This window comes from Rhyacophila brunnea, unplaced genomic scaffold, assembly GCF_057557595.1.
Source record: "Rhyacophila brunnea isolate RB1 unplaced genomic scaffold, BYU_Rbru_1.0 scaffold_14, whole genome shotgun sequence".
Lineage (NCBI taxonomy): Eukaryota > Metazoa > Arthropoda > Insecta > Trichoptera > Rhyacophilidae > Rhyacophila > Rhyacophila brunnea.
In genome coordinates, this window is record NW_028232796.1 from 15,765,138 (window position 1) to 15,837,226 (window position 72,089).

Consider the following 72,089-nt stretch of genomic DNA (forward strand, 5'->3'; position numbering starts at 1 on the left):
AATCAACAAAATTGACAAAAATAACAGGTTGTGTATTGATTATAGTTTTGATTTTGCCAACTTGTAAACTATTAATTTTGCTGTGGCTAACAATGCGACTACATTAAAAACGATCCGGAAATGTCATCAAGCGCACAACAATACTAACATTTCATAAGGTTTCCTCTTGTTATAGTCAAGTTTTTGAACTTTCTGCAGTTACCGTGTGTTTCTGGCTAATACCCTTAAACTTTGCTGTCTAAAGGGCTCGTTCGACACAAGTATATTTTGCCAGTCTGCGAGTAAAACTTCAAACCACACTAAGCTATCAGAAATCGGTGACACTTAGGAAAGACTGTGTGAGATTGCCAAACCAACATACTTGGTTTTGTTGTTAAAAATATGGATAGAAGTATGTATATTATGTAGATTAAAAATTGCCTTCTGTCTGTGTTAATAATCTGTATCATATATCTTAAAAATTGTATAATTGTTCATCAGGTCAATCACACTTTTAAACACTACGGACCCGGAGTTAGATACGTACTATTTATTCATAAAGGCAGTGATAAGCGGTGCCGGATAGGACACTGCGGATCCAAAATGGCCAACGCTTGTGTGAAAGTTGAGATGTACGGCAGAAGAAAATGCTGTTCGAGAGATGATGATTGAACATGTGAGTAACGAATTAAATCCTTAAACCTTCTTTACTGACATATACAACTTGAGCACTGTTGGCTTAGTACAGGAGTTGGGAGACCTTTGAACCAGAAAAACCAACTATGAGAATCACAACGATTTAGAAGACAATTCGAGAGCTGTAAATGTATTTTGAATAGTATCGTTGTGAATTGTTATAGGTTAAAAGTGAATTGATAAAAAGTTTTATTTTTTTTAAGAAGAGAAGATTTCCTAAATACAACTAAAGTAAAAACAGTAACTCTTCGACTTACGTGAATTCGTACTAACGCAATTGTGTCCGTCTCGATAAAGTTCTAATCATGGATCATATTATAGAAAAATCAGTAGGTACCAATGCAATTTACGATAGTTACCAAGAAAAGAGGAATATTAATAGAAGAAATGGAAAAATTATTTGTAATATGGATAGAAGATAAATGCAGTAACAAAAAATTCCAATAAACCTTATGCTCATACAGGAGAAAGTCTAGAGTGTTTTTGAAGAAGTGTATTGTTGATACTAGAGGTAAGTTAGAAATACTGTCACCAGTTTGCGTACTCAAGTCTCGGCATGTACTACCCATACTCAGTACGTGTGGCCCAATAAACTTGTTCGAACGCATGCCGATGAGATCATCGCCACGACTCGCTAGTTGGTACTGTTGGTAGACCTTCAATACTATTGACATTAAATTGCGCGCGAACGATATAGCATAATATACGTATGTCTAGCCATGATATACTCAACTGTCATTGCTCTCCCTTTCTCCCCAGTTGTAAAGTTGGTATAGTGAAGGACAGAAATGGTGACATGTTTGTTTTATAGTAATAATATGGAATTAGTTTTAGTTACAGTTGAGTATGAGACTTATATTCAGTTGATGTCAGTCTCAAGTCCCGTAATAGGTACTAGTACTCGAGTTCTGATAAGTATTTACGCGTTTATCTGGTTTCGTTACGTCGAGTTTCTCGATTTTTTGGTGTTATAATTGGAACTTATAAACTAATTCAAATTTTATGCATGATTGTGTAAATGGATAATAATTATATAAACAATTTGTGTAAGTAAAAATGGCTTCTGAAAAGTCAAGTACGCCAAACAGTATATAATATCCCAAATACTAGTAAGTATTTTGGAACAAGTTTCGATACAGCTATTTTTTTATACTGGTGGTAAGTATACTTGGTCTTCAAAATCGACCAGTTTTCCCACCTCTAGTTGATACTCAAACATTCACTGCAATCCACGGATGGTTTCAAAAATTTTATGGCCATAATAAACTATACAACATCAAAGTAAACAGGTGAGGCTGCCAGTGCAGATACAGGGGGGTAGTTACGAATTTTAAGTCTCTCAGAAATCATAGAAAATGAGGATTAGAGACGGATTGTTTTCATGTATGTGTGTAGGTCCATTTTATTTTCACCTATCCTTTGAAACGAACACATTTTAAAAATCGCTTGATTTTAAGTTTTATTCGACTTTCACGAAAATATTCAAAACGAATTAATCACATAAGTCGAGGACTTACTGCATACAAGGAAATATTTCTAGAAATTGTTTTTGTATATCAAAATTGCACCATAATTAAAAAGTAGTAAAAAAACGAGTAGCAGTATAATGAGTTATTATGTGTCCTTTGTCATTGATTTAAAGATTTTATTTTTCAACAGCATATCTGGAGAAGAGGCTTTTTAAAGAATCCGAAAGAATTTCAAGAGGATATTTTTAGTCTATTCGATAAGTCGTCATACTTCATAGTTATATTTTTTTTAATGTTACCAAGGAAAGAACGTGATTGTCAATTGGTCTCATTTTTAACGTTTGCCATCTATTTAACATTAAAGAAATAATTATGTTATCATTCTGGATGATTTGACTTGTTCTCTTGTGGTATTAATTGAGATGCATGCGTGTACATTATGATTATTTATAAATTCTTTTTACTTCTGTTGACATGTTAGAATCGTCTATTGAAAACGCTATTACTGTCGTACTTTTGAAAACAGCTCAAAATCAGTATACCTGATAGTTATATCAATCATGCTACATATTAATGTAACATTTTATTTAATAAGCATTGGGTCTTAATACATTTCAACAATTAATAAATTAAATTAAGAGTACTAAGAAATATAATTTTTTTCAATCAACAAATTGTACTATAAACCATAGACAGCTTTATTGTGGGTCAGCCTAAAATATAATAAATAAGATTTACTGGTCTCCCGTATTGTCTCTGTTTTTAGATGGTAAATGAGATTTCTCATACACTATCCATGAAAACGAGTGATTTAGATATTATCAGTACCACCTATGTACAATATTTTAACGGTGACACACTTAGGCGCGGTTCAGACACGGCGGATTGGACTGCGCGGAGTCAATTTGTGCTAGCTTTTGGATTCCGCGCGGGATCCATTTTTTTGCGGTTGACTAGCGGATATAGAAGCTAGTATAAATAGCTTTTAGTGTGTCACCAGGGAACTCAGAAATAATGGGAACTGCAATACCTAACGGGTGTGGAGTAACCGATCTCGAGTGTGGAGGAATATGAGATAAACTTAAACACGTGTTAAGAATACATCATACGTGGAATACTGGCAACTGCTCTCGGTTTATGCAATGACTCTCATTCAATATTGATGTATTTGAAGGTTGCAACACACTATTGCACGTCTATAATGCATAGTTCATTTTCGTAGGACACTCACACATTCAAAACCTGTTCTGTGTGTATCACCATTAAAAGATTGTACATAAGTGGTACATACATAACGCGAAAGGACAAGAAGAGGAATGAGTGGATAAGGAAGCAGACAAGGGTTTGCGATGTAATAGAGTTTATTAAAAGCCTTAAATGGAGATGGGCTGGACACATAGCTCGAAGAAGAGACAATCGTTGGACAAATCTAGTCATCCAGTGGTATCCGAGAAGTACAAAACGTCCGCAAGGTAGACCTAGAGGTTGCTGGATCGATGAAATGATAAAGTTCTGCTGAAGTATGTGGCAGCGCAATGCACAGGACCGAGAGAAGTGGAAGCAGCTTGAAGAGGCCTTCATCCAGCAGTGGATAGATTCAGGCTGATGATGATGATAATGACATAAGTGGTACATACTGATAATATATATCACTCTTCTTCATAGATAATGTATGAGAAATCTCATTTAACATTTAAAACAGAGAAACAGACAATTGTCGATAAAATTAATTTTATAGACATTGTCTTATTTTAGGTTGTTTTAAAATTTTATTTATGAATTACATAATTTGCTTGAGTGTAACAACTACTTAATTTCAAATGATTAAGTTAGTTAATCAATGTCTCTGTATCGCGATAGCAGTACATACTTATATGGCATTTAAAAGCATTTTATGTTGGTTCGAAGTATATCAAAATTATTTATTAACAAATTTACTGTCTTAAAATATGTAAATTATCAAAATAGACATAAATATATTAATTATCTTTTAATAATAATATGTACTAGAAATACAAAATCCTGTACGTACTAGGGTAAAGAACAGACATTTGATTTAGTGTGTTCTTATTTTATTCAATTAAAATATTTTTAATGAAAATGTAAGCCATCGAGTTTGTGTGACAAGTGCATATAGTAAATAAGTGACACTTTTAAGTCACATAATGAGTGAGATATTGGCATATTGTATCGTAAATTAAACATTTTAGCAAACTGAATAAATTTTGTATTAAATACTCAATTTCCTAAGACGACAGATTCTGTAAAGAGATATCTTCAAAAGCTATTCACATTTTGTACTAAGAATTATGATAATTTTGTTTTTTCATTTGAGGAGTCTATCGGATGATTTTGTTTTACGCTTGTACACATATAAATGAGTATATGGTAAATATGATTTGATCATATCATATCTACTGCATTCCGACGACTTATATAAAGGATATGAAAACCAGTTGTAACGTTTAAAAATATCTAAATATTTTTTTTGTTCGATTTCAGTGACACATCAGAATTTTTATTTCTTTTGTATATAAACATGTACTGAAAGAATCCGTTTTCTTATTTAGTGAGTTCCTACCCATCTATGTGGAGATTGTTTTAAAAATACATTTTAATGTATAAATTAAGTATCTTGCATTATTTTGTGGTGTTTTACGGTACCGTATAATATGTAGGTATATGAAAAGATCTAATTCAGTGTTTCCCAAACTGTGATATGTCAAAATTTGATAAGGTGTGGTTGAATTTTTAATATTAGAAAAGTTCATAAAAAAAATATTGCATACTGATTTAAAATGTCATCGACATGAGAAAAAAATCCCATACATCAGAATCTGAAAGGAAGATTATTGATTAGCAGGTTAGTAAACCTGAAAATAAAACTATTACATTCGATCCTGAAAAGAAAATTTTCAATTTGTAGCTCAGAAAAGCTATATTTTTACCTTTAGTCATCAAAGTGAGGTATGCTTGTAAAATATATGCCTATAACGGGGTACTAGCAAGTTATAAGTTTGGAAAACACTGATAGAACTCTCTTATTTTGGCAACAATGTGTGTTTCAAATGAGTTTTCTTTTATCCAAATGAATTATAATATTTATATTTCACAATGAAACACCGGAAGAATATTATTTATTACATTTTGTAATATTATACTGAAAAATATATTGAATGATTGATGATCGAGTAACTGTTATAGGCTTTCTATGAATAATTTGTAAATTATTATATTCATTGACTTATTAATGCCAATTGAAAAATAAAAGCACCCTTGTTAACGACCCTGCTCATAGACATCTGGCTCTGCTCAAATAAATTTCATTCTTACGTAACACAACTGAATATTTGTGTTCATGTCTTATACTTACTCAGCTAATGTGTCCACTTATTTAGATGTTGCATCAAAGGTTGCGCCCATTAATAAGTCAACGATAATATAATTATCGATATGAAATCATCTAAACAATAAACATTAAGTTTAGCTAATTTATCGATTCTAACACTGATTCAAATATTCATAATGTTAACTGAAAGTTGATGGAAATTGAATCCGAATTAGAATTTATAAGAACATTGTTCTTTTCCATAAAGATCAGTTTTTGCCTTTCACCATCTTTGAACTTGAAATAGGAAAACCTGGTTCGCTAAATCCATCTTTATGGAAAAGTGCAAATTTTTTTATAAATTTAAATTTTGATTCAACTATGCATTATTTTTGATAGACAATCAATGTTTATTATTTTCTATATCAGTAATGATCTGATTCATTTCCATCAAAAACAAATAATTGTCCATAGGATTATAAGAACAATAGGATTTATTTTGAAGTTTTTTTTCATTAATACCCATGCGACTTTAATTCCATAATATAAAGATAAGAAAAATTAAACTACAAAAATATATTCAAGTCTCTCCCGAATTAAAAATGTTTGATTACTAACATCTAGGTGGTATTGTAATCAGGACATTGAAAATATCGCCGGCCCCTTTACTGCACTTTTGAGTAAGTGTACTTATTTATAAACACAATGGATTTAATAACCGATCAATCATTAATAATATTATAATATACACTACCAACGATTACAGATATATATTATGTCGTTTGATGAATTATGTTCTGTTCATTAAGTGGAAACATTTGTAAAATGCAAAAAAGCGCTCGGTTTTGAGACATTTTTTTGCGTAATAAAAAATACATATATTTTTGTGAATAAGCTAAATATTTTTTCGAATTTTCATTCAATTATTAAGAGCACGTTGCAGAACCAAACGGATTAACTTGGCAATAAACATCATCCAGAGTTACAAATTTAGCTCAACTTAATTAGGCGTATCTTCTAGTTCTGGGCCACTGTCATTTTTCTGTAGATTTACTACCTCCTATATGAAGTATTATTATGTATGGATACAGTAGGCAACGCAATCTAAGTTATCAATATTAGCCTCTTAAAGATAGGCATATATCTTAATGACTTAGGCACCTAAGTATGATTCTGCATCGCGCTCTAAATGTTCAGAGGCTTTTTATAAAGCCACGTCAAATGAAATATTAAGAGCATACATAAGTGAAACGGCAAATAATTTTCAACAGTATGTGTAACGAAATTTCGCAGTCGTCGCCAATCGGAGACTGACAGTCGAGGTGTGAGCACGTCAATTTGTTTTGTGATGGCGTCGGAGGAATATATTCTTAAATTGTCTAAAAATGACTAAAAAACGTTCCGCATGTACTTGAAAAAGAAAACATGTCAATGAATATACTATTATTATTACGAATATAATAATAAACATAACATTATAAGGACGCATGTCGAATTTTTATGACAAATTATATTTCGTTCAGCTCGCGTCATTTGCATAATCCGCGCATCGCCTAGTCACAATCTTTTTAGACCATGCCTCAGCTGAAGTATAGCAATATAGAAATATTTTAGTTTTTTTTATGCTCACTCTATTGTATAATTACGTTATTACAAATACGAGGCATCTTAACGATTGTCTTAATTCTTACCTTGGTACATTTGTATTGGTATATAATGAATCATTTCATTGACCATTGAACAAATTTAAATAAATCCAGAATAAACCCAGTGAGTTACAAAATGTCATAATATTGTTAGTCTCTCAAAGATGTTTTTATATTATGTAAAGCTTACCTATCCAAACATATTTTTTTCAACAATTATGTTTTGTGCGATTCAATCAGGCATCATGTAAAGAAATCACTATATTTTTCCCATATTACATAACTGCCAAATAATGATGTAAAACTTTGATCTGATTAGTACATATTATAACTTAGCTATATAAGTATAGCCTTAAATTACAGTAAAATTAATTAAAAATATATTCATCACTAATTTGATTTTGCCTATAAGAAATATTCTTAAAATAATATGTATATTTGATAATATTTTATTTATTTACGTTTTAAAATACATGTGACATTACTGTATATACCTATGTTTTTTTTAATAGTAAATAACATTATGCATTGAGTATAAGTCAGTCGATGATGAAAATGTATAAAAATAGTTTTTAATTCTCGATAGTGGTGATGGAAATTTTCAAGTGTTTTTATTTAATCCATATTATGACTTCTTAAAAATGTGATTTTCTTTTACTTAGGTGATATTTTCATGTGCTGAAAGGGTGTACATATTTATTTTGACCTTTTGTGCAAGTCGAGTGTTGGATTTTGTACATTTTAATACAGTGCTAGTCACAGTACATGCTAACTTATTATCTATAATAAAACAATATTTCTTTTATTTAAATAAGTTCAGTTTTTATTATAATGGAATACAAATACATTTCTTTCACATTCATGCTTTCTTATTGAAAAATTTACATGTATTTTTGGCTATCATCCATTTCTATTAAAATCAAAAATCTATTAATACAACCTCCACTCTGTGGAGGCTCATATCGTTGCCCCAAAAGCAAAAGGGCACATGTGCAATTCTGACGGTTTTGAGTTATGAATGCAGTTTTCTTCGTAATTTTTTCCTCTACATTATGGGCAAAACGGCATTTGTGAAGCAAAACCCATGAATTCACAATTGAGCAAAGAAAATAAAGGTTACTTGTGTATTTGTAAACTGATCTTCATTTAATGTATAGGAAAAAGGTAACATGTACACGATTTTAGGAACTATGTGCAATGCTTACAAAAATAATATAGGAAAAAGGTAACAAGTCGTCGCTATAGGATTGGTTTTCCGAATATCCGTTTTTGTCGAAATCGACCTCTTAATGCAGAATGTTTTTTTGTATCTAATTGGACAAGAACCATCCCTTTCTTTAAATTACTTTGTAATGGTAATGAATACATCATTCATATGCTGTAAAAATAACAATTTAAATATCTCCATGTATTTAAATATAGGATTATGAAATTTGTTTTTCGTCTCCTGAACATTTGGTCTTTTCGGGAAACCAATCCTACAGCGACGAAGTGTAATTATTTAAAAGTGAGTGATGGCCTTTGTACACAAAAAATAATTTCGTTGCAGAAAAAGGGCACTTGTGAAATTTATGAAAAATTTAAAAACATGTTGGCAGCAGACAAAGATCCCCAAATAAATATTTTGGAAGATCACAATAAGCGTAAAGTGGACGCTCGCAAATCAAAAGATGAAGATAAAGCTATTCATAAATGCATATAGGAAAAAAGTAACATGTGACTTAAAACCTCTTAAAAATAAAAAATTGATAAATTATAAAAAAAATTAAAATTTTATTTCAATCTTGAGTAATTAGGTCACATGTGTTCCAAATTTCATTTCAAAATATTAAGTAATAACCTCTCCACGATTTTTTTTCACTCCAAAAACACTTAATATGCGTTTTTCTCAAAACTCAATTTATGCACAAGTGCCCTTTTGCTTTTGGGGCGACGGTATTATGATCTTCTTAGGATCGAACATGGTAAAAAAAGAATATACATGTCACAGCAAATGGTCAGTTCTTTGAACCATTCTCGTTGATTAACATTTTAAAAAAGTATGTAAAAGGCGTAACATTTACGTTGTTTCTTCCAACATGTCATGTGTTGACATAGAAAATACCACACTGCTCTCTATCATCTCTACCATCTTTAAGACCATACAGATGATCTAATTTGATCGGCCCGACACTGTCTACGGTTATAGTGACGAAATCAGGTGTTGCCTACTAACTTACTCTTCTGATTTGTCAATTAATTTTTGCATCCTGAACAGAACAGACGCATAATGCCTCCTATTTAATTTTTTATTGACCGAGTTGCCGGTAACACGCCATCAATTTAAGAAAAAGAAAAATGCCACTAAAAGGATGCTAACGGAACGAAAAAAAACTTGTACATTCTTGCATTTATTTATTCACACAAATATTTAAACCCAAGGCCTGAACAAAAATAAACCATAAGTGCGAGTGAGAAAGTATTCGGCACCCTTATAATCTCCGCGACGTGCGCTCGAGTAAGATAAAGGGTTAACAGATGTGTAGAAGATTTTGTTGTCGGCATAGCCGCAAAATCTTAGTTTGGTTGATAGCTTGTATCGATAAACGGCGAGTGCGTGTTGCTAAAATTGCTATTTTTGTATTAAATATAAAGTTAGTGGTAAATATTTTTAGTTAATTCATTACTAAAGATGGTGGTGTGTGTTGTATTAAAATATGGTAGCCGTACTGACAAGCAAGAAGATGGTATTACGTTTCATAGGTAAGTTGATACATGTTCGTGATAATTTATTAACATATTTTAATATCAAGTGACCTAGTGTTTCTTTAAAATAACTTAAATTATGGATATCTTTACCTAATGGTTGCATTTTGACAGCTTAGAAATACTATATAACGTAAAAAATAGAAAATTATATTTTAATTCTGAGCATCTAGTGCGAGCACCTTGGGCAAGCACTAGCGAATTGGTCTATGGTCTCAAACATTTGTATACGAATGTGTTCGCTCGCCCACAAACTAAACGCACGGCACGCAGCTTCATTTAGCAATGCAATGGGTGGGGTCTAGATGTATATATAGTCTAAGTTTAAACCTGATTGGCGATACATCAGGTGCTCAAGTTATGAGGCAGTCGTAGGGCGTGATCGCATGACGGAAGAAACAACGAAAATTCATTGTTTTTTTTCCATTTCCACTATTCTGATCAGTGTGACCTAAACAAATAATATAATTTTTGTGGAAGATATTTTTTACAAATTCATTTTATATGTTTCACACATAACAATATGAATAATATTTAAAAAAAAAAAAGGCAGTAATATAGGCTTATCATGGGTGCGGATGTCTTAGCAGTGATCTGCAGAACTACAGATACTCTTGTACTGAACGCTGCATACAATGCTATGAAATCGCAGCCATGACATGTTGGTTATACAATAAATCCTATAATGCTGTAAAGGGGTCGAGTGATATTATTGTCATTAATTTAAAGATATCCAATTGGTCTTAATCTCTGAAATCCACGATGTTTTAATACTGTGGTTTGATAAAATTTCCAAATTATATCTTTTGAATCAAACTAAAAATATATTCCTTGTTCCATTGAATTTTTTTGAGTGCAGTTCATATTAATTTTATTTTTCATAATGTGAAAAAAATCAAAAGTTTAAAGTCAAACAATTTGGTATCCAAAAATATGTCGATGTTTTTCAAATATTTTCACTTAACATTGTTAAGTGATTCTATGAAACGTCTAATTATCCTGTAATATGTATTATGGTTTTGCGGATAAAATTGTTTGACTTGCGAATAACATTCTGTATTATGTGTGAGTCAGTTGAAGACAACTAAAATTAATTTTATGTTGAAAACTTTCTTGAATCTTAAAAACATGTTCAGGTGAAACGAACATGGCAATTATTTCAAATATAAAAATTAAATGAAACATGTTTTATTTTTTGATGTCACCCTATTTTCTTTGGTGTTTATGTACTACTGAAGTTAGCAAAGGTTTCTTTCCCAGCAGAATATTATGAAACTAGATTGTTCTTTCTTAAATTTGGAAATGGTATGAAGGGAGTCTTTTTCTGGTCTGTCCTTACGAGAAATTTGCCAAAACTTTTTTGTTTGGGGCATATCTTAAGGTAGGGTTTCCTAAGAAAGCGGTGTCGTCAAAGACGTATTAAATGGACAACTCATTTCATATTGGCGATCACGAGAAATAGTGCACGAAACTTATTCACAGATGTATAGGTAGACGTCACGTGATCATATGACGTTGCATTTCCATTATACGATATCAAGCTTCGAGAATTTAGAGTAATATAGCCTTTATTGTAACGGCGTATTAATGTCATCGCGTTAGAATTCTCGGGTTACTTACGTCTTCCGGAGATTCAGCGAAACGCTTCCAGGCATTCAGCGAAACGATTCCAGACGCAAACTGGGAATTCTGCCCTTAATTAATAACTTTAAATATTTTTGTAACTCGTTATTTATATTATTATTCTTTTTGTTGTGTGTATAATAAATACATGCCTTTTATCAATTAATAACACAGTTTCGAAGTATGAATACAGAAGAAAGTAGGTACCTATGATAATAATACAAGAGAACGGAGGTAGATAAATATAACAAAAAAAAAATAGTCAAACACAATTAAATTTTTATTGAACGCCATTTATTCGAGATAAAAACAAGTTATAAAAATATATTATTATTGTATGTTTGACGTATGTATCTTCGTACATTTATTTTCAAACAGGCGATACCAGTTTCATCATTACGACATTTTCAACTGAAAGTTGATCCGTGGAAAATGTTATAACAACGATACCCGTATATTATCAAATCATGGTAATGATAACAATGGTATTGTTAATTTAATTATTATGACATAAACAATGAAAACAAAAAAATATCAAGAAACAAGTTATAAAATATACACGATAAGCAGACCAAACGTTGCTTAGAATAAATTTCTTTATAATATTAATTGGATATTTGTATGCAATCTTATAATCACCACTAAAGAAGGCACCGCATCTTTTGTTAATCGACGAAGTCCATTCCTTGTCGTGATGAAATGTTTTCTATCAAAATGATCAGAACATATTACACATTCATCCGATGGTGTCCAACATGGATCGCATATATCATATATATATATGTCCAATGTAATCGCCTTTCTGCTTCGCGAGGAACTCTAAAATTTAATGAGAGATAATAATGACAATAAAACCGCTAAATCCATTGACATAATACTACTATTCTCCCTTCTTCATTATTTCACTTTTTAATTTGTAGCGATTCAATTATAAAAATATATACTTCCCAATACATTTATCGATTTCGTGACAAAAAGTATTTTTAATTAAACAAACGATGTCAAAAAATATGTTTAATTACATATAATAAATTGAAAATAATATTACCAGTCCGTTCATGCAAATCAATTAGCTGAAGTACGGTGCAAACAGTACTACCATATTTGAAAAATTGAACGAATATATACCTTACTGTCATTACAATACGGACCATATTTATAAATCACCATTTGTGCGTTGAGCCCTCCTAGGAACGGAGAAATCATCGCTGCCTGCGTAAAAATGTTCGGCCATTTCTGTCAAATTGTTCTGTCGTTGAATTGCATCGAATAATATCGTTTGTCAATATCTAAAAATGGCATTTTATCAATAATAAATAATACTTACACATGAAAAGTTATCCCATCTTTCTTGGAGTGTTTAGTAGAATTTTTTTTACAATTTTTAACTAGGCACATTGGCATTTTGTAACACAATAATAACGGCGGTGTCGAAATGTAACGGACGCGAACGGCAATTAGTTCGATATTTTGTATGGGCAGACCCAGTGGTGTCGCCAGACCGCTTGCAAGCGGAATGTTCATTTGAGCGAAGGATACCGATATTAAAATATGAATTTCGCCATCCGGCAGACCCGACACAAAGTGAGTGTCATTTTAATTTCCACATGATTCGTCCATATAAATGTCATTGGGTGTCGTTATGTAGCGGCCATAACTTGACGTGATGCGGCAAACGTTAGAAAACGGCGGTAAGAACGGTAACCAGAGATGTAAACTTAAAAAAAGACGGACGACGGTCAGTGAGTGTATTGCGGTGGAGAATGGAAAATCTAGACATAGGGTTATTACTATATTTGGAAGATAAGGAGTCATCAGAAGACGAAAACTGTCATTTGGAGGAGAGCGAGATATTTAGAAATCGTGCTACAGAGGGTGCATTTCAATTTTTAGTGCGTCGCCGACTGCACTGCAAGGAAATATTCAGGCAATACTTTCGCTTAACACCAGTATTGTTTGATTATGTACTGAATGTCATAAGAGATGACATAACTTCAAAACCATATAATAGACACAAAAGCCAATATGCCCAGAAGAAAAGTTATGTAGAGTCCGTATTCTTTAAGCTGGCGTTCATGTTGCGTCGCTCGCGGACGGAAAGTATTGTGTCATCGTGTTCGATTGTTGCAAGTTTTCAATGGGACGGAACGAGAGGGAATGCAGTGTTAAGATGCTGAAGCGGGGGGAAAACCGCACGCCAGCATAAAGAATACAGACTCTATATGTTATGGATTTTGTTTTAACTGGGCTTTTCTATAGTCTTTGCAATTCAAATTATATAAAGCTTCATTATTTCTTACAAAATCGAGGAGTGCTAGGTACCTACCTAGATCATCTTAGGAATACAACTCCGGTGGATTACAGCCGAAACGAAACATCTCACAGGACAGCTACTCTGCTACTTCTCACATTGGGATGAAGGTTTCATGAGCTCATGCTACTCAGTATAGTAGACCAGTGCTCCGCAACCGGTGTATCGCGGGACACCGGTGCGCCGCGGTGCAATGCTTCCAAAAAAAACACAAATAATTTTGTATATTATACAATACTTACTTATTAATAACCAAATTTGCGTACATGGCTGGTAATATAATTGAGCACCTGCATGAACTTAATAAAACAGTGCAAGGTCAGAATGAAAATATATTGACGTGCTGTAATAAAATAAATTAGGAGTTAAGACAAGGATTTCTATAGAATGTACCAAAGGGCCTACCAGACCACCATTGAAAACAAACAATTAATTTTGCAACAAAAACATTTAACTTTGCTGCAAAAGAAATTTCATCATTACTTTCATTCAATCAATACGACCGGATTCGAAACCCTTTTGAAACCAATGCCGAAAATTCTATGGAAGCGCTTTCCCTATAAATTTGAGAGGAAGTGGTTGAATTTTGGATGCTAAAACTGAACTTCGCCGATGTTCCATTGGCTATTTATGTGGATTGTTTATGTGTATTTATACGGATTTCGGTTAATAAAGAATATCCTCGGATATCCCACAAGGCTATCGCAGTTCAGCTCCTATTTTCTACGATATATCTAGGTGAGAAAAGTTTTTCAACTTAAGGGGGGACATGCTCGTCGAAGGTCAAAATTGAGTTTTTATTGTTTTTTCAAACCATGATCCTGGACACTCCTTAAACGTTGTAGATAATCTATTTATATAATTTTGAAGCCTTATTATCCTTTATAGTTATTTTAAACATTTGATGACTGCATAAAGTATTTTTGTTACATAAAATAGTATTCTTTTAAACCTCTCGCTCTAATGTTTTAGAATATAGTCGTATTTCGGTACATAACTGTGCAGTGGTGTTAAGATTTTTTACGTTTATTAATTTTTAAACGCATTTATAAAACCATTAGCATTTATTACAAGATAATTTTTGTAAAATATTCACGATAAAAAATTATATTGATAATCTCTGTGATCCCAAATTTGACAAGAATTAGGCATTTTATTATTCAAAAAATCGGCAACATTAACACATTTGAAGATGATTCTAAAGATATTTATTATAAGCTATGTCTTTGACCATTCAAGTGTGATTTACATCTTATGAATAATGATTGCTTTATAATAATTATTGACCTAAGAATAAGGTAGTGTTTTTTTGAAATACGCCATTTCTTTTGTCATTCCCCAGTGGTTAAGCTACAACATACGGCCGTAGCCATAAATTGACACCTCGTGTAAGTGGAATATATCAATATCCGAAGCGATTTCATTAAACATGGTTATTGCCCTCCCAATTGGCATTACTAATAGCAGGTAAGTTCTGCACCTTGGGAGAACGAACAACGGATGCCCTCGATTCCTAAGGTAATTATCAGAGACACACAAGCCAACACCACCAAGAATGGCAGAGTTCACATTTACGCCGCGTATAAGTCTGAAAAAATATATAGCTAAATAATGATCCCTTCTAAATTTTAAGCTACAGTATGTAAGCATACCTAAGAAAAAGTCAATCGGATAGAGCCACGGATAATATCCATACAGCCGAAAGTAAAGGAGTCTCAAAAATTTCTTTTGGACCTCCACCATAAGGTCGTAGGTACTTCAACTGATGCAGGGCCCAAACGATAGACCCACTCTCAAGTCTGCTTCTAACCAAGGAGTTATAGAGAATTTTTAGTACCGTAACCATGGCCGCCATATCCTGAAGGCCTGCTCTAAATCCATGCTGCTCATTCATTATAAATGACTCAATCCTTAGAGAAATCATGCTGTGAATGATCATCTCAAGAACTTTTACTAGTGCAGAGAGAACAGCTACCAGCCTATAGTTTTCCACTGATGACTCCGTACCACTCATCTGAATTGGAGTAACCTTCGACATCTTCCATGCTTCCGGAAAAATACCCGTCTCCATTGTCAGGTTAAATAATTATATTATATGAAAGTGGGCCCTTGACAAAATCAATACAGCCCTTCAAAAAAATCGTTGGGACATTATCCGGTCCCAAAGAGCGCGTATTCTTAAGTTTTTTAATAAATCTAAACACGTCACCCTCATCAATTGGGAAGATGTCAACGGATTGGGCACCGCATGATCGTTTTCTTGACGTTGAGGCGACATCCAGATTCGGAATACTACTTGCGTAGATGGATCTGAAATGACCAGCAAATGCTTCTGCCATTCTATGTCCAGTCACCTCTTCACCCTTCCAAGTCATCGAATTGGGAAATCCACCATCCTTTCTTAATGATTTTATATAATCCCAAAACGATTTAGGATTTTCGCGCATGCAATCCTTTACCGATTCCATTTATGTTCGATAGGCCAGCCGAACAGCTTGTCTCACTCTCATACGATAAAGGCTAAACATTTCATAGTCATGCTGACCACGCTTAGCCTTCCAGGCTAATAGTGTTTGACTCTAATGTCTCTAATAATCTCCCGAGAAAACTACTTCGGATATCGTCTTTCACCTCGACATAGTGACTTCCTCGAAAAACATTTATTAAACACATTATAATATACAACATTATAAAAGTATTGTACCGCTTCATTCGCATCAAAAATCTCACTTCAATCTACTTCATTCATTATTAAAGGGTAAAGCAGCTTGAAATTTCCACCATCAAACTTCCATCCCCCGCACCAATTAGCTTCGTGTGATGGAATTTATGTTCGCAGCGGGCGAATCACATGAAATACGTGTAAAAAACCAATGTAAGGTGATACCATTGATATACTTACTACTAGATGAGGAGTTCCCATACAAGTGTAATTTAAAAAAATGTACCACAAAAGAAGATATTATAGAATATCGTCTTGTAATATTTCCTTGTAGGTATAATGCGTTAAGACCGTTAACGTGGATTCCCGAATTTCACCTGTATTGCCCTGGCTGTAAAACTAAATTTGCGTTCTTGGAATAGTGACCCTAAGGGTGCTGCAACCCAAAGCTTGCAAGCTACCCAAAATTCATGTCTGAGCGGACAGAGCAAGTCGTCATGCGCTGACTATTAGTTAGAGTAAGATGCAAGCTAGATCGGGCTTACTCATAATTATTGCCAGGTCGTTTTCGAGACAAATATTAAGTGAGCTTATATCGAGTTAAGTCCGCTGATATTAAAACAGTTAGTTTTAACACTGGCCGAGTCGCTGAAAATCGGGCATCATTTTAAGAAGCATATGATTCATCCAGTAGTATATCAATGTGTGATACACATCCTCTCGTATCAAAGGTAACGTACATCGCGAAATTGATGAGGTAGCGTTACTGAAAATGCTATCTAGAAGACCACGTTAAGAATATCATTGTACTTACTGGGAAAATCCAAAAACAGCACACAGAAATTCCAGTTCACTCTTGACCCTTTCACCGATGCGCGCTGGGTTTAGGTTTAAATCTCCCATCACAATAACCCCTTATCCCCAAATACGAGGGTACTAGATAACATTTTTACAACAAAAAGTTTATACGCCTCCACTTCACTTGCTGGAAGAAAATATACGACACAAACGTAGACAGTTTCTCCGTTACAGGTTAGTTTAACCCAAAGGTCCCCGTTAGAAGTCTCCAAAATACAAAAACGTTCGGCCTGCAACCCTTTCATATTTCTAACTTAACTCCCAGGAGGCAGCCTCCTCCCTGCCTGTTCCGGAGTCTCGATCTCTTCTAAAGACAGCATAATCACCACCAAAATATTCACGGCTGAAAACACTGTCATTAAACCACGTTTAAGTTAACGCTATGATGTCATAGTCGTCAGCTAATACACCGTTCAAAAATTCCACAGATTTTGTCTTCAAGCCGCGAACATTCTGATGTAAAAAAAAACAGTTTATCTGAACAGTGACTGCTCCGAAGTCAGCTAACCGACAACCGTGGAGTTTCCACTCTCTACACCCATTCTTTTATGAATGAGTGGCGTGGCCAGTTATCCGCCCTCAAAACAGTGTCCGTGACATCAGAAGGGATACCTACCTTGAAGGATGCTGTCATGTTATTTTCATGACACACTATTTCTATGTTGACAACACTACGCAAAAAATGGACAGGAGCACGCCGGATAGTTCGTACGCAGTTCGTCGAACTATTTCCGGCACTAAAAACATAAAAGCGGCTTGAGAACAGAAAGGCGAGCGGCGAGGAGTCTCTCAGTTTTTAGCCTTCAAGCGAAGCAGACGTGTTTCTCGAGTTCCAAGTCCCGGGAACCGGGGCACATGGCCTTGATGTCCTGACGTTTTGGAGACGTTGATGAAGGCCCACTGAAGGACGTCCCCAACAGGCCAGGAGATCTAAGGTACCCCCATGGACCCGGCACGTTCGAGGACCGCAATGGAAACTGAAGAGCTTATTTTTTGTATTTGGTATTGATTTTTGTTCTTTTATGTTACGGTCCACCGAACTAGCTTTTGATTTTAATTCTACCTATGTCTGAATATTATATCGCGTTAGGCGCTCGAATTCATTTGATAAATAATTATACAATTTTATACAATGTCGCCCGCAAGGTAAACTCATTCATTAATTATACATTTGTTGAAATTTCTCTACTTGTTTTTTATTTAATTATCCTTATCACTATTGTCTCTATGCATCATCATAGAGTGGCGCTCAAACCGAGATCATCATTTTAATTCCTTATTTATTATGTTTTTCATTAATCTAGGAACATCACACGAATGAGTATAGTAACCGGACAGGTAGCTGGGGTCTAAGAGGTAAAGTAAATCTATCCACGACCCTGCATCTTTACCCGAGTCTCATGCTATCCCCATCCTATCCCTATCCTATCCCATCTCCACGCACCATACCCAGGCGCACCTGCCTACATACTTCCCTTCCAATTCCCTTCCTATCCATACAATCCTACCCACCTCCCATATCCATACCTATTCCTTACTCCTACATTAAATCCTTCCATACATATAACCAACCTAAAACCATACCATGATAATGCGTAGTCCCCCCTTGATTTAATTTTCACGACTGTGAAATCAGCGGTACACAACCTATTTAAATAGATTAAAACATCAGCCGTTGTTGTATCTCTGTGAAGCGGGCAGATATGATACTGCTTCACAACAGTTTTCGCTCGTCCAGCGAGGTTTCCCCGAACCGCGAAACGCCGCTTCCGTACAACGTTGGCCCATCCATCAACAATCCCAGGCGTAGGTAAATCTTCAGCTGGTGGTTTCGGTCGTGAGGCCTCGGCTGACGATGAGGAGTCCTCTCCTGAGACGACTGCTGGGATAACCCCGAGTGCAGGATATTTTTCCTTTCCAGGACGCAATCGTTCTAACGCGGCATTTTTTGAATTTGCATCGATTTGTTGTTTTGTCGATGCTCGGCGCTTGCTTTGCGCGCGCGTTTCAACCGTCGTTGTTTTTGAACTGGCCGTGCTAATTGGTTTTGCCGTATTATCACTAATAGCGACGGGTTTAATTACTGGCAAAGTACACATTGTATTCACCAAAGAGATTGGACTCATCCTAATCTCTTTGGTATTCACTGTATTTGAGTCACTGGGAGTTACATTATTTAATTTTAATGAATTTATTTTGAGGAATTCCTCAATTCTTTCCACTTTATTCATAAGTTTTTCGATACGAGCACTTTGTTTGATTATAATATTGGTTCATTCAGTAATTTCAGTCATTTTGTTTCAAAGAAATAATAAAACAAAACAAAAACTTAGTGAGACAACACTATGTACTATCACTCCCCTCCATTTTGCGTGTGTGTGTGAATTTTTCTCAACTGTCACTTTTATTTTTAGTTTTCTTTTTTATCGTCTGTATTTGGGATGAAGGTGGATAATTGACACACTGGAATGGTTTCGGAAACGACGAGGTTTATTTGGTGTTAATGTATACTATATGGTTACATTTTTTATCATTTAATTCTACGGAGCGCAAAATGTACGCGTTCGCGATTTTGCTGCTTGTCGCGATCTCAGCGCCAAAAAAAAAACCGTTGGACTCGCGAGCTGTGCACAATGCGACGTTGCCATACGTGTTTTTTTTTTGGACAATGTTGCCGGTCAGATATTATTTATTAGTGGTATTATACATTATTTAATTATTTTCGCAATCAGCCGTTATTATTTGTTGGCTTTGATACCGATTCGGGCGTCTCCAGGTACACAAAGACACACCCAAATGGGGACCATACGGGGGTGTCACAAGCGCACCTCTCTGGAAAGGCCCGAATGGGGTCGGGCCAACTAAGGGCTGATTACGATAGCGTGTGTAACTGGACAGTGCGGTGGCTTGATAAGGGGTGGTTGCGTCTCTAGACGTTGAAGGATCGAAGCCCCACCGGTACGTCGGCGGCCGGAGAGACTCGGATGCAGCACTGTAGCATAGTGGTTCGCGGTTCCCGGGCCCACCGTAAAGCTGCTGAGAGAGGAGGGCGTCGCGCCCAGCCCTCTCAACACCCTCGGACCGTCGGCAACCAGAGAGTTTCGGATGCAGCACTACGCCGCTTTGTGGGCGTAGTGGTTCGCGGCTCCCAGGCCTACCGTACGGGCGGATGCTGAGAGAGGACGTCGCAGCCAGCTTTCCCAACAGCGACCGTCCGAAAATCAGTCGATCCCTCACGAAAGTGCATACCGGCGCATTACTTGACCCCCTTTTTTGCTCGCTTGCCCTGCCGCGGCTATCGAATTACACGCACTGCACTGATATTATACTAATATAATATGCGAAAACTTAATTTTATACTTAAAATGGCTTTAGAGTTTATAAAAATAATTTAAAAAATATATCAGGGCCCGAAATGGACCGGAATGCCATTCTGCCTCATACAACTGCTCCGGGTTGTAAAATTTTCCACTTCGAGCACTGAAATAACTTAATATACATCGCTTCCAAACACAAAACACTTAAAACTAACTAATCTATGATGCTAATGGCTGAGGATGCTGCTTGGCTGCTTTCCGCTGATGGAGGCTGCTTTGCTCAGCTGAAGAAGGCCGCTTTGTAGCTCTCTTCATCATGGTGCATCTGGGCCAGGGCTGATTGCAAGGCTCACAGACACGCTGCTGTTGACGAAGAGGGCTCAAGCGGCTGATGATGCAGGGCATTTGATGCCGTTTTCCCTCGTTGGAGCCAGGGTCTTGCCCGATACACTCGTCCGTGGGCCAAGTTCGCTGGCGGATGCAGTTGGTCGGGAGTACATCGGGAGCCATGACTTCGCAATCCGGGTGTTTCTGCTCTTTTCTTCACTGGCTTGGCTTTGGCAGCATCCTCTTTCTACTGCTTATTATTATACTTTGTTGAGCGCCACCAGAGGCAAGCCTCTGGATGTTTCTTCCTCGCCGTTTCCTATTCCGGTGTTTGGATCTCAGGGTTGTGTGTCCGGGTGAAAGAAATTCCACCTGCTTCTTGATTCCAGACGATCAAAATCAAGAAGCGTAGCCCCACGTTGGGCGCCACTTATCACTCCCCTCCATTTTGCGTGTGTGTGTGAATTTTTCTCAACTGTCACTTTTATTTTTAGTTTTCTTTTTTATCGTCTGTATTTGAGATGAAGGTGGATAATTGACACACTGGAATGGTTTCGGAAACGACGAGGTTTATTTGGTGTTAATGTATACTATATGGTTACATTTTTTATCATTTAATTCTACGGAGCGCAAAATGTACGCGTTCGCGATTTTGCTGCTTGTCGCGATCTCAGCGCCAAAAAAAAAACCGTTGGACTCGCGAGCTGTGCACAATGCGACGTTGCCATACGTGTTTTTTTTTTGGACAATGTTGCCGGTCAGATATTATTTATTAGTGGTATTATACATTATTTAATTATTTTCGCAATCAGCCGTTATTATTTGTTGGCTTTGATACCGATTCGGGCGTCTCCAGGTACACAAAGACACACCCAAATGGGGACCATACGGGGGTGTCACAGTACGTGTTAAGGGGGGCTGAAGAGCTCGAGCTCGGTATTCAAATATAATTTAGTATAAAATGGACCTCGGCGTCGTAAGCACGTTAATTTAAATCGATCTTTTGGCAAAAATCACTAATCATCGGAGATTTTATTTAAAAAAACATTATTATTATTATTGTCGACCTTCTACATTATTATTATTGTCGACAATCTTACATTATTATTTGATAAACACCTGCACGTGTCCACTGATCAGAAAACAGGGCTGTCAAAATAATATAATATTTGTAAAATATTAATTTCATCATAGTTTTTAATCAAACCTGTGCAAGTACATACTGATAACTTGGGTGGATATCGTAGCAAACATACTATTGATATATCTACGGGTATATTATTATTATAACCCAATATTATTATTGAGGTGGCCATATCTTCTTCAACAGTTGAAATCCAAAAATTGTCCCGCTAACATTTTCAGGTTCATCAAAAACTGTCTATCCGACCGAGAAGTCTTCGTCGAATATGCTGGAGCATCTGCTACCAAAGAGACATCAAAGGGATGCATACAAGGCTCGTCTTGCGGCCCTGTACTGTGGAACATAGTTCTCGACGATCTTCTCTCTATGCCGTTTCCTGAAGGTGTACACGCACAGGCCTTTGCTGATGATGTATTGCTGATTATGGAATCCAAAGAACTTGGTTCTCTAGAAACCATGACTAACAGCGTGCTGGAGAGCGTCGAGGTCTGAGGAAGGAAGGTCAAACTGTCTTTCTCCGCGGAGAAAACGAAGGCCTTATTCTTTACTAGGAGGCGCGTCTCTCCGCCTTCGCTGGTGATGAATGGGCAACCTCTATCTTTTTCTAGGGATTTTAAACTTTTAGGTGTAGTAATCGATGACAAACTAAATTGGTCAAAGCACGCGGACAGCATCTGCAAAAGAGCAGCGGTGACTTCGCTCAAACTAGCAAGAATGGCCAAACCTACATGGGGTGTATCTTCTGAAGCTCTTCGAATTCTCTACACTTGTGCTATTGAGCTTATGATCACGTATGCGGCCAGCATATGGTATGAAGCTGCCAAACGGAAAAACATAGCAAAAAAACTCAATACGGTTCAGCGAGCACTAGCGATACGAATATGCAGAGCTCACCGAACGGCTTCGCTCAATTCAACGCAAGCTCTAGCAGGAGTTATGCCTCTAGATTTACGTTTGAAACAAATCGCTCTCATTTGCAGAGCTAAGAAGGGCGAGGAGGGCCTCGCAGGTTTTCTGCCTGACGACAGGCTTTACGAAAAACCGGTGGACTATAGAAGGCTGCCACACCCGGCTAGACTATTTTCTGAAGTGGTTTCTTATCCTTCAACGTTGGAAAGCAACGAATGCAATAACATGTCGATTTTCACGGATGGGAGCAAAATTGATGGCGGTACTGGTGCAGGGTTTGTGGCATACATTAATGGCGGTGAGATAGCGGCTCGTAAGTACCGCCTTGCCAGCTATTGTACGGTAATGCAGGCCGAACTCTATGCCATCCAATGCGCTCTGGAGTGGGCAGGCTCAGATCCAATCCAACGAAAGCTCACCGAAAACCATAGTATTTGTATTTATTCGGACTTCAAAAGCTCAATCCAAGCAATTGGAGATCCCTTGTCTACTAATCCGATTGTCTTTTCTATTCACAGCGAGTCCGCAATACTGAAACGGCGCCACCCCGAGGTGCACTTCAAGTGGATAAGGGGACACACCGGGATAGAAGGAAATGAAAGAGCTGACAAATTGGCTCGGCATGGTCCCTCTGAACCCAAGACCACGATATCTTATGACAAATTTCCTCTGAGCTACGCGAAAATTACAATTTCAGATATGGTGAAAAACGAATGGAACTCACGATACATAAACTCATCGACAGGGGAGTTGACCCGAAAGCTTTTACCTTCAATTTTAGCAGCACGAGACGTCAGGGTGCATAATGGGCTTTGTTTTGAGATGACTCAGATTCTTACAGGTCACGGAGTCATGCGAGCATACCGGCACCGGTTTAAAATAACACCTGATGGAAAGTGTCCATGCGACGACGGAAGCGACCAGGACGTCCTACATTTACTCCTAGATTGTCAAATCTTTAGCAAGGAGCGGCACAACCTGAACTTTTTATTACATATGGCAGATGCGGACATTCGAGACCTTCCGGGGACGATGGCAAACGAGGCCGGAAGAGATGCACTTTTTAATTTCTGTGTTGATGTAATAAAAAGAATAAAAATAATAAATGGTGACATGTAAAGATGATTCATGCCTTTCAGATCCAGTGACTGCAATCATATAAGATAGGATAAGTATATGCTCAGAATATCAGTCCTATGCGACATTTCTTTTACCACGGGAAAAAACTCGACTACAAATCGCAGTCCTCAGTTCCCAATGAATACGACAAAATATTCATCAGAATCACCTCCGCCTTGCGCTACTAAGAATTTTCCAGGGTTTTTGCAAGGCGGTTTCATAGGCCCTGGCCGAATTCAAATTAGCAATACCCGATGCGGGTAGAAGAACAGTTTTCAATAAGGCATATTATCTCAGCCGGCACAATTTTCATTTGACTAGCATCAAGTAGAGTAGTTTGCGTGCCAAAGTCCTTAAGAAACCTCGATAGTAAATGCGAGGTATCCATAAAGGCATCTAGGAAAAAAAAAGACCTTTGTATATTGCTAGTAGACCAACAATTCCGGACCACATATAAAAAAATCATATTTTCAATTCTCAAGGGCAATTCTGTAGAGCTTACCCTTAACTGCGCGGCGTTTAGTAGGTACGTGAAGTATTTAAGTAAGTAAATAAGTAATAATTATTCAAGTGGATGTATTAATAAATACAAAAAATTGCTGAACATACAATCAATACCATTCATTTTATCGCTAACACCATTTAAAAAACGCTATTTTAGAGTATGTGGGGTCCATGTTTTGGTGTATAAATTGATTTACGTGTTGTGTGCCGCGGAATTTCGGGAAGACCTTACTTTAGTGTGCTGTGGGTGAGGAAAGGTTGGGAGCACTGTAGTAGACGATGGATTGGTGGATAAATGTGGCCACATAATTCTACGGCAAGTGTTTGCGCAAAGACAGATACCGCCAAGCATCGATAATCCGGATGGAAGCAAAGCACTTCCACATGTCAGAACATTGACCCAGTATGCTGGTTACGGAAACTCGTTTGCGTGTCAAACCCAAGGAGGGAGGAAGGGTTTATTTATATCAAGAGGGTCCCTAAAACCGGCCACTAGGCAGTCATGGGAAATTAAATAAGGTCAGTATTGTCAAAAGTAGGGGTACAAGAACCACTTGGCAGTGTCCGCTTAGCGGTGGCCTCCTTAAATTGGTTATAAAAATACAGGATAGAATATATTATTATCAGTGATCAGATGACAAAACCTGATAATTCGACTTTTTGACGAAATTGAGTTACCACTATATTCAGTCCAGACTCATCTCGTTGAGATCTATAAGATGGCAAACCCCAATATATCGTAGACCCACTAGTATTGGAGTTATGAGCGTTGGCATTTTGTTACATCCCCAAAATGTTGATTTTCGAAAGTTGACATAGCTTATAACTAAAGCAAAATATCTCATTTTGCCATATTTCGTTTCGAAAGTTTGAGTGAAATGTATAATATGACAAAACATAATATCTGCCAATACTGTGATTTTGCCATCCGATATTTTATCATGGTAAGTATTATAAGATGAGAAGATGGTTGGAACTAACGCAGAACGAAGAACCAGCAGGATAAATAAAACCCTAATAAATCTACTAGAGGAATACTCTCATAGGTAACGTAGTTTTACAAATACCTCTCTCTCTATATACCATCAGGTGCAAATAATGATCTGGAAGTCGGTGTAAGAATTAATTGCCCAGAAAAATCCGTCGAATCTGATCCTGAAACATCAGTTAGTGGTACTACAGATACTACAACAATAATTTATTCTGACAAATTCATCGCCAGCTGGCTTTCATGGATAAGATTTAAGAGGAAGAAATCCACAAAAAAAACAAATTGGTTGATGAACAAGTCCAGATTGAGTCATTTATAAGAAAGCGTCCAAAACACGAGAGCCATTAAGTGTTTCAAATTCAATAAACCTTATTTAGATACATAAGGCGATGAATATATTACATGTAAACGTTATATCATCATCATCATCAGCCTGAATCTATCCACTGCTGGATGAAGGCCTCTTCAAGCTGCTTCCACTTCTCTCGGTCCTGTGCATTGCGTTGCCACGTACTTTCGCAGTACTTTATCATTTCATCGATCCAGCGGCCTCTAGGTCTACCTTGCGGACGTTTTGTACTTCTTGGATACCACTGGATGACTAGATTTGTCCAACGATTGTCTCTTCTTTGAGCTATGTGTCCAGCCCATCTCCATTTAAGGCTTTTAATAAACTCTATTACATCGCAAACCCTTGTCTGCTTCCTTATCCACTCATTCCTCTTTTTGTCCTTTCGCGTTATGCCCAGCATGCACCTCTCCATACCACGTTGTGCGGTTTCTGGATCTCTCTTTTACTTAGGGTCCATGTTTCACACGCATATGTGATCACGGGAAGCACACACAGGTTGAACACTTTGCGCTTTAGGTACAGTGGAAGGTCACTTTTGAAGATATTATTCAGGTGGCCAAAGGCACTCCAGCCTAGCATTACTCTGCGAACAATTTCATCAAATATAGATCCATCTATAGACACTTGTTGTCCCAGATAGATGTAGCTTTTCACCTGTTCGAGCTGAGTGCCATTGGTGAGGATCTTTTTTTGGCCTGCAAAGCAGTTGAACATGACTTTCGTCTTTGTTACATTTATTTTCAAACCTACTTTGTTGCATACTTCAGCGAGTTCCTGCATTCTGCTTTGGAGGTCTTCTGAGTCTTGCGAGAAAATTACTATGTCATCGGCAAAGCGCAGATGACTCAGATATTCTCCATTTATGGGGATCCCTTTGTCATTCCAGTCAAGTTGCCTGAATAAGTCTCCAAGGGTAGCTGTAAATAGTTTAGGTGAGATTGTATCACCTTGTCGGACTCCTTTGCTGATAGGAAATCTGCGCGATGGTTTATGGAGATTGACAGATGCTGTTGCGCTACTGTATATATTATTGAAAATATTTATATAGCGCCCAGGGATTCCTTGTTTTCTGAGTGCGTCGGGTATTGAATATTTCTTTATCGAATCAAACGCCTTCTCATAGTCTATAAACCCATGCATAGTGGCAGTTTGTATTCCTGGCACCGCTCTATGATTTCTCTAACGACTTGGATATGGTCCATAGTGCTGTATCCTCCTCTAAATCCGGCTTGTTCTCTCGGTTGGTTCTCGTCTAGTACATTTTGCAGACGGTTTGAGATAATTTTTGTGAACGTCTTGTAAAGAATAGGGAGTAGACTTATTTGACATGGTGTGTAAAACTCCCACCTCCGCTCCCGTTATGTATATGCCTTACATAAAACATAAACATAACCCTTACGTGTGCCAGATCAAAGAATTTAAGCCCTCATTTTGTCCCGAGCAGAGCCGCACGGGACTGGTGATGCATCCTTACACCGAAGTGCGAATGCATGATGTTAATTTATATGGCAATTATCAGAGTGACTTTAATTTGAAGAGTCGCAAGGGGAGTCGAGAGTGTCCCGCCCTGTACGCTCTGGCGAATTTAGTAAAGGCCGCAACTCCACAAAAGTCACGCACAGGGAACGAATTCCACCCCATGAAAAGTCTGCCATCATTAAGCAGCGCCTCTCGAGCCTTTCCCGGGATCGACATTATCATATGACAACGTTCGGTCTTCGGTCCCGCCTTGGGGCTCAGTTTGGTTCCAGCGTAACCCTCAGATGCAAAGCCAGGCGCCTCCTGGGTATTGTTTATGATTGCCTCCTTGAGCTGCTCTTCTGTCGTCTCAATGGGTACATTCAAAATTATGACGCGGGGAAGCTTTCTCCCCGCGACTTGGGCCTTTAAGCCGGCCTCAGTCAGCCCAGGGGCAGCCGTGAGCCGCTTAGCATCGTCGTCACTTTTGGGATGCACGATGATCCCGCCTCCCTGGATCTTGCGTACCCCGGTGATGTGCACTCCCAAAGTTTCAGGCACTATAGTTTTCATGACCGCTTCCTTTATGGCAGTCGATTCTTGGCCCTCCTTAGTCGGATAAAACATCACCCCCGGCCTGGCGACAGTTTTCGGAGAAACTGGTGGCCATTCGGAGGCTCTAGTTGGTTGAGCCTCTCTACGGGTTACGTCACTCCAAAGAGCCCTGGGAGGAGCATTAGAAGGAGCCTGGATGATGGCTCTCGTTAAGGAGGCACGATCCTTCACAATTTCCTTGTGCGCCTTCAGCTCTATCGCCATGGCCCACGTTTCAGTGATTGCCATCTCAAGCTCCGCGGCTACTGCGTTCACGATTGCTCTGGCAATACGACTGTCCTTCTCGAGGGTGGCAAGCGCCCTCTTGATGGCAATCGTCGCCCTGGATGCACTCTTCTGAGACTCAGAGAGAATACTCAAAGCCACGGGACTGATCTCCTTGCAAGATGCTGAGGCTGAACCAGCCCTTGACTTAACGCCCTTGCCCTTTGAAGTGGAAGCGCTCTGCTTGTCTTTCTCTTTTTCTTTATCAGGCCTTTTATCCTTGACCTTGGGGGCCTGCTGGGGGTCACCAATACCCTCAGCCACGTCCGACTTCCGCTTCCTAGAGGACATTCCTTCCACTTGCATGGAGTCCCCTTTGTGGTTGAGCATGGCGCTAGGTAACACTCGTCACACGTTACTCACTCAAACACAATTTATCGCACAATAAATATTATTGTTACAATAATTAGGTAACTATTATTAAACGAATTAAAAGTCACAATTCCCGGGAAAGTCCAAGGGGAAAACACACAAAAGTTTCAAAAATCGTATTCCAAGGGCAGGCGAAGGTATTAGTGAAGAAACGGGATCAAAAACTTGTGAATAGCAGGGTCAAAATTGAAGATAACGAAAGCGAAATAATAGCGATGCAAAAACACGTCCGCACGGCTCGACAGTTCAGTCTCTTCTGACCATTTGGACAATAATTTGCTAGGTCTGCCACCTTTTTTGTGAAGAATGACAATGCTGGCATTTTTCCATGCCTCTGAGACATCCTCTTTGCATAGCAGGCTGTGAACAATTGTGCAAGTACTTCATTTGCATCCTTTCCCGCTTGTTTGAGGATATCTATAGTTAGACCATCTTCCCCGGGGGCTTTTCCACTTTTCATGTAATTTAAAGCATTTGTTACTTCCCAGGATGTGATTTCGGGAGTATGGTCTTCCGAATTTCCATTTCTCTGAAGATCTAAGTCTATAGTCGTATTGTCAGTGTCATTACTGTAGAGATTGCTGTAGAACTCTTCAACTCGGCTTAACAAATGTTCCCAATTTCTGATGATAGAACCATCTTTTGCTTTTAGTGCTGTGATTTGACGTTTTCCTATCGACAAGCATTGCTTGTTTTTGCTTAAACTTCTGCCTGTTTTCACAATTGATTGTATGAGGTTTACATTGAATCATCATCAATTATCACTTTACAAAGCGGACATGTGCTGTATTACAAAGGAACCGATGAAGGACGCATGAGCGGTGTTGGATGTATTGTCAACAAAACCTGGAAAGACCGCATAGTCGAATTCAACTGCATTTCTGACAGGGTCGCAAGCGTGATACTCAAATCAATGCTAGGTACCGGATTCAGATTTTGCAAGTAGATATATGCTCCGACACAGAGCTATCCTGATGAAAAGTGGAAGAGTTTTACGAGGAAATAACATCTTTGAAAAATAAAAGTAAATGCCACTTCAACATCATAATGGGAGATTTCAATGCACGTATTGGATCATACCAAAGAGATGACGTAGCGGTCGGACATTTCGAACATGGCTCAAGGGATGGTAGAGGGGACATGCTTGTGGAGTTTGCTGAAACCAACAATCTTCACATCATGAATTCCTTTTTTCAACATAAACCTACACGTAAATGGACGTGGAGAAGCCCGTCAGGAAGAACCAGTGAAATCGATTACATCCTCAGTGACAGAAAATACGTTTTTAAACTGTAAGGTGATCAATCGGCTTAACACCGGCAGCGATCACCGGATGGTGAGATGTAAGATAAGATTGAACGTGAAATCAGAAAGATCCAAACTGCAGAAGAAGTCAAATGCTCGCATAAACCTGCAGAACAATACTGAATTCCAAGATGAACTCAAAAATGCGCTATCGGCTTTCTTAGATGAGAACGAAACCGTTTCCCTATCCAACGCGGAGGATATAACGAATATCATTCTACAATGTGCAGAAAAAACAGGCGTAAAAAGCTCGGAAGTCACACCTCCCACCAAGCTTTCGAAGGCAACATTGAATCTTATGGAGCAGAGAAGGAAAATCAAGAGCGATAGACAGGCACAAAACGATATTGAGTTCTCATCACTTTGCAAAACCCTCCGAAGGAAGATAAGAGAAGACCTTCGTAAGCGTTGTATATCTATCAAAAAGGCAATGAATAAAATCTCCAAACAACACAATGCACATTTCATTGATGCACTACAGTAAATTAGGAGATAAAACGACAGCTAAGGAAAGATCAAACCAACTAGTTATAGTTGTTTACAACAGGTTCTACCATGTCTGGTATTATCCACAAACATTGTGTAGGTACTATAATAGATTATTGTTTGTGTACAATTTAATTATTAGAGAATGGTCTTCTCAAGAATTCTCCGAAGGTTTTAATGTGGCACGAGTCAACCGGTGGAGAGGTTCTAATGACATCGCATCATGTGTATTTAAGAAAATCATGAATCTTTCACCTGAAATCAAACACGTTGTCACATACTCAGATGCTGCAGATGGACAGAACAGAAATATTAATGTGGCATGTATGTTTACTTATGCATTATAAAAAATACCTCGGTGAAGAAGCTGATTGACCAAAAATTTCTTCTATCCTACCATACTAGACTCGAATGTGATAGTGACCATTCAAGAATAGAGATAGCAAAAAAAGGTTGACGACAAGAACTTAAAAAATATGGTACTCCGGGATTGATTCCAATTTATAAGAGTGGCCAGAGATCGGAAGCCGTTTGTAGTGATAAAAATGTCCCAAAATACATTATTTGCTTTTGCAAACTACTTAAAAATTCACAAATTCATCGCAAATTACATAAAGAAGGTAATAAGTTGTTAAAAATTAGATGGCTTTGATGGCAATGCAGACGTAGAGGATATTGTTAAGGATTAAAATTTAAAAAAAAAATATAATGAATTAATCGTTTCTTTATATTAGTATATCTACCTGTAAGAACATACCTAATATTGAATTCATATTATTTCATGGAACGGAAAATTCTCATTAGGAATTATTTTTGCAACCTTCTGAAAATATTTGATGCCAATGTCTGTATCAATATGTACCTATGTAACAGTTTTAATTAGTGTCAAGCTTAAACATATTTATATTTTTAAGCTATTTTTTGAAGTTTTATTATCCAATTACCTCACATATCATGTTAGTTTACTTTACCATATAATTACAACATATTGGAACATAAGATGGCAAAACGTGATAACTTGGCAAATCTGGAAAATCTTTTTTTCTACCAAACGTGGAGAATCAAAACTTTGAAATACTTATTCTATATCTTAAACTCATTTCGTATACATAGTTACATTATATTATTTTCAAAAGACATATTCGCCAGAAAGATTCAAACAATCTCTAAATTTAAAACAGCTCTCCTGCACAATTAAGGAAAGTGCACATATCAGGTTTTGCCATCGATCACTGATATGATATCGAGGTAACCGGCGTAGTGAGTCGACATTTCACGACTACTACCAGACAACGATGGACACCACCACCAGAAGGGGAAAAGAACCCAGTGACTTCTATATTCAACCTAATACACTGAACGGCACCATGGACGATACGACATCAAGGGATCATTGTCACAATGCATGAGTTTGGCATACCCAACACCAGGTGATAACAAACAGATACCTATCTCAAGGACTTCAAAATCAAATTCGAATAATGAAAGGAGTTTTACCTACCAATAAAACTCTTATTACCTACCTATTCATTTTGACTTTGGAGTCCAGGTAACTTCCACCCGGTTCCTTGAGCATGCCTTCAGCCATATTATCATACTGAAGAACTATGAATTACCATAGGACGCCATATTGAAAAACGTCATTCGAACGTCAGATTTTCCCAGTTACGAGTCGTGATTGGATAGTTTTCGACAGAGGCTCCCCCATCTCATTCTCCAGGTAAGTTTGTAGGTCTGTACCTACGTAAGAAAGGGACGCAGTGGACCAGTAAACCCTATCTCAAGGACTTCAAACTCAAAATGATTAATTAAGAGTTTTATTGGTAGGTAAAACTCCTTTCAATATATTTTTTGCGGAAATAACTTTTTGTAAAATGTGAATAGGTACACAATGACAACACTGTCGTTACAATATGTCAAATACGTATATTATCTATGGTCAAATTCATTTTGTTCACCATAGACAATACTTTTGTAGTTTTGTGTAGACTAGTATACTTGTTTTGTTATCAAACACCGCAGAACCGACAAAGTGACGTTTCCTGAAAATTTTAACAGGTTCGTATTTATTAGCAATTTAATTAAGGTTGTGCGCCAGATTTAGTCGATTGCGATTAATAACAAGTCTTCAGACCGGTTTATTTTTATTTGCCTTTTTATTCGAGTGAATGCTTTTTTCGTGATTCCATTATTATTATGACTCATGTAACTAATTTGAGATATTGTAGTAATTTCCTCCATGCGTGATAAATAACAAGGACAAGGTATACATAGTGTCGTTTCATAAACAAATACCTAATACAGTACGGTATGTAACTATTCTATAATTTTTTTGAACATCACTAGATTTTCTGATCCCATCTAAGGTATTTTTGAAAAAAAGAGTAAATGTCCCTAGTCCATTCTAAAAAAGACACAATATAATGATATAATATAAAAAAATCTAATGTGGGAAATACGTCCTGACGTTTTTCGCATATTTTGCATAAATAAGTGAACTTCCCACTTACACAATATTGCGCAATTTTTATTATGAAGATGTCTCCCAAGTCATAATTGATAAAGCCTCGATGACATTGAGCTAATTTATAAGCTGCTTGTTGGCGAATTTACAACCTGTTTGTAAACTCGCCCAGTGTCATCATCGAACAAGCTAACAAGCAGATTGTAAACAATCTACGAGAAAAGTTGAAAGCTGGTCAACTTTAAAACTTCAACTTTTAATGAAAATATAAATTTGAGGATTTGCATTTAACAATTAGCAAAAATAAAATGTGGATATAAAATATATAGAGTAATGTATAAAAGAAAATATAATACAGTAAACATAAACAAATTTAACATAAATATTATTTGCATACAATGAGTGTTTCAATTTTAATCTTATTTCTGATATCTTCATAGGTACTTATCTATCTACAAGAGTCCAAAAGTGAATGAGTGTGTGTGTTATTCTTTTTATATAAACAATAATAATTGCCCTATACTCAAATTACTCTTTGACTAAGTTATGGCAGTAGTTATATAATCTTAATTGATTATTTATCCAGATAACAAGTGTTATTGTTTATGCATACCTACTTATTTGTTCTTGTGAAACATCATAATATAATATGACACTGCGCTTAAGATAAACAAAAGTTGATTTCAATTTGTGTATGAGTCAGAGTATGGACCTAATATGTTGAGCAAGTGGCCTACATCCATTTCTCGTAAAAACGAAATCTGTTAATACAAACCTCCACTTTGTGGAGGCCCATAATATGATCGGACATGGTCGGAAAAAATGTTATCTACAATAATTATTAGTCTATAGTGTACCTGCACCTAATTATTTGAATTCTAGTTAGTGGCTGTCTCTACTTTATATTTTGTTATTATTCATTTTTAAATGGTTGATTCGCCCTTTTTACAAAACACCGATGATATAATATAGTGTTTTATTTTAATTAATACTATGCATTTCCACCATGAATTGACAGTTAACACCATTAAAGAAATTTTATGAAATCTTTAAATTTCAGTCCCTTGTCAGCACGGAGCCCTACTCCTACGTGCACTCGTATTATTGGTAAATCTACCCCTATAGAAGATAAAACATTACATCCAAAACTATAGTCACAACTTTGATGTTTTTTTTCACCTTGAAAAAACACCAAACATAATTTATATTGCTTCCAGAAAATACTTAGTTAGGTACTTAAATTGAATTGTTACAGATGGGCCAGCCAATTATTAAAATGATGAATATCAGTCTTGATAATTCAGAATCACCGTCAGCCAAGAAACATAAACATGATACCGTCAGATATGATCCGAGCGAAGTCTCACCGAATAACGGATACATGCTGTCAGGCACATACTTTCCTAAAGAAATCCTCATTCTCATTTTGAGCTATGTGGACAAAACCACATTAAGTGGGAGCTGCTTAATCGTCTGCAGAAAATGGTACGAGATCATCATGGAAGACGTGTGGAAAGAAAAAGCGGAACGGGAAAAGCGACATTGCTTTACAAAAGTTGACCATTATGTGCGATATCCTAATGTAATTTACCAAGGCATCTGCTGCAAGGACGCATATTGTAGGAATTTGATGAAAAATTATTCTGGGGCTGATGGTTTCCGTCATTGGAAAATCATCAAACAAGGTAATATCATCATATTAATACTATCAACATTACAATCGCAGGGTGGAGAAGTGGCAGAGGCATTACTGAAACCGTTTGTGAAACAAATTGGCTTTTTCAATGTGTGTTTGATTCAGAGCCAGAATCCAATGAGTTTGACGAATGGCTGGCCGTCATCCAACGTTTAAAAAAATATATGTTGGTTGATCTCAGTGTTGTCATCTTTTTGTCACCGAATTATAGTACGCGATCCAAGAAATTATAGTATGCATTATCATATGGGTGGTTCTCAATAATTATGGATCGAGTCCATCAAAATGGATCCTGAGATATTTGGACCTAAAGTTAAAACTCCTGTATAATTCAGGAATATTTTCACTGTATATACAGTCGAACTTGGCTAATACGAGGAAGATGGGACCGACTGAATTTGCTCGTTATAAGCATTACTTGTTATATCGTTATATAACATTTTTCGCGCCACATTCTATTTAAGCATAGAACATAAAAAATCTGAATCATCATAAAAATCCCCGAAACAAGCATGGCATTCATAAACCACAAAAGAAGTTGTTTATTGTAATGAAGTGCTGAGACGCCGGCGCTGGTAGGTTCCTACTGACTTCACAATGCTTGAATTTTTATATGCAATTTCAACCATATGCGTAGATACTTTTTCAATGTTGTCGGCGAAAACACCAATTAGGTACTTGGACACTTAACAAGTGTCATAAACGTAATCCGATCCCGGCAGCTTCAGTCTAGTAAACTTACTGGTCGGATTTTATTGCTTATGGTCGAAAATGTTGTTTTTAAACGATCGACACATTAACAGTTTTGCTCGGTATACCCGAGAAGTAGCTCTTTATAAAAGTGAATAAATGTATGGAGAAAATCATAAACTAAAATGTGAACGAATGTTTCCTCATTACATCCGAGATCTCATTATTTCCGCGATCGTAATAGCCCATTACGTACTTACCATATTTTGATAGTACATGGATCAATTTAAATAAATAGTCGAAACATAAAGTATATTCGGGCTGTATTAATATTAGCAAATACCTCTTTATACTGCTGGAGGAACTGTCAAAATGGACATGATTCACACTCAATTAGATGTCTTATCAATACTATTCTCATTTATGCGGAAAATTGTAGAGCTACGATTGTGATATTAACATACAGTATTGAAATCTGTTTTATCTAGCGGCTGCAAAGGGGTTGCCAACCTTTTGCATTTCATGCGCACAATTGTTTTCACAGACGAGTTCAGATGCGCCACACAACTCAAGTACCTTTTCTATCTTCTTATGTTCACGGTTGGGGTTGGAAAATAGGGATAGGGGTAGGATCTGATTCGCTTAGGGGAGGAAAAGGAATAACGTTTATTGGAGCACCAATCTACAATAGTCAGCAATGATCTCCTGGACGAGAGTGTGATCGCTGTCGTGGACCCCGCTGATGGTGCTACAGCTGCCGGAGAGTCTCGTTTGGTGAAGATAACTCTGGACCACAGTTGTTGGATGTGATGAGAGAGAGAGAGAGAGAGAGCGAGTGAGCGCTGAGCGGGATGGACCACTGAGAGCTTTTGAGCGTTTGGATTTCGCTAGTCTTTCAATGTTTGGTGTTAAATTTGTTACTGAGAGCAGCATAGAATTCTTTAAATTTCAATCAGTTATTCGTGACCTTGTTTTGCTTTTAATCAATTTTATTAGCAACATATATAACTTTTTGCAAATTTTCTTAGCTCTGGGAAATGTTCACATGGTAATGAACGTCAGAAATTAATTATGTCAGAAGCATTTTGATCTGGAAAAAGTTCATCAAATTTCATTTTCAATAATAGTAAAAGTACACTCAATAAAACGTTCTCGCAAAAACTTTGCTTCAAACTTCACGCCACGACAGCTCACTCAGAACTGACCATTTGAACTGACAGTCATTTCGATTGTCTTACTCACGCTCTCTCTCTTATACACACACACACTGTTCACATCCTACAATTGTAAACTGTCAAAAAAATGGGACAAACTGATGAGTAAGAAGGCTGTATGACTTGAACTGAGTGCACTCAGGTGTTGAAAATATGAAGATGGATTCAGTTCGAAGTAACTTCACTTGTAATCATTCAATGTGCCACCTTTGGCACATGCGCCACGATTTGGCCACCACTGATCTAGCCACTGAAACTTAAAATCGAATTTTATGAAAATTGGACTTGATTCATAATTATTGTGAGCCAACCATATATTGAAAATGTATAGGTTTTTTGCTTCTCACCATAAAAAATAACGGAGAATATGAGAAATTCCGAGACCCCTTTTTATTTAGATAGTTCTTGCGACCAAAAACGCTTATCTATGAATTCAAGAAATTTCATTTTAAACCAAAGTCGAGGGCTTTTTTTACGTTTTTTTGAACAATTGTTTTTAGGTTCTCCAAATTTTCTTATATTGCAAAATTATAGTACTTTGCACCAATTTGTAGAATGGAAACATCGAAATTTTAATACTTTTTGCATATTTTTTCTGATATTCAAAATTATAATATTTTGGGCGTACTATACCTGTTTTATATCGTACATGGTACGCAGATGAAAATTATAGTACATATACTATAATTATACTATGGTTGGCAACACTGGTTGATCTCCACCATGTGGAGGACTATATACTCCGATTAAGAGAGACAATAGAATGTCTTTGTACCTTCCATATTGATGATTATTTGCATCCTGTTTCCCAGAAACTTGGGTTTTTTCAATTATTTTAAAAGGTGTACATATTATTTAGGTATTAAATTAATGTTTATATGGTACAACAACTGGACTGATAGTTTTATTTCATAATTATCTCCATTGAAAGGGTAGACCTTTTCACAAAATAAAATTTTTTATTAGAAAAGTTTACGAAAATAGACCACAAAAAGATTGTCAACGGACAATGTCTAGAATATTTTTTTTATTTAATTTAAGAATGTCTTCACCAAGGACATGCGACACGTGGTGTTTGTCGAGTGAAATTTGTTGCTTGCGATACTATACCTACTGTTTTTTTCAAACTAAAATGTCGCATTTGAGCAGGGTGCGAAGAAGGGACATTAGGTTACATGTGTTTTATGAACAGTGAAAATAACATCAACATATTCGACGTGTTGCAGTCGAGACAGTAAACAATAAATAATATATAGAACAGTAAATAATAATCATCCATTTGTCTATTCATGTAGGTGGCGATCGTTGGAAAACCGAATCACCCCCCGTAGGAGTAAGCGGTGGAGATTTTGATGCCAACCGACACATCACGTGCTTTGTCACGTCCTACGGAGCTTGTTCAAAGGTGCAAATCGTAGATTTATTGAAGGAAGGAATTAGCCCGGAAATATTGGACGACTATAGACCTGATATCACTATTTCAGAGAAGTAAGTCATTTTTAATCAGTTCTTTTATCTATATATCCGGATTGATGTAATAATAGGATCAGGTTTATGTTTTTAAGTCAATTGTGGCTAATTAATAATAAACCAATTATTTGTGTAGTTAAACGAGATAACTGACTGCTGCTCTTGTCTATTTTGTCAAACTGGTTATCTACCCGGCGCTGCTTGGGAGTGGAATGGTTTAATATTTGAAAATTCAGAATTCAAAATTTAATGCGTAGAGAGAGTGCAAAGGATTGAATTTAAAAAAACACAGAAACGCGATGGAAATGTTTACGCCAAATCATCATAATTTTATCTATATGCAATCTGTCAGAGCTGAAAATTGCAAATACGGTGACCCTGACCACGCGCTCCGGCTCGTCGACCTCCATCTACCCTCCAAATTTTGTCGAAATCCGACTGCGCGTGTGGATTTGTATAAAGAAAAACGAACGCCAGGACGGTACATACAAATATCCAAATATATTCTTCAATAGTAATAAAATAAAAGATTTTTGACTAATTCATAGTTTTAATATTTTTTATATGTATTTAAAAAACATCATTATAATATATATATATATATATAAATATATATGAGGAGCAAACATTCAAAACGTGATTTGTCACACAGATGTTGAGCTGAGATAATCAAGAAAAACATATTGTACTCAAAATGGTTTTTTTATTATAAAACTGTTTAAGGAAAGAATTTTAAACCTGGTATTTTGTATAATCCAAAATTCGCGGAAATGGCTCATTTTTTGATTTGAAATTTGGACAAAACACGATTTGCATGAAACTTGTGGGCAAAACACTATTTGAATGAAAATCAAGGCATTATATTTTTTTATAGGATAAAAGGTTCTTTGAACACTGATTCTGGTTTCCTTTCATAGATTTAAATATGGACTATCAGAATTGACAATAAACGGCATTTTTCAAAATGTGTGACAAATCACTTTTTGAATGTTTGCTCCTCATATAATAATGTTTGAATAATTATGGGTAAATATGTCGCAAACCAAACTAAACCCAACCTAACATCACTTAACCACACCTAACCTACCCTAACGTAATATAATCTTAGTTTGTGATAATAATGCATCAAAAAGTATGAAAATTTCAAATTTTAAATCAACAATTATTGGATCGAAAAGCATCTCCGCGAACAGAAAAGGGTATTTAATATAATTGTCCACATGGAATAAACTGTTTTTGTTAAAAAAAATCATAAAAGCTCATGCGGGCATCTGCGGCACAATTACCTAATTATCAAATACTAAACCATTATTGGTATTACAGCGATTTTAGTAAGAGCTTCGCTCTACATTCAACGTGTGTCGTTAAAAATCTACGGCCTGTCGGATACTGCCATGGTAATATCGTAAGGCATAGAAATGGATTTTTTTTTTGTAATGAATTTCTCAATCGTTGTTATTTAACCACAGAGCCACAGTGCAAAGCTAGTAAATTTCACCCCATCTTTTCAGTAAGGAATAAGTAATTTATTCGATTGGTTTAAAATGTCATTTTTCACCATTGTTGGGAATTGCATTATATGTTTAACAATTTCATAAGTGTGTCAATGATGAAGACTGAATCATAAAATGATTTTAACATTTATTTTGAATGTGAGTTGTAAAGATATAATATTACAAATACCTACTACCTGTCTACCTATAACACACAATAATAACAATAAAAAAGTAAAAATAAATAACAATGAGTAACAGGTGTAAAATTAATATAAGTACATAAAAATATTTATTTATTTATTTATTTGAAAAAGACACGTTGAGTACATAACAAATTATTAATTCAGGACGTTCACAACATGACATTTAGAATAAAAATTACAAGTAATCAGTTCGGAAAATCAGAAAAAACAAAGTGGAGGAAAAAAAGAAAGCAAAAAATATTTTTATACAAAAGAAATAAAATTTAAAAAAACAACAATGATTCAAAAAGTACAAATTAAACAATAAAATAGAATTTAAAAAACAGAATATATTATAATGGATCGCCAAAAATATCTACATCTCTAGGGAGTGCATTGACCAACCGCACAGCCCTCGCTATTGGTGCCTGGTGAGCCTGACATGAGGAAACAGCTTTCACCCAAAATAGGTCATGGCTGCGACCACGCATGTAATTGACGGGTGCGTAAAAATTTAAATTTTCTAGAATATCGGGATTGAAAATGATACCACGTGAGAGCAGGGAAAAATGCTTTAAGAGCAGAAGTGACCTACGAGCTTCAAGAGAATGAAAGGCGAGCATGCCTTGAAGAAAGTTAGTCGGAAAAGACTCGTTTGAGAAGGTGTCAAAAGGAAAATAATTATAAACTTTAAAATAGAGATGACACGCTCTAAATCAGGGGGGGGCAAACTGCGGCCTGCCGGGCATTTTTTGCGGCCCGCCATCATTACTTGTATTTCTTATTACGAATATTTTTTTTTTAAATATTGACAATAGATTAAAATTTGTTTAGCAATAGTACGCGATCCATTTTCAATAGATATTGATAGTGTACCGACAGAGTTACAAATACTACAATTAAGAGAATTGCATCGTCGTGAAGAAATCTCCAATTTTACAATGCCCTTAATTCAGACAAATTCGACCAACTTAAAGATTATGCAAGAAAAATGTTCTTTATTTTTGGATCAACCTATATAATATGTGAACAAACATTTTCGATCATGATCTTTACGATCAAATATCTCCGATGCCCATTTACACGCAGTTTTGAGAATATCAACTACAAAATTAACACTTGAATTTAAAAAAAATGTTAAAAAATGTACAACAGTTTCATTCTTCTCATTAATTTTTTGTAATGTTTATTTTTCGTGATAATACATAGTGTATATCTAAAAATGGTATTTTACTTGCGGCCCGCCGCTCATTTTGAATTCTTAAATTTGGCCCTCTATCCAAAAAGTTTGCCCCCCCCTGCTCTAAATATATAAAATAATATAATATATAAAACATGAATCGTTTGTTATTTGTAATGAATTTATTTATGAGTCCCTACCTAGTTATTTATTAACCATAATATGCTATTACCACAAATAATACCAATTACATGTATTTTTCCATATTTAATTAAGACGCAGAGTAGTCAAACTAGCGATCTCTGTATCATATAAATTGTGGCAATTTCTTTCTACATATTATATTATTCGCCTGTAATCGAGTATTGCAAACTGCACCAGAATAGTCCTGAAAAAAGGAGGGCTTTCCAGACTCACAAAGCGTATTTACTTTTTTGCAGTCTTAATTACAGGATTTATGTCACGTGTATTGATTTATTTCATAAATACACGATTTAATATGTTAATTAATTTTTAGTTACGCAGCAAGATGGGACTCTCAAGCAGATTACAGAATAGTGGTCAAGTTGCTGAATGCTGATAATGAGGATTTGGAAGTTTTTGTTTTTAAAGCAAGAGCTTGGGAAGGAGATGGCTGGCAAGAGGTATGTTTTCCATAAATGTATTGCAATCAAATGTAATTTCAAAACAAATAAATTTATATAATATACTTAGGTATACATGAGTCGCTTAGTCACCAAACCCGCTCTGTCCGATTTTTCAAAATTAGTTTAGAATGTACGTCTATATCGATAGATCTATCAGCTTATCCAGGTGCAAGTTTTAAATTCCGTCCTGTTTCGTCAAAAAATCAATATTGATCATACCCTCTCGAAGGATGATAACAAGTTACTAAATCCTCTCTACATAACTGACCAATCAGACGTCGCGATTCAAACCATGATTTTTAGCATACGTTCAAATCGCTATACAAACGTCACCACTACTAGCCTGTGATGTCACCTTGCACTGTGATAAATGCTCGATTTCGATTTTTGACCGTTTTTATTAGTGAAAAATGAATATTTTTTCAGTTCATGTAATGACTAGGGAGAGGATTTCAATGCAACAGAAAACATGATTATGTGCATGCACTAAAATATGCACTAAAAACGAAAAAATATGCAGTTAAAAATTAACTGTTTTTTATGAAAAAAATTTGTAGATACCCACTTCACCCAATATTACCCACTAATAAATGAAGAATAACAAATTAATAATTTTAATTAATAACTCATTTAGTGCTAACACCGCGACTGGCGCGTTTGGCGTAGTTTTGGCCATTAAATATAATTAACGTGTTATTTCAATGTGGTAATTAAAAGGTCAGCAGTGATTGTGTTTACAACTTTCAAAATAGTTTTTTCTTAAAGTAAAAATAATTGAATAAGTAATGCAATATAAACTAAACACAACTTTAAAAAACAAAAACAACACCCAACTATTCTTAAGGGCGGACGTGCTCAGCGTGGGTCAAAATGGAGCTTTTTTCTATTTTCAAAGCATGATCCTGGACATACCTTAAACGTTGTAGATAATCTATTTGTATAATTTTGAAGCCTTATTATCCTTTATATTTATTTTAAACATTTGATGACTGCATAAAGTATTTTTATTACATAAAATAGTATTCTTTTAAACCTCTCGCTCTAATGTTTTAGAATATAGTCATATTTTGGTACATAACTGTGCAGTGGTGTTAGGATTTTTTACATTTATTAATTTTTAAACGCATTTATAAAACCATTAGTAAAATTTATGACGAGATAATTTTAGTAAAATATTTACGATAAAAAATTATATTGATAATCTCTGTGATCCCAAATTTGACAAGAATTAGGTATTTTATTATTCAAAAAATGGGCAAGATTAACACATTTGAAGATAATTCTAAAGATACTCATTATAAGCTATGTCTTTGACCATTCAAGTGTGATAAACATCCTACGAATAATGATTGCTTTATAATAATTATTGACCTAAGAATAAGGTAGTGATTTTTTGAAATACGCCATTCCTTTTAGCATTCCCCAGTGGTTAAGCTACAACATACGGTCGTAGCCATAAATTGACAAACTATAATTGACGTAGGAAGTAAAATGATGTTAACGCGGGTGTTTGAACATGTACCGTTTTTAAAAAGATTTTTTTTTCGGTTAGGTATTATTTATAATATATATTATATTATATAAAAACGGTCAATCGGGATAATTTATGTGACGGGACCATAATATTTAGACGATAGATCGAGGAAAACGATAAATCGGGGGACGGTTAATGCGGGATCATTTAACATTGTTGGCGAGACTTTCAAAGATGAACGATCCATGCGTGAAAACAATTTATGCGAGAACGGTAGATCGGGATTCCACTGTAATATTCTTTTTGTTAAATTTCTTGACTATGTTTTATATTGCTTCAAGATTCTTTGCATAGAAATGAACTACATAATGTACCAATGTCTCAAATATGTCCTAACAGTCTAATGTCTCAAATAGCATTTATAAGTACAATAAAATTTTATTTTTGGATTCTGCGTGTTTCAAAACGAATTTCTTTGTAACTCTAATAGCTGTTCTCGAATTCCCTAACAAAACCTGCACTGGTATATAAATCTGCTCCCTAAATATAAGTTAGGACAGTTTTGTACCGAGTAAGAGAGAGTTATTAATGTTTAATTGAATTTCAATTGATTTTCATTCTTCAGATTATATAACATAATCACTTGATTTTAAATAAACATTGACCCTCTTAATCCTTTCCACGCGGACGGCACACCTGTAGTACACTAATTAATTGGCCATTCGATATAAATAGCATGTTATTTAAATGCGGTAATTAAATGCTCCGCAGTCAACAAGTTAAATAATAGATGCCAAGTGAACTTTTTGTGCGAAATAAATTCTAAAATATTTATACTAATTGAAACAAATATGGGCCACTACTGAATTATCGTTTCTCATCATCAATGTCCGACTGCGTGTCCAATTCCGCTCTGTTAACAAATGCATGTCGCCAAATCCGTTATGTTGAGAAGTAAGTGACTAAACCGCTCTTGGGATAATTCAAATACCTTCATTTGGAATAAAGCAGCACATAACATGTAAAGTTTTCTTTTTCTTATGTAGGTACCGGAAGAAATATAAAAACTTAAATTACATTAAAAATCATCGTACATACAGAATATTCTTTCGTGATTTACTCGTAACTCAAAAAAACCACGAGAGCGGGTTTAGCGACTAAGCGACTCACATATTCATTTTATTTCTATGACAGGCCACAAAGCCTAATGACAATAGATGACAAGCCAGTACGTTACATATTAGACTACAATTTATTATTGTAAAAATCTGCAGATCTTTAAAAGCTATAATTAGCGGAAACTGTTTTACCAGGCTTTACTGTTAATTGGTCTAATAATAAAGTCAATTTTATCAATCAGTGTTCACGAAATCGTTTGGAAACCTAACAATCTTTACTTACTTCGCCCTGAGCATCGGAGCATATGCATGCACAAGGTCTTACCATTTCTTTTGGTCGTAATCTTTTACCACTTCAAATCGGCCGCAGCAACTAATCTTTAAGGCTATACTTCAGCTGAGGCATGGTCTAAAAAGATCGTGACTAGGCGATGCGTGGATTGTGCAAATGACGCGAACCGAACGAAATATAATTTGTCATAAAAATTCAACATGCGTCCTTAATGTTATGTTTATTATTATATTCGTAATAATAATAGTATATTCTTTGACATGTTTTCTTTTTCAAGTACATGCGGAACGTTTTTTAGTCATCTTTACACGATTTAAGAATATATTCCTCCGATGCCGTCACAAAACAAATTGACTGCTCACATCTCGACTGTCAGTCTCCGATTGGCGACGACTGCGAAATTTCGTTCCACCTACTGTTGAAAATTATTTGCCGTTTCACTTATGTATGCTCGCAAAATAGAAGTTGCACTGAATTGTACTTATTTTTTTTTAGGTTAAACATACTTTTTCATCATACAAAAGAGGCGTTAGGTATGTCTTTTTCTCTCACAGAGGATGTGATGTCCCGTTTTGGGCTGGTCACTATGGCTCTAAAATGGCTAACGCATGTGTTACAGTTGAAACCGTAAGCAGCTATCTTACAAATTTGGACAAAGATGCGGGAGTAGACTCGATTTAATAATGTGAGTACAAGCTGATATAATTAAATTTATTATATAGTTAGGGCCAAATGCACAGATGTCAATGCTATGTAAAACTAACTAATTTTTATGAACCTCATGCACAGTTGACGGTTTAGCAAAACAATTAATAACACAGCAATGTCACTTTTGTTGATCGAAAGTGTTACCATTTCTTAAATTTTGATTTTTCGTATTTCATAATTGAGTATGAAAACTGAGCACTATGTAAATTGAATAATTATAAATTAATAGTTAATAGGTATAACCATTAAAAATACAGTAATTATAAGTATTAGTAAAATAGTTAATTTGAATATATGCATGCACGGACACAGGTAAGTGTCCCTAGAATTTGAACCACTGGTTAACCATATAGGACGGGCTAATCTCGCATGAGTTTAAGGCGTAGATAATTTTTGATATTTTGTAAAACTATCTGCCATTAATTATTGGTCGGTCTATTGGTATCAGGGGGTGTGCAGTCAATGAGGAAACAATTTACAGCCGATGAGGTTTCTTATGGCACAGGTGAGCTCAAAATGAACATAGGCCAGGGGCGAAGGGTGTAGGTAGACTGTGGTGATCCGACATAAACAGTGCACACTTAACTTCGTCAGTCACACTTATTTATTTTCATAGAACTAAGAATACAAATGGTGTTGGTTAATTTTTAAAATTCTATTAAACCCTGTGTAAACCAAGCGACGTAACATGCAAATATTACCTTTAAGAAATGTAGTCCGAAGTGTGTGATTACCCACTGGTAGCTATAGTTGATAGTTATAAATGAGCACTTCATAGTCACCTTATGTCATGGGTGCAAATTAGGTAGAACACAAGATATTCTAAGTACCATTTGACAAATTGATTTTACACTAATATTGATCACATCATATAGGAAGAAAGAGTGTTGATTAAAATCATTAGGTTGCGTCAAGTGGTGGCGAACCTATTGCACGCGAGATGATTTTGCATTGAAGAGAAAAAAATACTTACAATAATACTAAATGACAAATCGCTTTGTATACAAAATAGCAGTCAAATACTTTTCAAGAATAAGCATTACATTTAAGGCCATTGGACCCGTTTTTTCCTGTCTTCTCAGAATCGTGGAAATGGCAAGGATGTTTAACACGAATTGACACATAATAAACACTTTATTTATTTAAAACCTAATAAATAATATTCAAATAACACTTTTTGTGTCATTAAAATTTTCTGATTCGCTTTACTTTTTAAAATAAATGACAAATAGTCGGTCCTGTTTTCGAAATTGGCCAAAACGACTGTCACGCCACAGTGAATTTTTGAACTTAATAATAGTTTTGCAGGTATATATTGTATGAAAGAAATGGGTAAAACAATACATTTCATTGATTAACTCATGTACTTTTCTTAATTTCAGAAAAATAAAGATTTTAAAGCCATTTTAGTTTGAGTATACATCAGCCAATTTTGAATGATTTTTTCTCACAAAATAATATATACTGCATAATAAAAATATTTTTTTATTATAATATAACATTTCCGTAATACTATAAATAATAATTAACAATGAAAAAATAAATAAAACCCTATAAATTCGGTACAATTAGTGACGCTATATTACCAAAACACGTCGTACGTTTTCATGTATTTATCCTATTTTCAGACAATTTAGATATATAATTATTTTGCAAAATTAACAAAAAGAGACCATTTGATCGATTAATTCATATAGTTTTTCTAATTTCTCATTTCTAACCTTAGTAGGCTTCTTAATTTCAACGGGTGAGGACGTCTTTTTTTTCCAAAAAATTGGCAAGACCACATGACGTAGACCAGGTGTTATAATTTGTGTTGACAAATCAAACATCATAAAATACCAGTGAATGTCAAACTGAGAAAAATGTAGTTATATTATATTATTTATTATCTTGTAATACAAATGGTTGCAGCATGTGAGATATTGTAAGATAATTGAATCTTATAACCACGATGGCTACAAAGAAGCCCTAAAGGTATTCGTTCGGTGCAACATTTATAAAAAAAAATATTTTGGACTTGAGCAGTTTAGATAAAATATAGGTGGACTTTAATTATTTTGATAAATACCTACTTGGTTGGGCTTTAAACGATTTGAAAAACTTTGCATGTACTTAATACAGTTTTTATGTACCTGGGTCGCCATGTTTTGTTATTTTCAAAGGGACGTATACAGGAGTATGTTTATTGGCATTATCAATAGAAACAAAATAATATTATTTTTCAAGGTCTATTTATTATCGATCTTAAGTGGTTTATGTCACAAATAGTAAATTTGTAGAAAATTTAAAGTAAAATACGTTTTCGAATGCTGTCATAGTAATGGCCACTGAAACATGTGTCATAATTTTCCTAATCGTCAAAATAATAATAAAATAAGTGTTTTGGGGCACAAAATCACGTATATGTTTTATGATGTACTTATGTATTTTTCAGATGGTTTGTGGTAAAATCTTTTTTTTTCATACTGCCACAATTCAACTATTCATAATTAATTGTTTGTTAAATTTTTCATTGTGCACTTTGACTTAATAGGTAGGTGATAAAGTTTTTACCTTACTTTATTGTATTAATTTATTGTTAAGTGAGAATTAGCTGCTTTCGTTGTCAGTGTATATTTGAGGAGTGCGCATCCTGACGATGTCGAAAGGCGAAACCAGGATCGCATAAAACGACTCAAATGAAATAGTACAAAACTTTTAGAATTTAATATATTTAATGCCGAGTTGAATTGAATGGAATCACCTTAGGCATTTATTAGTAATTATTTAACTCAAGTAAAACATATATTGAGGTAAGAACCTATTTCATTGAATAATAAAAACAATATTACTCTTCACATCACAAGTGACAAGATTTATATGAATTGTGTATTGCCTGAACTCGTTGATCCTAGACTAACACGGTCGATGGATATAAGAAACCCTCAATATAATAATTATCAAGTTAACAATTAATATCTATCAATATAATAATATCAATTATCAATTAATAGCTATCAATAGAAAAGAAAATAAAATTATAAAAAAAAACAATTTATAATAGTTATTCTAATACATTGCATACCGTTAAACCAATACACTAATTAAGGAACCAATTATTAATTTTCTATACACTAATGTTCCGAAATCCTCCGCGGCGACCAAAACGTACTGCCGTCAAATACATGCTATTATAATAATTGTTTCTTAAATCATAATTGTTGTGTACTAAATTTAAAAAAAAAAAACGTTCCTCGACAAATATTCATTGAATTGCTTTCTTTTATGAGTCATTTTTTTATAATTTAATAAAAACGCAATAATAACAGAAATCTTTCATGCCATCTTGTGAATGTTTTAAACTTATAATTTGTAATGTTAGCTTATGAAAATGAATAAAATTATATTTGTTTACACTTTCGTGTTTTTTAGTATTAGATTTTTTTTTGAAAAATATTTGCACTGAATTTGAACCTAAATATGATAGGTTCAAGAAAAGGTGTCACTTCACAAATTCAGCATATCAATAATATGAGGTTCTTATTTAGAGGTCTACTATTTTTATTCTTATAATTTATTCTACCGACTACAAAAATGTTTATAAAATTTGTTAGGAAAAAAATATTATTAATTCAACACTTTTAAAACCTCTGATTTCGTATCTACTTCGTGAGAAGCCATCGAGAAAATTTCCCCATGAAAAACTATTTTTGATCCCGGGATTTCGGGATTACAATTTGACGATCGGGATTACAATTTGACGATCCCGGGATTGGCATTTTTTCGATAGTTAAATTAATATAAAATTTTTATATAGACAAAAAACATTGATAATATCGGTCAAAAATAAATCTAGTATAATTAAATTTATACTATTTAAGACATATTTACTGTTCATATTGTGTACGTTCAATCTTGGAAAATACATAGGTTTAATGGAGTAAATAATATTGTAATATAAATAATAATGTGAGAGTAAAACAGTTTTATTTATTTATGAAAAGATAACAAAATACAAATACAAGTTCAATTAAAAAAAAATAACATTGTGTTGACAATAAATACAATATAAAAAAATTAAAGATTTAAGTAATTAAAACATTATTCTGAATAATATGCCCGAAGTAATACCAACGTATGAAGTTTTTTGTGTAGTAACAGTAGAAACAAAGTCAATGTATGAAGTAAAAAGTAGTTTTTTCTGATGTTGCTACAATTGCGTAAGTCAGCAAAAAATGGTTATTTATTATGCGGTGATTCCCCCCTGTGACCAGTGGGTCTCCAGAATAGCATTTTCTGGTAGAAACGTTTAACTAAATGTTTCTTGATTTATTTATTCTATTTCTCAAATTCATATCACAGATGTTACCAGAATCGTACATATTATTATTATGTGGAATTTTTAATTAATGTTAAACTATTTACAAATTTAAATGATTTTCATTTATAAAATTTCGTAGAATCAATATTGTGTTTAATGTTTACATTTATTATATGAGATTGCTGTTTCTGATAGTAAAGACTTAATGAATGGGTTAGCGAGATTAAAAATAGTAAAGTAAATCATGGTTTATGGCCTTTCCGCTTAATAAATCTAATTAGTCAGCCAAATATGAAACTGTCATAAAACATATGAGATCATGGTGGAATCACTTTGTTAAAAGTGCGAAACATTATTTTTTTCCAATCTTTCTAAAAATAAAAAGAATTGGCAACACATGGGTAATAAATCAAACTTCATTCAAACTCAGTTTATTTATAATGTAGTTATATGTTATTAAAAGTATTTTTTCTGTTGTATTTTCGTTATTATTTTATTTTCCATTAAAATTTATAAAAAAAATCAGTCCTGAAAGTTTCGGGATTATGTTTACCAATCCCGGAATTCATAGGTATCGAAAATAGTTCAGGATTCGGGATCCCGGGATTGGAATCCCTACACGTCACAGTCGAAAAATGTTATTTTGGAAATTTTGGCACGCATACGTAAAAAGGTTCGCCAACCTTGTGTACACTCTAGACCAGTGTTTCTCAACGTTTTTAAACATGCGGACCACTTTTGCAGACTGGTAATGCAGAAATAAAAAATATTATAACGTATAATAACGTCAGATCGCGGTTGATTTAGTCACGTAAAGCATTAATCTATTTTAAGAACAAATACGAAATGCACAAACACTTGCAGGTGCACAGGTTTTGAAGATTTTATTGGAATTTTTAGTATAGGCGTTTGGACGCCAAAAATTCACAAACCAGTAACAGATGATTTCTGCAAACCACCGGTTAAGAGTCACTGATCAAAGGCGTGTCTCTATAATCACATCTACCAATTTCATACCTCATAGCATGGTTGGCGAACTTTTTTATGTATGCGTGCCAAATTTCCCAAATATTATTTTTCAACAGTCTGACGTGCCGAACAGTTATAATGAGAAAATAGTTTTTTTAAAAATTCTATTTTAAAAATGATGTAATAGATACCACTCACAGAACATAGCACACATATAGATTTATCACTTTTTTCAATTACGCCATATATTTCGGTCCATCAATTTTGAAACTGTCTGCCTGAATTACTACTACCAGCTTCGCCAAGTTTTTGTTTCTTATTTGGTGCAGTCATTTTGTTGTGGGTAGAAATGAAATTTTTTGTTAATGTATTAATTATTTTGGTTTTTTACGCACAAATTGACACCAGAATCGCTCCGATCAGATGAGGCATTCTCTCGCTACGGTAGTCTCAAGCATTGTAAATCGATCAAATTTAGAGGTTCGTGGCGCGGCATTCCCCGCCGCCTGATGAGGTCAATGCGATAATATTATATGTGACGCATAAAGTCTAAGGACCGACCTATCCAATTATATATTTACATTATATGTAGTGCTTATTTTTGAAGAGTATTTGCCTGCTATTTTTTATACAATGCGTGCTGTCATTTATCATTATTATAGGTTTTTTTTCTCTTCAAAGACGTGCCACGCAAAACCATTTCACGTGCCATAGGTTCGCCACCACTGCCTCATAGATTTGGACAATACTGGGTACTTGAATTGCAAGTATTGTGATACTTCGATTTCCATAAAATGGTTTTCTTTTTGTTTCAGCTGTCACATTATTAATAACAATTTGTGTAAGTATTTGTTTTAATTAATCAAAAGATAATTGCCTAAAAGCTATTAAACACACCACTACAGGATTATATTCTGCAAAGTACATATTATTGGAACAAAAATATTTTAATACATTTATAAGATTGACTTTCAATGTTCTTCCAAACGGACTATCAAGTGATATTTGATGTTGATTTTGCGCTTCATTTCATAAAAATGAATGCAGTAAACCCATGTTTTTTACATCTATAATATCAGTTACGTTATATATACATATATAGTTATATATACGTTGTAAAATATAAATACTTATTTTATTTGTGTGCAAATCATTTCATACATTTTTGTCTTTGCTTTGCATTGTTTGTTTGGAGAAAATGTTATCACAGACACGATCCTAGGATGGCCTTCGCTTATAGGTACCCTTTTATTTCTCATCAATGGTGATTGTTCTTGGTATCCTATTAAATTAATATGATATTCTATTACTAATTTATATGATAATACATTATGTTATAAATAATGTACTATAATTGAAGCGCCTAGTTTCAAAAGCCCCTAAAACGGTTTTTGAAAATTTTTGTTAGATACGTATTTTGATGGATATTTTTGTTACCTATATGATGGCCAAAGATTGAACTTTAAAAAATGTCAAAAACCGTCAATACATATGATCAAAAATTTGGGTAATTTTCAAAACCTGCTAAAATGGTTGGGTGTGCTTTTCAAATACCCCTAAAATGGAGAACCAAAATACTCTTTGGAATGAATTAAAAAATAAATACATAAAGTTCACAGATTTAATAGATATGATTTTCTCTCATTTTTCTTAAAACTATCTAAAATGGTTTTTCTCATTTTTCTCAGAACTACCTAAAATCGTTTATGGGGCTTTTGAAACTAGGCGCTTCAATTAATTATTATACTTTGATACTTTAACTCTCATTTTAGTGGGACATTAGTAGATTTATTCTTACAACTGCATGAGAGAATACATCATTTTTAGAAAAATAAAATTTATTCATTATTGATTTTTTTTCATTTTCTTATAAAAATAAAATGTTATTCTTAGCAATAATAATAATTTACCGAAAATCTCTATACATGTTACTAAGTGGATAATAAATTTATGTGTTAACGAATTATTTTGAATATTTTTTTACTAACTTTTATTATATGTTATTGAAATTTATTTTTATTTCAATATTTACTGTTATATACATATGTCTTTTAGTTTGTATAGATCAATAGTTTGTATCGTGATAATAACTGCACACATAAAAGTGCTAACTGTCTCACCAATCTCATTCTCCCAGAGTAAGCAAGACGCAATGTTGTCATTGTATGATACTATTTGACAGGTCGTAAAAATCGGTTAACGTCAAAATGAGTCTCTGTGTGTAGTTTGTTTTTTTACCGGCAGGTTTGCCACTATCGTTCTACTGCGCAGGTGCAGATTTCGCACAATCCAATTTTCGCATGAAAATTCAGAAGCTTCTGAACTTTTTTAACCTATGCATGCAATCTTGCAATTTGTGCGATAATACGTGTTTACACATGCATTTTTTTGTTATGGCCACGATAATATGTACTGTCAGCAGTAGTCAGCAGTAAATCCATGCACCTGTAAACGGTGTATAAATCTCTTTGTCATTGAATTGAATCAGATGGAATTAAGGCGTTTAAGTGTTAGAGTGAAAGATTGCATCAACGGTGTTAGGCTCCACCTGCGGTATTCTGACATTTGCTTACAATAATAGTTACTGACTTTATTCATTATTTTAAGACAAGATATGAAACAAAAATAATTTGTTAATAGATACAATGATTTTATATAAAAATATATATATATACAGTCGAACTTGGTTATTACGATCACGGAAATAGCGAGATCTCGGATGTAATGAGGAAACATTCGCAAACATTCGCAGACATTTTAGTTTATGATTTTCTCCATACATTTATTCACTTTTATAACGAGCTACTTCTCAGGTATACCGAGCAAAACTGTTAATGTGTCGATGGTTTAAAAACAACATTTTCGACTAAGCAATAAAATCCGACCGGCCAGTTAACTAGACCGATGCCACCGGGATCGGATTACGTTTATGACACTAGTTAAGTGTCTAAGTACCTAATTGGTGTTTTCGCCGACAACATTGAAAAAGTATCCACGCATATGGTTGAAATTGCATGTAAAAAATCCAAGCTTTGTGAAATCATTAGGTACCTACCAGCGACGGCGGCTCAGCACTTCATTACAATAAACAACTTCTTTTGTAGTTTATGAATGCCATGCTTGTCTCCGGGATTTTTATGTTCCATGCTTAAATATAACGTGGCGCGAAATATGTTATATATAACGAGTAATGCTTATAACAAGCAAATTCAGTCGGTTCCATCTTCCTCGTAATAACCAAGTTCGACTGTATGTATACATCATTAATATTCTTTTTAACACTACAACCAGGCCATGAGGCCCAATTACAATGAAACAAGTGTATTTAGTAATAGAAGTGAAACAATCGCAAACACCCAGACTGAAAAAATAACAAATATATTGTGACCTCACTGAGAATCCCCGGGTGAAAACCCAGCGCCGTACACACTGGGCTAGAAGGTCAACTCTCTCTTTTTGACAATAAACAACATGTATCTTGTTCAAATGTAATCTCCAACAGCTTACATTTTGAATTAAGAAAATATAAAAGAAACTGTTCAGTGTAGCCACAAAGCTGACCAATAGTTAAGTGCTGACCACGATCAGTGTGAGTCGTCGAGTCTGCTCATGTAATTAAATCATAACAGATTTCACATTACGAGACCCCACTAACATGAGGAGTGTTGCCATATACATTGAATTTTTTGTATTTCTACTAGAGGTGAGTTGGAAATACTGTCACCAGTTTGTGTACTCAAGTTTCGAATGAAACTACCCATAGTCAGTATGTGTCGCCCAATATACTTATTCCAAAAAACTTGTGATGATATCATCGCGAGTCACTGTTCTGTGCACTCACCAGTTGGTAGACTTTCAACACTATTGACATTAAATGCGCGCGAACGAGATAGCACTTGAATATAGGTATATTTTAATTTAATAGTCTATTGCGGTCGAATGTATGAATAATAAGGTCATAAATTTTGTATCGCAGTACAGTGGTGAGATGACGCACAGGCTTAGACTTGTTATATGACCGCTCAAAACATGTTTAAAATTAAAAAAAATCACTTATTCATTTTTGTTAACAAGAATATTGTAACCTCACAGAAAAACAACTCGTAAGTTGTCGACAAGCGGAGCTCACCGCATTTTTAGCGATTCTATTGAAGCCGATACACAGTCCGAGTTCCCCGAGCCGATACGTATTTCAAATACTAATATGGAGTATGAAACTTTTGTCGCATACGCACGCCAAACCCTCTATATAGTATTTCAAATACTAGTAGTAAGTATACTTAGTCTTCAAAATCAACCAGTTTTCCCACCTCTAATTTCCACTGACATTATCTTAGCCACTCTCGGTCCACTGCTGGATGAAGACCTCTCCCTAGTGTCTCCATTCTTCTTGGTCCTTATTACCAATTTATTCAATTTTCTATTTATCTTCTACTGATATTAGTAATTATTATTGAAAAACATATTATTTTTAATGTACAAAGATTCAATTTTAATGTGTATTTACAAGATTATTTATTATAATATAAGGCCAAACTTTTTATACATAGGACCCATTTAAAAAATCAGGTCTCATGATCGACCGCCTTTAATTATATGTAAGTTGTGATATTTTTATGAAGAAAAATGGCTATTTATTTACCTTAATCTTCACTATGTAAAATATTTGAATTTCATGCATTCAACCAATGTACAAAAATAAAATCTACAGAATCTTGATAATTTCATCTAGCAACACATTCCTAGTGAATTAAAATTGCCCTTACTAACGGAGGTTTTGAATAAATATTATACATTGTTAATTCTTTATATCGAAACCTCCTACATAAGGTTGGAACTGCGTTGGAACCGCATGGTAACTTTTCATTATATCGCCTTTACATGCATGGATTTACGCAATTGCACCAATAGTGTGTATTTTAAACTATCGCACTAATACAGTTCACACATACAAGTGCTGACTGTCTCGCCAATTTCATTCTTCAAGCGTAAGCGATGTTGTTATATTTTTATGGTACTATTTGACAGGTCGTGAAAATCGGTTAACCTCCAAATGAGTCTCGCGAATCACGGTGTATTTCGTTTGTTTACTGGCATTCTCGCTACTATCGTTCTACTGCGTAGGCGCAGATATTGCAGTCCAATTTTGTTGTCGTGTAAAAATTCAGAAGCTCCTGAACTTTTTTGATTCATTCTTGCAATTTGTACGATAATATGACATGTTTACACAAGCATTTTTTTGTTATGACCGCGATAATACGTACCTACTGTCAGCAGTAAATCCATGCATGTGTAAAAACGGGGTATTAGTATGATTTTAATAAATTTTAATGACACCACAACGTTTATTTAAATGCTGGAATCATAGTTATGTTATGCCAAAGTGTTGGTTGAATTTTTGTTTTTTTCGGTATCATCATTAATTTATCTTTAATATTATTTAATAAAAGGCAATGAAGTCAAAATAGCCCGAAACACAGTTCCGACCTTTTACATAGGGGGTGTCGATATCATTGTATATTTTTTTATGCTTGATGTATTGATTATAAACATATAACCAACTAACCCTTGATAAATATGTGTGAAATAAAAGAGAATTTAAACAATAACCATTTTTTTTATTAGTACACAATCCAATTTATATTACAATAGTGTAAATATTTTGTGCAGTGTGAAAGTATAGACAAAAAAGCAGAGTGCAGTTTTAGATATCACAAGATTTCATTAAAAATAAAATCAATTCGATCCATATCCTGCCGATAACAATAATCATATAGTTTTAACACTTCAATAATAATTGTGACTATTTTGATCGTCAGGTATTGTATACAACATCAAACATTTTTTTTTAAACTGCTAACTATTTTTATCAATATAATTTGTCTTATCATTTAAAAATGCGACTCAAAGTTGTCTATTACAATTATTCAGATTTTGAGGTATGTTTACCGATAGTAAATTGTAACCTCTCGATTGCTTCTTTAAAAACAATGGCCGCCCTGAATAAAATGACTACACCTACAAGCGATTGCTAACAGAATATTAACCATATTATCTTTCATATGCAATATCCTTTTTCTGACAATTATTAGTCACATGTGCATGCGTATCACATTCCTTATATACAGTAAAAACGCCAACGTTATTAAATAGTGTTTTATATTATAGATCTAATTCTTATTCACTGGATGAAATAGATTTATGGACAAAAGGTTTGGTTTTGTGTCCCTAGGGATGTCTAAAGAATATTGATACCATACCAATATCAAGTATTGATATTGTCTTAGAGGTCTAAAAAAGGTCTCAACCTGAAGTTTGGAAAGATTTTTTAGTAGGCAAAATAAAGGTATGAATAATTTTTTTCAATACCTTTCGATACAAAACCCTCATCAGGCCCATGTTGAACTCGGAATGTTGGGCCTTATCAAGAAAATGACGAAATCTTTCAAAGATATTGAAATGGGTTTATTTATGGAACACTATCTGAGGAAAGTACAACCTCATTGTATGGTGTTCCTTGTCATCTCACACGTGAAAATAGAGCGACTCCGTTGGTCGGGCCATGTCTCAAGAAAGGAAGACACCCAACCACCAAAAAGCCTCGTTCAACAGACCAGTAGGGAAAAGGTTGGGATCAACGTTCCTTCTAATTTTTCTATTGTGTGTGCGGATCGTAAAGTCATCAGAGCAATAAATTTTGTACAAAGAAATATGTGAAAATATTCACCTTTTATTGTATAGGTGTAAATGAGTTTGTTAAATTATTATTAGGTGAAAGAAATAACCTACTTGAACTGAACTTGCTTTTTGAAGCAAATGATGCGGCACCTTACAATACAAGATGTATGTACTATAATTATAGTATTTGTACTATAACATTTGTCCTGTGAGAATGTAAAAAATTTCTTGCATTTAAAAATAATCTGTTCATCCTCTACTCTGTAGAAGACCGTATTATGATTTTAGGATCGAACATGGTTAAAATAAATATATATGTGTCTATTTTTAGGCAAACCAAAAATCAGATATCGCATACAACTTTTTACAAAATTCATGTGTGGACAATTTTTTACAGGTGTGTGCACGCGCACACCTAAATGGGAACTTGGACGACCTGTGTAGAGTAGACATGACCCATGAGCCAAAGGCGTAGCTTGTGGTTGACAAAGGGGGGTGGAGATGTTTGCTGGAGACTGCCATGACCCACATTGGGTTATAGCACTGATGATGATGACCTTTGATATGTTTCTTTAGATACAATACCAGTATGTCGGTATAGCTTTCAATAGATAGCGGCGATAGAAAGTATCGATATTTATTATCTCAATGTGATATCCACATCCCTGGGTACACATTACATGATAGGTACATTCTTTTTAATGTATTCTACTATTCTGATATCTCACTTTAAAATCAAACATGATTCTCAAATTAGGTACTATAAAACAGGGTGAATAGGAACAGTTCACGGGAAAAAGATTCAGAGTGCCATAATTGCTAAATCGTTTATTATTCATGAGACGTTAAAAAGTTTGTTGCGATCCACATATTTTGCATATCTGATTAAAGTTATCCTGGTGTGTCTATGCCAAGAATGAACTCAACACCATTAAATTTTTTTCAATTTCCTAAATAAATGTTTCTTTATTTCATGTTTTTTTTATTAAAATTTGCAGTATTCCCTTCCCGTTCCTATTGACCCCGTTTCGCTGGTAAATAGGAACAGACCATAATTTTTGGGAAAATATTGATGGCGAGTGAATAATGAGCATTCCCGTTCGCAAGGGTTTAAATTGAATATGAAATCTGAAAACGTTCCTATTCACCCTGTTTTACCGGTATATAACAATTCTATAATGATAATCTAAGTAATTTTTTTTTTAAATTTTGGTAGTGACAATATACATACAATAGACAAGGTACATGATGTTGATATATAGAGAACATGCAAGCAAACAATAAAATACATTGCTTTTGATACGTAGCTTTACCAAAAATTGCTCTTAATATCTTCTATTGCATAAAAATAATTGCAGAATAATCTCCCCATAATGAAAGGAATATGTATAACTATTTCTAAACATGCTTTAAATAAATTCTATTTAACAGCCTGAATTGTCAAATTACACAATGTAGTTAAAATACAATAAATAGTACAAAATTGCACAAAAGATCTTTATTGGAAATATTACTACTAAGTAATATTTATGGTGGTGAAAAACACAATTTTTCAGTATTTACATGTATGACAATTTTGTTTTAAATTAGATAATTAGGTAAATACTATCACAACTGAAAAGATGTGATATTTTGTATTAAAAAATTCAATAATTAGTTGATTGCCTATTATACTATCTTCCATTTATTATTAAATAAATACATAAATAATTATGTGAATATTTTCATTCAATTAGCAAACAAATTTTTAATTAATTTACCTACATAATAGCCATTTAATTCTACTAAAAGTATTATAGTAGACGGATTAAAATAATAATAAGCCACATTATGAAAATATAATCTATCAATGCTTAAGACTCAGCTGAACAGGAACAAGGTCATTCATAGTTTAGTCAGAAATAAACCTCAGCGTTGAAAGGACGTCATTTTAATTCAGTCTAACCTCAAAAACCTCTAACCATCGGGGATTTATTTTAAGAAACGCAATAATTATTAATTACAATTCTCGGTCGAACGAATATCATTATTATTATTCCCTTCAAACATAACATGTATGCGACGTAATCTGAAACCGGCCGAACGAATACAGGGCTGTCAAAATAATATCAATCTAATTTTACGTTTTAAAGAGTTACAAATTTAAAGTTAAAAATAGCTTACTGTACCGATGGAATAATTACATACTTCCAAGCGTCAAACGGCATACAACATTCATCTAAAATAATTATGAAAAGACTAGCTGATTATGTTATGTTATTTTTGTATTGTTCTTATTTTTTTGCTTATCAAAATATTTCACATATTATCTGATGATGTGTATTTTGGATATATATGTATCTGGTCTCATTAAAATTGCTATTAAGTTGATATAACATAGGAAAATCTGTAAATCATTAAAATGTTAATTTCGTTATAGTTTTTAATTAAACCGGTGCAATTACATATTAGATTTAAACACTGTTGTACTGTGTGACTTTTATAATATCAGATAAAACTGTAGGATGTCAGCAAAAGAGTAAACAAAACCCAGCTCATGGGATAACCGAATGGTAAGCAACTGTATATATTATATTTTCCCGCCAAATTGCACACAATTAAAAACAATTTATCATAAAAACAAGTAAGACGTCTTCGACAGCCCTGGGTGATTGATTCGATAAAGTCGGCAGTTTTTTTTGTCTTGTTCTCTGCGATCGCTAGCTTTGAATAAAAAAAAATCTATGGGTGACCATTTTTTATGAGTATAAATTATTTCTTGCATTGGCTTTTATTAATTAATAATTATTGTACCTACCAACTAAAAGTAAAGTTGCGTTACTTGTTTGTAAAAGTGTCAGACTAAATTAATTAAACTAATCGGGTAAGTAATAAAAAGTCATTAATTGAGTTAGCATTTACTTGGTAGAATTCCATTTTAAAAGAAATGAAAATATAATTAATTATATTTTCATTTCTTTTAATAAAAAGTCACTTTCTTTTATAATAAACAGACATCACTATATTAATCTTTTTTAAATATGCATTAGAATTAAACAATATGTACCCATTTTTTTTAAATAGTTATGTAATAGGTCTTACATATTCAAAATAAATACTATTCATTAATAATGTTTTTTGGATAGCACATGAAATAAAAATGTAGGTAGATATGTATTTCAACATCCTTCGTATGTTTAGCTCTCGGACAATTTCAGGTTAAAACGTTATTAATATATTATTATTAAGTTTATATCGTGGCTATCCATCATATTGGTTGCAATGTTTTCCACCAAACACCTGATTAACAAATTGAATTTAGTAACATTTACGTATATTAGAAGATATCATTTTTTGGTCACCCCATATTTTATACACTTTGACAGTGTTATGATTTAAATTAAATAAGAGATCATTATTATTACTTTAGACCAAAGCATTGTCGGCGACCTTTGCATATTACCAGTAGAGCAACAATTCCGGACCACATGTAAAAAAATCATATTTTCAATTCTCAAGGGCAATTCTGTAGAGCGTCCCCTTAAGCCTCAATTACATTGAGCTTCTTTACGGGCTGTTTATTGGCGAATTTAAAAGCGGGCGATTCAGCTACTGCGATTTGATGATTACACACAAAACTTTCCATTCGCTGAGAAGCCACAAGCCAGCGACTATTTTGACGGAACGTAGTTCGTTTTTTTACCGGGAGGTTGGTACTGCGCTCTACTGCGCAGACGCAGTAGGCCCACACACCGGCGTGTAGCGTGTAAAGTTGACCGGCTTTCAACTTTTCTCGGTAGAGTGTTTACAACCTGCTTATTAGCTTATTCGGCGACTTTACAGGCAGATTGTAAATTCGCCAATAAACAGCTCGTAAAGAAGCTCAATGTAATTGAGGCTTTAGATCACTAAAAGCTTCTTTATGACTTTTTGGTTTAAATATCCTGTCTTATTTCTTACAAATAAAGTATGTTTACGAATTGACATGCATATTATTTGCGTGCTATATTTGTCTCGGAAACAACCATTTTTTTATAGCTACACAATACATTCAACAAATAATATTAATTATTACAATCTATGAATACATTTGCTAAAACTATCCTATTTAAATAAATCATTTGAGATACATACATAGTATTATTGACATCCTACCTAAACAACGTTATAAGTGTTTCAAAAATCCAACACACAATATTATGTGAAATTGATGCATAATTTTTGAGTGGTGGATTTTAAAACAGACTAAATAAAACAGCTCGCCTTCGTACATTTAAAATTAACATAAAAAGCAGAAACATAAAAATATTTGCAAGAATCCATTAAAAAATAAATATCGACGATTTTTGATAACAAAACATGCGACCTGGCTAGGTTAGGTATAAGGTATACAGAATGTATACAGTTTTTCATCGTAATCATTATTTTTTTTAAATCATTTAGAAATAACATTACATGATGCAGTATTGAAAAATTGCATGGTATTATATACAGTAAATATTGAAAACATAGTAATATGGAATGAAGTCCAGTAGTATATTCGTGTGATCAGAATAGTATCTCTGACACTATACAATACGTACATTGATTCTAAATAGAGTAGCTACGTTTAGTTCTACCGTCCGGGAACTTTTGTAAATAGGCATATGTGTTTGGAAATCTTCGGCTTTGGCACACTTGCCGCAGGTCGTGAAAAATTACTCAAATCAGTTTGTCTCATCTACACTTACTATAATGTATTTTAACACAATGGCCAAAAGCTCCCCTGTTTCAATCACCTGAACGTCAAAACTAATTATACGATCTCTACAGATAGAACATTTAATTTTGTTCTATTGAAATTATAAAGAAGACGAATAACTTGTACCTATATTGTAAAATTAATCTTTTCATGCGAGATAGAAACGAATCCAAGCAAAATTAGCGTTGTCATAATCATTTTTCTATAGGGATTGTGAATATATATTTATATTATAATATATATTTATTACAAGAAAAGACAAGTCGAGAGGATTATAAATAAACCGGTGTCCAAAAATATAAAATATTTAAAAAAATATAATAATTCAATTCTTTCTTTTGTTAAATGCCTGCCACTTTTTCGATACATTTCATCGAGGTAATTATAAGTTCACGAATATGTTCCCATACAACGGACAATTAATCACACAGAGATTCACAAGCACAATCAAAACAAATTATGATCTAGTCACTGTGATATTAAGGACAATTAATAATCATGACAATACAAAACAATTATTGCGTATAACCTTTTTGTTGCATCACGAAGAATGTTTACAGTGAATAGCATAGTTGAATGAGTTACATCAGTACATTTTTCTTTATATCCATTCCTGAATAATGCAGCAACAAAGAAATGGTTTTTTTATCCGCATTGATCAATATTCCGTGAACTCATAGTCTTACATGTATTGACGTACATATGAAGTGTGAGATACATCACAATGAAATGTTTAGTTAATCAAAATCACCTGCAATTGTAATAAGGGTGATTCTTACAGATTTTTGTCAGATATATATAAAATTTTCTGAACAAAAATTTTTCCGACCATGTCTGATCCTAATAAGATCATATGGGCATTCCACAGAGTAAAGGTTTGTATTAACATATTTTGTTTTTATGATAAATGGAGGTCAGCCACCTGCTCAACCTATTAGGTCCATACTCTTGACTTATACACAAATTGAAAAACAATATGTGTACTTGTCAGACCCAGGATTCGAACCTGGGACCCACGGCGCTATAGGCCGATGCTTAAGCCGCGTGGCCATCGTGGGGCCGTTATAATACTGTATGGCATGGTATATCCTGTAGATGTATACGTGTTTTATGTAAGATCATCAAAATATTTATGTAAATCTATAACCTTTTTTTATATACGATCAGAGTGACAGGCATAAACAACTAAGTACCGTTATTAAAATTAGTTAACATGGAATTCATTGCATAATTAAAATGAGCAAATTATAAATAAAACTACGGAACGCATTATTGTCATTTTTAAGTGAATTGTTATAATATTATTAATTAAGTTTGTACTTAGAGGCCTTTATTAAAATATACATATGCAGGCGGTTTTCCATTGGTATTCTTTACAATCTCTTGATAATTCTCCTTTTCATAATTCTTGATTGTTTCTATTGACAGAGAACTGTAAAAAAAAGAGAGTATTATAAAAAAATAATTTAAGCCATGTTTAGATCGATCAGTATTTCTTAACCTTTTTGAGCTGCAACCCAAATGGTTGTGGTTTCGCGACTATAGAAAAAAAAATCTATCCAGATTCCTGCTAAAATTTTCTTCGAAAAGTTTTAAAAATGATGTTTGTACATTTTGTAATGTATACTATGACAGGGATTCTTGGAGGTGCCACGTGGTGTTCAGGATCGGACATGGACTAAGAAGTAGAAGAATGTATTGCATGCTATTAATTATCCCAAAAATTTGTTCCAAGACCCACTGAATAAGTCAATCAATCCAATTTTGTCTCGCAACCCATAGGTTAAGAACCCCTGGTTTAGGTAATAGGGCTTGGACTATACTACTATAGGGAGCCTTATAAAAATTTATACTACAGCACTTGACAGTATTTATGGTACATTATTATAAAAAATAATATTATGTTGAAATCCTTGCAGTTTTAATAGACGCAGGGAATTTGATAACAGAGTAAAGTCTTTTACAAATCAGTGCTAATGTAAACGTTTTGTCCATGAGTTGTTTCTTTTAGCACCTTTTCTTTAATTTAGATACAGTGTGAGATTTGGGTAATATATTTTTAAAAACTCACCATTTTTGAGGAAATATTGCGCAGGCAGTTGGCACCATTACAAACAAGCTGGAAGGAGAATAGATATATTAATTTTAATTAATTCAATATTTTATATTATTAAGAAATGGATTAGGCAGAGGGGCCGATTGGTCTGCCAAAACACAAGGAGAATTTCTGTGGGCTAATGCGCTCCAAATGCAAAATTATTATGCTAAACATTTTTATTGCAAATCATTGTATGTACAGATTACAAATAATATGATATCTGGCGCCTTGTCATGTCGTGTTTATTACATTTCTATCGTCCTCAGAGCCAATCGATATGACAATATGATCTCTCGCAAATCTACTAAATGTTAGGTAATTATTCCGCGTGGACCCAACCGGTCCAACTGAATTTCAGACAACACAAACATGCCCTCCAAACCAAACCGCACCACACTCGGTCTTAATCGAGCGTATCACGATGCTCTACGTTTGACGTGAAGCATCTGTATAGTTGTTTACGCCTGGTAATGTCCCAAGAGCAGTTACCCGAAACTGAGGTCGCCACGCTCTCAGGTGAGCTTTGACTGAGTTTACAGATTTTACTCTAATGCAAAGTGCTGAGGAGAGAAAAGGCACAAGGAAATTAACAAACAAAAAGGAATCTAATAAATATGTATAGCAAAAACATGAAGCTAATCATATGGACAGCAAAAATTATGTGTAGAGATCTTCACGCCCGCAGTAAGACGCCGCAATTTTTTAAAATGCAAGATAATTGGCCTTTGTGGCGACCAGGTCGGATGACCGGATACGCCCAATCGTCCGTGGTTAGGACCCCACGTTGTAAATTTCAGACAGACCTATATTTATATTCTATAAATTAATTTCCAAATAAAAATAAAGAGAAGTGCTTCTCAAAAAAAATTAAGTCTTACAAGCAGCCAACGACCAATGTTTGCAGAATACCGTGGGACCACTTGATCTTCTGCATCCAGGGTTTGGGTTCCAGTCGTTCCATGATGAAGGGCAAGATCAACATTCCGGGTGCAGCCATGACCACTCGAGAGCTGATCACCTGACTTATTCCTTTCACCGGAGCTATGCTCGACCTGCCCACTATCTTCCCTGTTTCATCTGTGACGTCAACACCTGCATAAAATAACTTCAATTAGGTACACACTTGTTTGAAAATTTATTGAAAAAAACTGTTCCATTCCAAACCAAATTGGAAATTGGTCACGTATTGATAGTTCAAATGATACTTTCACAAAATTGAGATACATATTTTTGGCTTTTCTTTCTTAAATATGTATGATTATTGCAAGGGCAATTATTGATTTAAAACATGGGTGGCACGAATCTATATTTCTACATTGTATTGGTACATATATTATAGTGGAAACTATGTAGGTACCTTTAATGAATTCTGACTGTCTGACTAGAGGAATGTTGACACAGTTCGCTGATGCAACTGCCACGAATGGTACAAATCTCTGTAGAAATAAAATATGTATTAATAACATTCAATGGATTAATCAAATACTACAAAATAACTCTGATTAGTTGTTACTTTTTACTGTTAAGCCCTACCATGTGAATATAAAATAAATCACTGTGTTTTTTAAATTTTGTTCTTAATCTTATTTGGCAGCAAAAATGTTATCTGAATTAACTGTCAAATCATTACAAACTTCAAAATGTATCCAAGCTATAGTCATAAACCACAATATAACAAGTATGTAAAATGGTTTATGGGAATGAAAACTTCAAACAGTTACATCGATATGCTAGCTCAGTCGTACATACAAAGTCGTCTCGACTGCGACATGATCATAAATCAAATTGGCCGCCAATGTTGCAACTCTCTTTTGCACACACAGGCGGGACCATGCCGGTACAGTGACGGTTTAAATCTATATATTATATTATGGTAATATTAAGATAACTAAAAACACAATTCAATCAATGACAAATATACACTTTATAATTTGAGATTTCGTTGAAATATTTCCGCCCTATATTATGATTCACCTTTTGTAAATAAATAACATGATTACTTACTCCCATAATCGGATTGGTGGTTCTCTTTTGCACGATAAACTTGAAGCCGAGGGCAGTGGCCAATGCGGCGCTCGTTGCCGACACGTAAGCCACGCCCATCTGCGTGGTGGTCAGCGGAGATTGAGCATTGCGGTTCGTGTAGTTCACCAGGGCGTTGAAAGATTGGTTCACCCATTGCCAGAAGATCACCGCCTGGTTGGTTCTACAAAAGTGGAACTATACTATTAAGTCAGCTGTGAAAACTTTTTTTTTAAATTAAGGAGCCTGTTATAAAACAGTGTCATCTCTGAGAATAGTTTAAAATTCAAGAGTGTCAGCAGACTATGGTATTTTTTATTTAAAAATATTTTGATAACTATGTAAGTAGGTACCTTGAAATAGTTTCAACCACAAATTATTATTGATCGTAGGTGAATAATAAATTATAGTAAATTTGTTTATTTTAACAAGATTGTCAAGTTCTCGAACAAAGAATTTAAGAGTTGGTAATATAATATCCTGGGCCCTAAAATTGTAGTAAAGATTTGGTCCCCTGAAAATCTCAATAGACAACAAATTAACAACGTAAAAAAAATCCCCAAAAGTCAGCCCGGCAATAGACTTATTATTCAAGCGTAAACAGACGGATTTCTCTTACCTAAACCATTGGAGCATAGCTCCAGTGATAATCATACCGCCGGGCAATTGAAAAGACATTCTTCCGAAGACATTTTGAAGATCTCCACTGTCAGGATGGAAGGCCGACTCATAAAGCTGCTTCGCACGTAACACATCGTTCTTTGACACATCTTTCGGTTCAATGCCGGCCCTGGAAATGTAAAAATAACAAACGTTGAAGATTTCTAAAGTAGAAATTACTCTTCCACGGCCAACATCCATTGAATTAATATAAATTTATCCATCATGGTAGATATAAAATAGTGACGCTTTCAAAATTTGATGTCAAAGGAAGCTTCTACGGATTCCTGACTGTTTATACGAAACGAAACCGAAAATATGCAACCATTTAATTAATTGTGGTGGTCCTTCACAAGAAATAACAACAATCAAAATTAGTTATGGTTTTATATTAACCGATTTTGGAAAAGTTACCCGACAAAATAAACATCAGTATAATTAATATGTATTTTTAATAAATAGATCATCGTCATGTGTAGTCTTAGTCGGCTCGCACATTGGAACTCGTCTCGCCTAAAAACGTGTCGAATACGTCGATGTGACGTCATCGTTATTTAACGAAACAACATAACACGTGTTGCCAAATGGAGCTTCGCAGATCGACCGAATGCAACTGTTTCGTCTGAAAAAAACATCTGGCTGTTGCATTCGACATGTTGCATCCTTCTCGGGCTCCGAGTCGGAGGGTCGAAGTCACAAAGAAACACATACGAATTGGTCATTCCTATACCGGCTCGCCGATCGCCGCATTGAAATATCAATACGTTTCGAAGGCTACGCGCGACTGTCGCTAGATAGATGTGCGAGGTTGTGTCATGCAACACTGGCCCCTGTTCTCGGAAAATTTGATTTATGGCGGTAAGGCACACGAGGCGAGTTGTGATGTGCGAGCCGGCTTACAGTCAAGTGCTATTGCAATATTTTATCTTGAGTACCTACTTCATAATGAAATATTTAAAGAACAATTTGACCCAATTGTTATGATATGAATGCAGAAGTGAGTTAGTAACTGCATTCTAATTTAAAATTCTCTTCAATGGCAACATTCGTAGTATGAAAAGGAACTAGGCTATCTTTTTGGCAGGTCATAACATCTGAACAAAACTACATGCTAAAGAAGTAATAGTATCATTCAGTTTGCCGTACGTACTATATAATGTGAAATAGGAGAACATAAATATATCCATTATTACAAATTGCAAACTATTCCATGCGAGATTTGTCATATTTTATTAAATTTTCAGACTCTTAACAGAAATGAGGCGCCGAGTCGCTAAACTGGCTCCTGGCGATTTTTCGATAAAATGAGTTTTGAATGTACTTAGATGCTCTATCGATAGATCTATCGACTTTTCCAGTTGAGAGTTTCAAATTCCTTCCAATTTCATCAAAAAATCAAAATGAATATTGACGTGAGTCGCCAAGCGCGCTCTTTGAAAAAATATGGAGTCGCTAAATTGTCTCTTCTTAACCGACCAATCAGACGCCGCCATTCAAATACTGATTTCAAACGTACGGTAAAATCTCTATACAACCGCGTCAAACCGTTCGCGTCTGTGCAGTGAGAAAGTCTTGATTTTGCTTCGTCTATTTGATTGTTTTTACTAATTAATAATGGATGTTTCATTAGTAAGTGTAACGGAATCTCTACCAGGAGAATCAAGGAAGCGTTTAAGAAATCCAGCTGGCTGGAAATGTAACGTGTTACGCCAAGAAAGGTATTTAAAAATTGACATTCCTAACATTACTTTTTGCTATAGATGTTTCAATAATCCAGTGGTGTTTCATAATATTATTTTTTGTTTCGTACGCTTTTTTTAAATTATGCCGCAGATACATATTGTATATTTAGCGTGATGTAATTATTATGAGATCTCTAAGTACAGATTTTTAACATATTTTGCTTGTGTCAAAAAGTAATATTATTGGGACCTTTAATAATTGGACATTATTTTTTAATCACTTTATGACTTATAATAAATTGATTTAAGATAACCGCCATAAATCTCATTATATATATATTTACATAATATCTAAGTATAGTCATTATTTTATACTTTTGTTTATATATTTTATTAACCTCTATCTTTACTTTTTATTTTCAAAGTTATTAATTATTGTATTTTTCATAATTTGTTGCAGATATTCATCTAAAAAATTGCCCGAGTATCCTCAGTGTAATCATGACACTAAGAACTTCAAGTGCAGTTCATTAAACGGAACTGATATTAGACATTTCCATTCTGCATTTTATGAAAAGACAGTGAAACTTGCTCAAGATACATTTATAGTGAAGTATTGTAAAGGAGTTTCAGTGATGTCACACAGTGGGGCTGAAAGAAAAAAATCTTTCAATATAAAATATTATGCCCGAAAAAGTCAAACTGGTGCTTTGGTTCCCGTATGCCAAAAAACCTTTTTGGGTATTTTAAACATTAAAAAAGGTAGAATTCAAGGTGTTGTGAAGCGCTTTCAAAATAGCGCGGGAAAACTTCCCATCGAGAGAAGAGGCGGCGATAAGGCACATGCGAGTTTTATAGGGAAAAGAGCAAGTGTTGTTGCATTTATAAAGGAGTTAAAAGGTAGTGAGCCACATTACTGCCGGAATAAGACGCAGAGTCGGGTATATTTATCGGCGGAACTCAATATCACGAAGTTATGGAAGATGTATAATAGCGGAACACAAATAGAATTACAAGTGAAAGCAAAATATTTTCGAGACATTTTTAATAGAACATTTAATTTATCGTTTGGGTCCCCAATGACAGATAAGTGCTCTACATGCAGTGAATATAGAGCGACTAAAAAATGCAACGGACGATAAAGAAAAAAAAGACGTCATTATACTGTCCCGTATCCACCGTCTCAAATATAAGGCCTTTTATGCAATTTTGCAAGAGGACGAGACAAATTTATTGACAATGAGCTTTGATTGCCAAAAAAATTTGTCTCTTCCAAAACTGCCTGACCAGATGGCATATTTTAGTCGACAGTGGAGTTTTTACCACTTTTGTATTGTCACCGGTAGTTCCAAAACGTCATTAACACCGGAAAACGTCCACAGTTACGTTTGGAATGAAATCGATAGACCGAAAAGCTCGAACGAAATAGCGAGTGCAGTATTTCACCGTCTCCTAAATACAAATTTTAATAATTGCATCACCAAGTTAAGGCTTGTCGCCGACGGCTGTGGGGGTCAGAATAAAAATACAACGGTAATGTGTATGTTGTCGAAATGGCTTCAGAGTCATGCGCCATCATGTATAAAAACTGTGGAAGTACTGTTTCCAGTTGTGGGCCACTCATTTATTCCTCCGGATAGAGTGTTTGGTATGCTAGAAAAAAATATAAAAAAGAGAGAAGTGATTTCTGACCCTCAACAATATTATTCCATTGTCAAAGATCACGGAACTGTTTTTGATTTGGGTACAGATGTACCTGTGTTTGACTGGCGAAAAGAGGCAGGAAAATATTTAAAGCCACCAGGAAGCTGGCATTTCCAGTTTAACCAGACCAAACGTTTTTATTTGTCGAAAACGTCAACTAATAAAATTAAGATACAAGGGGAAGCTACATATCGAGCCGAACTCTCGACACCACAATTCGTTACCAAAAGAAATTGTTTGACATCCTCAATTAATCCTGCCACTATTTCTCGAGGAAAAGTGTCGATAAACAAAAATAAATTGAAAGATGTAAACAATTTATTAAAAAAACATTACGGAGAGAACTGGAGGCAGTTGGAAGAATTAGCTTTTTATAAAAACATTGAAGACATATCCACGCAGTCTGACGAATTCGAAACCATACCATCGTTACCTTTGTGTGAGGAAGGAGAAAATGACATTGAAACACACATTTAGGTTAATTCTGACTTTTCTTTTTATTCTATGATTTTCAAAATGTTTTTAGACACTTTAGTTCATATTATGGTGACCTTAAAACTTTGGTCATTTGTTATTGTAATATATTATCTATAATTGTCAATGTCTTTGTATAGTTTTTTCTTATAAATGTGTATAAATAATGTGTATGCACTTGTGTTCCTTTTAAACAGGAAACGAAAAGATGATCACATTGAGTGTTTAACAATTTAATAAGTTATGTGCATAGTGAACAATTGACGTATATTAACTGGTTGCAGAGTATTATTTCCATGGAGATGGATTCTTTTTTTTTCCATTTCGAATACCTACTTTGTTCCGAATAACCATCTTACCAAACCTTGTTATTGCTGTCTATCTGTCAATTATTGTTGATATTTGGCTCTATTTTTATCCATTATTGATTGCATTTATCTTGTACCTTTTTATTTGATTTATTTATTATCAGAGCACCACAACCGGTGTGCCACGGAACTTTATTCCTTTTCATTTATACATTATGTAAATTAGATTAAGTACCTATATACCTATAATTTCTGCTATGTTTTCTTGCTTATTCAAGATAAATTTATTGTTTCAAAGCTACATACATATTTACCATGTATAATAATTACTGTATATGTAACCGTATTTAAAATCGTATTCTTTTCTTATACTGCCTGTGCTTTACTTTATTTTATTTATTTTTAATTTTATAGTGACCTACCTACTTTTAATTCCTCTCTCCACCTTGGAACAACTAGATCATCAATGATTATGCTTTCTATGTATGTGTTATTGGGACCATCACTTATTCACATATTTGGTATACTTGTGTAATTTCTTGCTCGCTTCTCATTAATAAACATGATTCTTTATTCTGAAAAAATGCTTTTTTTCTATGTACATACATACATACCTACCGCTATAAATGCTAAAAAGATGCAATGTAAAAAAGGATTTACGGTGTAGTAGGTAAGTATGGTGAGAAAATATTTGTTTGGCAAAATAAATTCTAAAATATCTATATTAATTGAAATAAATACGGCCCACTACTGAACAGTCATTTCCGGCCGACCTTATTCCATAAGTGCCAAACTCGACTCTATTGACATGTAACGACAAAGTGTGAGTCACAAATTTGGCTCCTTGCGACAGCGAGTGATGCAAGTGTGCTCTCCGGACAATTAAAATGCATTTATTTGGAATATTGGCGCATATAAATTGAATTTGACGTTTTAATTTACTATTCCATATAAACCGGAAACTAGAAAACAACTTAAATTACACTTAAAGTTATCACACTGCCCATAACAGTTTTTCGTGATTTACTCAAAACTCAAAAAACCCCCAGGAGCCAGTTTAGCGACTCGGCGCCTCAAATATCAGCTATGTATTATAATTTATTATGATGTATTATTGTTTACGTTAACATATTCACATTACATAATAATGTATGCAACAATAAATGTAGATATAAAAAATAGCTAGTATTTTTGATGAAAAATGAATTAGAAAAACATATGTTATTAAAAAGGTTATCAATAATTATTTTCCTCACTGAACAATGTTTATTTGTTTCACGATACAAAGTTCAATCAACACGTTTAATAAAATTCTGTTTATAAAAAAATATTCCATGGCAATTCATAATAAATAGTCAAA

General features: G+C 34.6%; 4 protein-coding genes across 8 annotated transcripts in view; 3 read left to right on the top strand and 1 right to left on the bottom strand.

Moving 5' to 3' along the window:
* LOC147075643 (F-box only protein 17-like) overlaps positions 1-3,514 on the top strand; it is a 9,830-nt gene extending 6,316 nt beyond the window's left edge. Inside the window, exons 5-6 of one of the 4 annotated variants that reach the window (XM_085941983.1) lie at positions 481-655; positions 2,335-2,760. In XM_085941983.1, coding sequence (XP_085798109.1) covers positions 481-651 — 171 coding nt within the window. In that variant the 3' untranslated portion in view covers positions 652-655; positions 2,335-2,760. Of the gene's footprint in view, positions 1-480; positions 656-2,334 lie in introns of all 4 variants that reach the window. The other 3 variants (XM_085941982.1, XM_085941980.1, XM_085941981.1) reach the window with 3 other exon arrangements.
* Positions 3,515-22,819: 19,305 nt separating this feature from the next.
* On the top strand, positions 22,820-23,549 carry LOC147075644 (uncharacterized). Its single transcript, XM_085942359.1, has 2 exons — positions 22,820-23,444; positions 23,533-23,549. The coding sequence occupies exons 1-2, from the start codon at positions 22,820-22,822 to the stop codon at positions 23,547-23,549; spliced, it is 642 nt and encodes a 213-aa protein (XP_085798485.1).
* Positions 23,550-32,441: 8,892 nt separating this feature from the next.
* Positions 32,442-51,720, top strand: LOC147075645 (F-box only protein 6-like). Of its 2 annotated transcripts, none has more exons than XM_085941952.1 (6): positions 32,442-32,538; positions 34,200-34,629; positions 37,840-38,032; positions 41,390-41,516; positions 44,899-45,124; positions 51,199-51,720. In XM_085941952.1, the coding sequence occupies exons 2-5, from the start codon at positions 34,200-34,202 to the stop codon at positions 45,082-45,084; spliced, it is 936 nt and encodes a 311-aa protein (XP_085798078.1). In that variant the 5' UTR covers positions 32,442-32,538; the 3' UTR covers positions 45,085-45,124; positions 51,199-51,720. The 2 variants fall into 2 exon arrangements, with proteins under 2 accessions (XP_085798078.1, XP_085798077.1); XM_085941951.1 differs by having other exon boundaries at positions 44,899-45,088; positions 51,199-51,335.
* Positions 51,721-62,867: 11,147 nt separating this feature from the next.
* The window catches only part of Sfxn2 (sideroflexin 2), a 14,886-nt gene continuing 5,664 nt past the window's right edge, over positions 62,868-72,089 (bottom strand). Inside the window, exons 3-8 of the mRNA XM_085941949.1 lie at positions 66,521-66,691; positions 65,884-66,085; positions 65,237-65,315; positions 64,758-64,971; positions 63,853-63,900; positions 62,868-63,213 (exon numbers count right to left, since the gene is read on the bottom strand). Of these exons, the coding sequence (XP_085798075.1) occupies positions 63,102-63,213; positions 63,853-63,900; positions 64,758-64,971; positions 65,237-65,315; positions 65,884-66,085; positions 66,521-66,691 (826 nt within the window). The 3' untranslated portion in view covers positions 62,868-63,101. The remainder of the gene's footprint in view (positions 63,214-63,852; positions 63,901-64,757; positions 64,972-65,236; positions 65,316-65,883; positions 66,086-66,520; positions 66,692-72,089) is intronic.

What these genes read in the sequence shown, in the direction of transcription:
- LOC147075644 (XM_085942359.1), top strand. Translation starts at nt 22,820, where the DNA reads ATGGCCAAACCTACATGGGGTGTATCTTCTGAAGCTCTTCGAATTCTC.
- LOC147075645 (XM_085941952.1), top strand. Translation starts at nt 34,200, where the DNA reads ATGGGCCAGCCAATTATTAAAATGATGAATATCAGTCTTGATAATTCA. An exon ending in TTGGAAAATCATCAAACAAG is followed by an intron (nt 34,630 to 37,839) that starts GTAATATCATCA and finishes CTATTCATGTAG; the next exon opens with GTGGCGATCGTTGGAAAACC. An exon ending in AAGGAGATGGCTGGCAAGAG is followed by an intron (nt 41,517 to 44,898) that starts GTATGTTTTCCA and finishes ATTTTTTTTTAG; the next exon opens with GTTAAACATACTTTTTCATC.